The sequence below is a fragment of the Stomoxys calcitrans genome, chromosome 1 (assembly GCF_963082655.1).
Source record: "Stomoxys calcitrans chromosome 1, idStoCalc2.1, whole genome shotgun sequence".
Taxonomy (NCBI): Eukaryota; Metazoa; Arthropoda; class Insecta; order Diptera; family Muscidae; genus Stomoxys; species Stomoxys calcitrans.
Genome location: NC_081552.1, coordinates 80995265 through 81061499, shown reverse-complemented (window position 1 = coordinate 81061499; position 66235 = coordinate 80995265). Strand labels below are relative to the sequence as shown.

Sequence of the window (66235 nt, the reverse complement as noted above, 5' to 3'; positions counted from 1 at the left end):
TAATAATAATAATAATAATAATAATTTTTTTTTTTTTTTTTTGCGGGTCAGGATGGGAAAATGCTTTACGCATGTGACGAGTACGTCTCTCGCCTTATGCCGGGCTCCGTAGTCAACGGTACCGGCTAAAAACCCACCCTGTGGCACCCCTGGGAGTTAATTCCACCTCGGAACCGCTTTCGCATTACTTCGAGGTGGACCCCATATCTGGTGATTATCCATTTCGTCTTCATTGTGTCTGCGTCCAGACCTCCGCATATAAATGCGGAGGTCTGGAGGTTATTATTATTATTATTATTATAATAATAATAATAATAATAATAATAATAATAATAATAATAATAATAATAATAATAATAATAATAATAATAATAATAATAATAATAATAATAATAATAATAATAATAATAATAATAATAATAATAATAATAATAATAATAATAATAATAATAATAATAATAATAATAATAATAATAATAATAATAATAATAATAATAATAATAATAATTTTTTTTTTTTTTTTTTTTTTTTGCGGGTCAGGATGGGAAAATGCTTTACGCATGTGACGAGTACGTCTCTCGCCTTATGCCGGGCTCCGTAGTCAACGGTACCGGCTAAAAACCCACCCTGTGACACCCCTGGGAGTTAATTCCACCTCGGAACCGCTTTCGCATTACTTCGAGGTGGACCCCATATCTGGTGATTATCCATTTCGTCTTCATTGTGTCTGCGTCCAGACCTCCGCATTTATACTCTACGCCGCTGCGTCCAGGTCAGCTTTCTTCCTGCGCAGTACTTGTTCGGCATATCTCTTCACCGCCTCCCACTTTCTCTCGTCCTCCAGCATTTTTTGGACTATTGTCTCAGGCGTAACGTCGCCAATCGCTGCTTCCAACTCGCTGCGTCTTTCAACCCAGCGCTCGCAGTGGAAAAAAGTGTGCTCCACATCGTCTTCAACTTCAACCTCCTCATAAATACACTTGCTTGAGGAGCATTTGCCCATTTTATGCAGGTATTTCCGGAAGTAACCATGTCCTGTTAACATCTGTGTGACGTAATAGTTGACGTCGCCGTGCTTCCTTTCTTTCCATATCCGTACATCGGGTATTAATCGTCGCGTCCATCTGGCCCGATTTTCGCTAGTCCACCTTTGTTGCCATCTCTCGGTAGTCTCCTCTCGTATGGCCTGTGTATGATCCATTTGGGCCCCGTCCTGTATTCTTTGAGTGTTGGACCTCTCGGTGTAGAGCCTGGCGCGCTGCATGGCCTGCAGGTCTATCGGAACCATTCCGGCTATTGCAAGGGCTGCGGGCTCCGACACTGTCCGGTAGGATGATATGACTCTAAGTGCCGCCGTCCTCTGTACCGAGAGCAGGGATTTCGCTCGGTATGCCGTCTGCAGTGTCTGGCCCCATATTTCGCTTCCATAGAGGAGGATGCTATTGCATGTCTCCATTAAGAGTCTGCGCCTGCTTGGGAGAGGCCCACCTATGTTTGCCATCAGTCGACTAAGTTGCGCCGTTATCTTTGAGGCTTTTGTTGTCGCGTGCCGTATTTGCTCTGCGTAGGTCAGCTTTGTATCTAGTCGGATTCCTAGATATTTGATCGATCTCTTGGTCTTCACCAGTATATCGTCTATACGCATATCCACTTCCACTGGGATATTTTTTCTCGTTAGGAGAAGTAGTTCCGTTTTCTGCATCGCAAGTTGTAGGCCATGGGAATCTAGCCAGTCCCTTGCCCTTAGCATCACCTGCCGTAATTTGCGCTCAGCGCCTTCCGTGTCTCTTGCCGTGATGACTGCAGCAATGTCATCAGCATATCCTACTAGAAAGGTTCCGTCTGGCATTTCCATTCGCAGTATTCCATCATAACTGGCATTCCAGAGGTCCGGTCCGAGTATGGAGCCCTGCGCCGCTCCTGATGTGACCTCATATTCACTCGTTCCATCTTGAGAATTATAGATAAGTACCCTGTCACTCAAGTAACTTCTCATTATTCTCATCAGGTACGCCGGGATATTAAAGTCCTCTCTGAGCGATTTGAGGACGTCAGACCATCTAAGGCTGTTGAAAGCGTTCTTCACATCCAGTGTGGCCAAGAGGACAATTGGCCTGGAGTAGTGGTTCCTTTGCCTAGCCACCTCTACTATCTCCACCACATCTCTGAGGGCTCCGATCGTGGACATTCCTGCCCGGAAGCCATGTTGTCTCATTGAGAGTCCACCTCCCTCGATGATGGCGTCCTGGAGCCGTGGCTTCAGTAGTCTCTCCAAAAGCTTGCCGGCCGTATCCAGCATACATAGTGGTCTGTATGTGGATGGGGATATTGGATCACCTTTGCCTTTGCTTATGAGCACCAGCTTTTGTCGCTTCCATACTTCCGGAAAAACACCTGCCATTAGACACCGATTAAACATTTCAAGAAGAAATTCGGGTCTATTCTCGGCTATCAGCCTGATTACCTCGGACGGTATTCCGTCGGGGCCGGGGGCTTTTCTGCTCTGGAGGCTGCGGGCTGCATTCTTTAGCTCCTCTTTCGTGAACGGGTTTATGTTTTCCGTTGGCTCTTCATTAACTTCGTCTTCTATACGGTCGTGTCGGGGAAAGAGTGTATGGACTATATTCTCCATTGTTCTCCCGTCCATCACCGCTGTTGGGCTCCGTGTGCCGAGCTTCTCCATCACAATTTTGTATCCGAGGCCCCAAGGATTTCGGTTAATATCTTCTCTTAGTTCCTCCCACTTTTCTTTCTTGCTCCTTTCTATTTCGGCAGCGAGTATCTTTTTTGCCTCCTTGTAAAGAGCGTGTTCTGTCTCAGCCGTGCCCCTGCGACGAGCTCTCGTGTATCTGCGTCTTAGTTTGATGCAGTTGCTTCGTTGCTCAGCTATGGCATCATTCCACCAGTGCACTGCGGTTTTATTTCCCCTCGGCCTTTTGAGTTTTGGCATGGATTTCTTACATCCGTACTCTATGATTTCCATCACCCGTTCCACTGTCGACGGAACGTCTAGTTCATCCAGCTCTGACCACACGGCTTGCCGGTCGATTTCCGCCAGGAGTTTTGAGGAGTCGAGCTTGCTCACGTTCCACTTTCGTGTACTGGTGCTCCTTTCCTCGTTAACTGTGTTCCCTCCAGTATTGAAGGAGAACATAATGTACTGGTGATCGCTTGCCGTGTAAGTTTCCAGTACGCTCCACTCTGTTATTTTTCCGATGATTTCCTCGGACGCAAGGGTGATGTCCGGTATAGTGCCTTCGCAGCCGGGTCGCCTAAAGGTTGGCACGTCTCCAGTGTTTACAACGAGTAAACCGGTTCTTGCGGCCATGTCTAGAACTCGTCTCCCTCTTGGGTTGGTTGTTGGCATGCCCCATTCCACCGCTCGAGAGTTGAAATCGCCAGCTACTACGTGATGGCCGTCTAATCCACGCATTGTGTCCTCGATCTCATCGAGTTTTGCCTCGTAGGCGTCGATGCTGTCACTAGGAGTGAGGTAGCAGCTAAACAGCGTAAAGTGGTTTAACTGCACCCAGACGTAACCGTCTCCACTTCCGCTCTTTACTGGTGAGATGCCATTGCGGTATGGGATCCAGATAGCAGCTGTTTTTGTGGGATCCTCCAGCCAGGACCCTTGATCTCTCCTTCCATATTGCTCGCTTATAATCACGATGTCAGCACGTTGTTCTGCGACTATCTGTGATAGGAGATCATGTGCGGCTTTACACCTGTGCATGTTGGCCTGCAGTATTCTCAGCGTGCCTGCTGTTTGCCTCCTTTACATCTCTCTGACCCAGGAAGATGATCCGTCGGGCCTTTTCCCCTCTGCGAGCAAATACAGCATTTCCGAGGGTTATGGCACTCCTTCATCTTGTGCCCACTCTCGCCGCATCTAATGCATAGTCCCATTCCTTTCCTGTCGGGTCCCTTGCACTCCCACTGTAGGTGGCCGGCTCCAAAACATCTGAAGCAGCGCTTTCTTTCATCCCGATAGTTTAGCCGACAATTCGTCATTCCTATCAGGAGCCTGCTGGTCTTCAACAAAATATTGACGCAGCTAGTTGGCAGAGAAACGAAGGCCCTCCTCTGCTCCTTCGAATTAAGTGCTGTCAGCTGCACAGTCACTTCTCCAGCTGTCGTTCCCGTTGCCTTGATCACTGCTTCAGTGATCTCGTCGGCGGTCGAGAGGGAGTCCAAGTCACGGATCTCAATTGTCGCCTTCGGTTTCATGTCCTGCACGACTGCAGCCTCCTTAAGGACGCCTTTGAGGGACTCGCAGAACACCTCCTTGTTTCCTCCTCTGCCCATCACGAGAAGAACTGCACCCGTTCTCGTTTTCTGGACGGAGCGGATGGCGACCTCGGCTTCCTCCGGTTTCGCGTTTCGCCTGAGGTCCCTGAGCACGTCCGCGTAACTATGCCCCTCCTTCGGCTTGATTAACACGGCCTCTGGTCGCTGCCTGGGTTTCCGTGGTCTCCGAGCGCGCGGTTTTCGCCGCGGGTTCCTCCTTGACGTTCTTGCCTCTTCTTCGGGCTTCTTCTTCTCAGCCTCTTTGTCGGGCTTCCTCTTTCCGGCTGTTTTCGCCGGTGGTCTCACCTCTACAGCTTTATCCTTCTTCTTTTTGCCAGGATTTTCTTCGACTGGACTCGGCGCGCTCCTCTTGTTTTGCGCCGTAGAAGGCGTCGACATGTTGGTTGATGTCGTGGGAGTCTCCGCTATTATTGGCCTGCTTTGCTGTTTCTGCTTCTCCGCGGCCTTCCAGTTTTTGCGGTAGCTCCCAATAATGTCCAAGATTTCCTCTATCTCAGACACACCATTTTGGACATCCCTGCTAATGTTCTTCTGCCTACCTATAGCTAGTCGTATCTGGCGAAGGACTTTCTTGCACTTTCCAAGCGCCTCCTCCTCCGAAAGTCGCATCTTCAAGATGAACTCTTGTCTAGGAGAACTGGTGCTGTTCTCGCATGTCTCCGCGTTGTTCTCCGCTGGGGTACAGTCTAACGCTATACTTCTTACCTCCTTCTCTTTCTCGGCACTGGGCCCGGAGGCTAGTGGAGAATTTACCGGTGATCGATGTACTTTCGATCTTCTTCCAAAGATCGATTCCATCTCCTCTGCTGCTATGTTAATGGGTGTTTCCATTTTAATCGGGTCCCCACTTAGAGCCGTTGTCTGTGTCCGATAATGTAGTCGCCCTTTCGCAGAGCGATGACCCCGAGGGTCCCTTTGCAAGCAGTGAGGTCCTCGCGAGGGTTGACGCAAGACCTTATGAGTACTTGCGTTCAGAGCCAGGTCGGGCATTAATCTGGATATCGTATCAACAGAACCTACATTACCAACTTAATGGTTACGAGGCACAGATCGTTCCCTAAGGCCTGCCAGGGGTTTAACGGGACGGAGGCAGCGGTGGCATTAGCCTGAAAGCCATTTCGAGAGGGATGTCACTCCCTCCTACTCAGGTAACAGAATACCACAGCCGTCAGCTCGTAGCATCAATCCAAATCGGTTATCAAAATCATGTTCCAGTGTACGCGCCAGGGTCAAAGTCCCCTTGATTGGGGAATCCACGGGGGCATCACTCCCCAGACTGCATCTATCTGTAGAGCACCCCTGTGGGTGGATACTTAGTCAACTGGCGGCATCCACTCGCCATGTCGCGAAGACGTCGTTGGCTATAAATGCCTTTTTGTAGCATGTCCTCGGTCTTCACCGCTCGTGGTCGGGGGCTGCTTATTTTTCACAGCTAACCTTTAGGTCGTTCAGCCATCCGCCACCTGCTGACCCCGATAGTAGCCTGAGCTCGGCCCTACCATAATAATAATAATAATAATAATAATAATAATAATAATAATAATAATAATAATAATAATAATAATAATAATAATAATAATAATAATAATAATAATAATAATAAATAAAAATAGAGAGAACGATTTATATGGGATCTGTATCGGGCTACAGTCCGATGCAGACCATAATAAACACGTTTGTTGATTTTCACGAGAGGATCCATCGTACAAAATTTCAGGCATATCGGATAATAATTGCGACCTCGAGGGGTCAAGAAGTCAATATCCCAGATCGGTTTATATGGCAGCTATATCAGGTTATGAACCGATTTGAACCTTATTTGACACAGTTGTTGAAAGTAAAAATAAAATACGTCATGCAAAATTTCAGCCAAATCGGATAGGAATTGCGCCCTCTAGAAGCTCAAAAAGTCAAATCCCCAGATCTGTTTATATGACAGCTATATCAGGTTATGGACCGATGTAAACAATACTTGGCACAGTTGTTGGATATCATAACGAAATACTTCGTGCAAAAATTCATTTAAATCGGATAAGAATTGTGCCCTCTAGAGGCTCAAGAAGTCAAGACCCAAGATCGGTTTATATGGCAGCTATATCAGGTTATGGACCGATTTAAACCATACATAGCACAGTTGTTGGGTATCATAGCAAAACACGTCGTGAGAAATTCCATTCCAATCGGATAAGCATTGCGCCCTCTAGAGGCTCAAGAAGTCAAGACCCAAGATCGGTTTATATGGCAGCTATATCAGGTTATAGACCGATTTGAACCATACTTGCCACAGTTGTTAGATATAATAACAAAACACGTCGTGCAAAATTTCATTTCAATGGGATAAGAATTGCGCACTCTAGAGGCTCAAGAAGTCAAGACCCAAGATCGGTTTATATGGCAGCTATATCAGGTTATGGACCGATTTGAAGCATACTTGGCACAGTTGTTGGATATCATAACAAAACATGTAGTGCAAAATTTCATTCTGATCGGATAAGAATTGCGCACGCTAGAGGCTCAAGAAGTCAAGACCCAAGATCGGTTTATATGGCAGCTATATCACGTTATGGACCGATTTGAATCATACTTGGAACAGTTGTTGGATTTTATAACAAAACACGTCGTGCAAAATTTCATTCCAATCCGATAAGAATTGCGCAATCTAGAGGCTCAAGAAGTCAAGACCCAAGATCGGTTTACATGTCAGCTATATCAAAACATGGACCGATATGGCCCATTTACAATACCAACCGACCTACACTAATAAGAAGTATTTGTGCAAAATGTCAAGCGGCTAGGTTTACTCCTTCGGAAGTTAGAGTGCTTTCGACAGACAGACGGACGGACGGACGGACGGACAGACGGACGGACATGGCTAGATCGACATAAAATTTCACGACGATCAAGAATATATATACTTTATGGGGTCTCAGACGAATATTTCGAGTAGTTACAAACAGAATGACGAAATTAGTATACCCCCCATCTTATGGTGGAGGGTATAATAATAATATGATATCCAACAACTGTCCCAAGTATGGTTTAATTCGGTCCATAACCTGATATAGCTGCCATATAAACCGATCTTGGGTTTTGACTTCTTGAGCCTCTAGAGTGCGCAATTCTTATCCGATTGGAATGAAATTTTGCACGACGTGTTTTGTTATAATATCCAACAACTGTGTTAAGTATGGTTCAAATCGGTCCATAACCGGATATAGCAGCCACATAAACCAATCGTGGGTCTTGACTTCTTGAGCCTCTGTGCAAAGTATGGTTGAAATCGGTTTATAACCAGATACAGCTGTCATATAAACAGAACTGGGGACTTGACTTCTTGACAACTGGTCCATCCGCTTAATCCAATTTTGGCATACTCTTTCCAACATTTCGGCCGGTATCTCACGAAATATGCTTCAATATCGTCTAGCCCCGCAAAAACTTGTCTTAAGTCGTAAAATCGCACGATCTGGGGGGCAATTGATAGGTCACGAACGTGTAATAAAATGTTCACCGAACTCACCTCCAAATAAGTCTTGTTGAAACCACATGTCATGCAAGTCAATCTCTTACATTTTGTGCAAAATAGTTGGGTATCATCTCACGGTAGCGCTCGTATCATCATTACGTTACGATTCGGATCATCATTGAAGAAGTACGGTCCAATGATGCCACCAGCCCATAAACCGCTCCAATCTGTGACTTTTTCTGGATGCATTGGTAGCTCTTGCAATGCTTCTGCCTGCTCTTCACTACAAAATCGGCAATTCTGTTTATTTACGTACCCATTGAGCCAAAATGAGCTTTGTTCATAAAATGAAAGAAGCGCGCGATGAACTTTCTCAACAGAGCACGTATTTTGATAATAAAATGCAATAATTTGCGGGCATTGTTCGTTTGTAAGACGATTCTTGGTTAAATTATAGACGAAACTGAAGATGTTTGACAGTGAATCAAAAACGAAATGTGCATGGGCTGTTTAGACCAGTGTTGCCAAAAAGATAATAGCTAAAACATCACAATTTATTTATGCCTATCGATGACATTGCGAAATATGTACTATATGTGCACCTACTTTTTTTTTTGTTATACCCACCACCATAGGGTCGGGGTATAATAATCTAGTCATTCCGTTTGTAACACCTCGAAATATTTGTAATTTTTTTTTGTCGTTTCGACGTCCTGAGTCGATCCATCCATGCCCGTCCGTCCGTCTTTCGAAATCACGATAGCGGTCTAGCCGCATGAAATTTTGGACAGATACTGTTTATTGATCTAAGTCGATGGGGATTGTAAATGGGTCATATCAGTTCAGATTTAGGTATAGCTCCCATATAAACCGAACTCTAGAGTTAATTTCTTGAGCCCCTGGAATTTTTGTCGATTTGGCGGAAATTTTGCATGTACTGTTCTGTAATGACTTCCAACAACTGTGCCAAGTACGGTCCTAATCGGTCTATAACCTGATATAGCTCCCATAAAAACTGATCTCCCGATTTGATTTCTTGAGCCCTTGCAAGCCGAAATTTTTGTCCGATTTGGCTGAAATTTTGCACGTAGTGCCAAGTACGGTCTCAATCGGTCTTTAACCTGATATAGCTCCCATATAAACCGATCTCGTGATTTGGCTTCTTGAGCCCTTACAAACCGCAATATCCGATTTGTCTGAAATTGTGCATGCGGTGTTCTGTTAAGACTTCCAACAACTGTGCCAAATACGGTCCAAATCACTCTATAACCTGATATTGCTCCCATGTAAACTGGTCTCTCGATGATTCTTGTGCGGTTCCTAGAAACTTTAATTTTTGCTGGTTTGACAGAAATTTGGTATGTAGAATAAAATTATGTCCTTCAATAAATATCTTTTGTATACATTTTTAGCAGAATCCATGGTGGTGGGTTCTCAAAATTCGGTGCGACCGAATTTAGTACGCTTTTACTTGTTTTTATTTGTGATTTATGTCGTACAAGATCAATGGTAAACGAGTTGTTAGGTTTTATTTACGCAAATAATTTTAATTTATTTTTTAAATATTAAATATTATTTGAATAACAATCCCTTCACTGAGTACCGTGTAGGAAATAAATCCTATCATTTAAGCATTGTCGAAATCATCATAGACATCCACTTCACACACAATTAATTTCATACAAAGGACTATGGTTTTTCTTCTCAGCCATTTATCTACTTCACGGTCCTGCGGTTGTCTGTTTAAAAGGTGCGTCATTGCCTTGAATCACTTCATCACAGAATCACTGATAGTCGTTTAATGAACGATATGGCGACTTGACTGAAGTTGTGTTTAAGGTTGAGGGTACATTGTTCGGCTCTTTGGAAATATGTTCACGGTTTTATGTATCGAGTTAAATAAATGATACGCGCATCCTAAAGGAACATCACATTTTTTACTAAGATTCACTGCTGAATAATCTACCGTCAAGTGAAATGAAGGTTGGTTGGAAGGACATGAATAGATAGTGGCGATAAAAGCTTCTAAGTGGTAGATTATGGGATTTAGTACCCAGCTTTTCTAAAATCAAAAGCAGATTTTTTCAGAATTGAAATGACATCACGAAGCTAAAGTAACCGCCGCAATGTTACTAAAACTTAACTCAATTAAGCGGTGGCGTCATTAGCACAACAACACCCCAGGGGACATAACGCCCAAAACCATAACATACCCTGATACGGTCAATATTGTTTTGGGCATTATAACCGCCTAAAAATCGGCCTGAACGCTCAATGGGCATTATGACCATTTTTATACCCACCACCGAAGGATGGGGATATATCCATTTTGTCATTCCGTATGCAACATATCGAAATATCCATTTCCGACCCTATAAAGTATATATAAAATTGATCAGCATAAAAACCTAAGACGATCTAAACATGTCCGTCCGTCTTTCCGTCTGTCTGTTGAAATCACGCTACAGTTTTAAAAATAGGGACATTGAGTTGAAACTTTGGACAGATTCATTTTTCATCCATAAGCAGGTTCAGTTCGAAGGTGGGCTAAATCGGACTATATCTTGATATGGTCGCCGTATAGACCGATCCGCCGATTTAGGGTCTTAGGCCCATAAAAGCCACATTTTATTTCCGATTTTGCTGAAATTTGGGACAGTGAGTTATGTTAGGCCCTTCGACATCATTCTTCAATTTGGCTTAGATCGGTCCAGATTCGGATATAGCTGCCATATAGACCGATCTCTCGATTTAAGGTTTTGGTGCCATATAGGCCCATTTTTTGTCCGATGTCACCGAAATTTGGGATAGTGAGTTGTGTTGGGCCCTCCGAATCGGAACATTTTTCTATATAGCTGCTATGGTATGTATTTTTCACTGGATTTAGACGAAAGATGGTTTTGATATATACCCGAGGTGGTGGGTATGCAAAGTTCTGCCCGGCCGAACTTAACGCCTTTTTAATTGTTGTTTTAAAAGTAACAAAACAACTTTCTAATATTTTTATATTGATTCGGCAATAATCTCCAATGCAATAACCTCCAAAGCAAAACAATGAAATAACCCCCAAAAGTAATTCTGGTGTTTATTTTATCTTTTTTTTGGGCTTTATTTCGTTGATGCTTTTATTTCGTTGATGCTTTTATTTCGTTGTGCAATTTCGTTTTGGGGAGTTAATTCATTTGGGAGAAGTTTCTACAATACATGGCATGGTACCTCACATATATCGCCAGCAGTTAAATTAAATCGAACAACACTCAGTGATATGTGAGAAGATTTCTCCTATTCCTGAATGTTCATGGGGAAATTTGCATTTCGTTTGGCTATCAAAATTTATTTTTATCGAGTTGCTACAAAATTTATTATTACGGTTTAATTATTACGGTTTAATTTGTTTTCGATTCCAGAAAAGGGCATTTGTGCCTATTATTGTCAATTCAAAGTTAATCCTGAAGCGATCATGTAATGATTGTCGGTAGACGCAGTAACAGCCAATTGTAATATACTAATGAAGGGCAATTATATGGTAGAATATTTGTGAATAAAGAAGATATTAATTCTGAGTGCTATGTGGAAAATTCCTGTTTTCTTTTCAAAATGATTTAAGTAAATTAAATTCAAGTTAAACGAAACAAAAATGAAGCATATTATATATAACAAGTAAGAGCGTGCTAAGTTCGGTCGGGCCGAATCTTATATACCATCCACCATGGATCGGATTTGTCGAGTTTCCTTTTAGGAATAGAATATCGAATAAGAACTGTTATGCTATTGGAGCTATATCAAGTTATGGTCCGATTCGGGCGATAAATGAATGCTGAACATTGTAGAAGTCATTGCGTAATATTTCAGTTCATTCGGATAAGAATTGCGCCTTGTTGAGGCTCAGAAAGGAAAATCGGGAGATCGCTTTATATGGGAGCTGTATCAAGCTATTGATCGATTCAGACCATATTTGACACGTATATTGAAGGTCATGAGAAAAGCTGTTGAACAACATTTCTGCCATATTGGATGAGAATTGCGCCCTCTCGAGGCTGAAGAAGTCAAAATCTCAGATCGGTTTATACGGCAGCTATATCAGGTTAAGTTCCGATTTGAGCCATACATAGCACGGTAGTTGGATATCATAACAAAACACGTCATGCAAAATTTCATTCCAATCAGATAAGAATTGCGCCCTCTAGAGGCTCAAGAAGTCAAGACCCACGATTGGTTTATGTGGCTGCTATATCAGGTTATGGACCGATTTGAACCATATTTAACACAGTTGTTGGATATCATAACAAAACACGTCAAGCAAAATTTCATTCCAATCAGATAAGAATTGCGCCCTCTAGAGGCTCAAGAAGTCAAGACCCAAGATCGGTTTATATGGCAGCTATATCAAAACATTGATCGATTTGGCCCATTTACAATTCCAACCGACCTACACTAATAAGAAGTATTTGTGCAAAATTTCAAGCGTCTAGCTTTACTCCTTCGCAAGTTAGTGTGCTTTCGGCAGACAGACGGATGGACATGGCTAGATCGAAGTAAAATGTCACGACGATCAAGAATGTATATACTTTATGGGGTCTCAGATGAATATTTGGAGTAGTTACAAACAAAATGACGAAATTAGTATACCCCCATCCTATGGTGGAGGGTATAAAAATGAGTTTGTTTGTTTGTATGTTCGTTTGTGGGTTTGTAAAATGTACCGTATAGACTCAAAAACGGCTGAACCGGAAGGAGCAATAGACTATATAATTTATTGATATAGGTAGGGGGCGGACCCTCCCCCTTACCCTAAAAGTACGACCCCAAAATAAAAGTGAACCGATCGGGACAATATGGGATACAAATGAAAGGTATTCAAGAGTAGACTACGAATTTCATATTAAAAATTGGATCCAAGTAACTGGGGGCCGCTCCAAAAACAAAACTCCCTAAAATAGGTTTATTGAACGATAATGACAATATGGGACTTGAATGAAAAGTATTTGGGAGTAGATTACGAATATGGTCAGGAAAGAGGAATAGGCTTTTTAGTTTGTTGATATTGGAAGAGGGCGGACCCTCCCCCGTTACTCAAAAAACACCATCTAAAATCAAAAGTGGACCAATAGCGACAATATAGGTTTCAAATGAAAGGTATTGGGGAGTAAAATACGAATATGGTATTAAAAATTGGGATGAAGTATGCAAGGGGTCGTCCAACCCCAAAAACTCCCTCAAGCAAACATATTGGACGTAAATATCAATATGGGACTCAAATGAAAGGTATTCTAGACTGGGCTACGAATCTTATATATAAAAATCTATTTGTGTTTGTTTGTAGGTTTGTTTGTTTGTTTGTGTTTTCCTTATAAACTCAGAAACGGCTGAACCGATTTTCTTGAAAATTTTAAACATACCAAACATATATTAAGACCAATCACGACAATATGGGACTTAAATGAAAGGTACTTAGGATAAGAAAACGTATCTGATATCCAATTGTCGGGCCAAGTGTAAGGGGGACCACCCCAATCCCCAAAACACCCCTCAATCGGACATATATACCGACCATGTCAATATGGGATTCAAATGGATTCCAATCCCCAAAACACCCCTAAATCGGACATATTTACCGACCATGTCAATATGGGATTCAAATGGAAGGTATTTATGAGTATAATACGAATCTAATATCCAAATGCGAGACCACGTTTCTAGGGGTCCACCCCTTTCCCAAAACAACCCCCCAAACAAGACTTGTTTACTGACCATGATAATATGGGGCTTAAATAAATGATATATAGATATTTTAGAATAGAGCACGTTACTGATATATTTTCCGGGCTTGGGGATTTTCCAATCCCCAAAACAACCCTAAATCGGGCATATTTACCGACCATGTCAATGTGGGGCTTAAATGAAAGGTATTGGGGGGTAGAGCAATATGGGGCTCAAATAAAGGTATTTGGGAGTAGAATATGAATTTGATATCCAAATATAGGATTATGTATTTAGGGCATCACCCCTTCCCCAAAACACCCCCAAAAGGGTAAAAATTTTTCGACCATGCCAATATTTGAGATTAGAAAACTAATTTGATAACCTATTTTGGGGCCATGTGTTTGGGTGACGCCTCATCCTGTAAACTCCTCTTAAGCCTATGGCAATATGGGGTTTAAATAATTGGTATTTGAGAGAAGAGCACGATGCTGATATTTTTTCAGAGCCAAGTATCTGGGGGACCACCACTCCCCCGAAAACACCACTAAATCAGACATCATGAGAATATCGGGCCGAAACGAAGTATTTTATGAATGGAGTACACCTTTTATCCAATCTTAAATTCGTAGACCAATAAAGATCATATGGGATTCAGATAAAGACACTTATATTGTTAAACTGTTAGTATATAAAGTAAAAGAAGGCGCAGCGGAGCGGGCCCGGGTCAGCCAGTATCTGTATAAGAATCAAAAGGAAAGGTATTTGGGAGTTGATTACGAATATGACATCAAGCTTTGTGTCCAAGAATCTAGGTGGCGCTTTACCTCTAAAAATCGTCTCCAATAGATTATTTGACCAATTAAAACAATGGGGGATCAAATGATAGGTACTTCTAAGTAGTGTGCGTCTTTAAAATTTGTAGTAAGTAGCAAATTTGTACTCAAGAGTGTGGCGCACAACCCTTATATAGACACCCTCCAACAAACGGCTGTATACATCAATCATGACAAAATGGGGATAAATTAAAGGTATATGGTCCTGGACTACGAATCTGTTATTCTCGGGTAATAAACAAAGCTTTTATGAGCTTCAGGCCCTTAATCGGTTCATCGGCCTATATGACAGCTATATCTAAATACAGTCCAATCATTACCATATTTGAGTCGGATAGCGGTTGGCCTACAACTATTTACTACTCAAATTTCAGCGAAATTGGATAAAAAACAAGTAAAAGTGTGCTAAGTTCGGCCGGGCCGAATCTTATATACCCTCCACCATGGATCGCATTTGTCGAGTTCTTTTCCCGGCATCTCTTCTTAGGCAAAAAAAAGATATAAGAAAAGATTTGCTCTGCTATTAGAGCGATGTCAAGATATGGTCCGGTTTGGACCACAATTAAATTATATGTTGGAGACCTGTGTAAAATGTCAGCCAATTCGAATAAGAATTGCGCTCAAAAAGTAAAATAGAGAGATCGATTTATATGGGAGCTGTATCGGGCTATGGACCGATTCAGACTATAATAAACACGTATGTTGATGGTCATGAGAGGATCCGTCGTACAAAATTTCAGGCAAACGGATAATAATTGGGACCTCTAGAGACTCAAGAAGTCAAGATCCCAGATCGGTTTATATGGCAGCTATATCAGGTTATGAACCGACTTGTACTTTATTTGACACAGTTGTTGAAAGTAACAATAAAAAACATCTTGCAAAATTTCAGCCAAATTGGATAAGAATTGCACCCTCTAGAGGCTCGAGAAGTCAAGACCCAAAATCGGTTTATATGACAGCTATATGAGGTTATAGACCGATTTGAACCATACTTGGCACAGTTGTTGGATATCGTAACAAAACACTTCGTGCCAAAATTCAGTCAAATCGGATAAGAATTGCGCACTCTAGAGGCTCGAGAAGTCAAGACCCAAGATCGGTTTATATGACAGCTATATCAGGTTATGGACCGATTTGAACCATACTTGGCAAAGTTGTTGTATATCATAACAAAAGACCTCGTGCCAAAATTCAGTCAAATCGGATAAGAATTGCGCACTCTAGAGACTCAAGAAGTCAAGACCCCAGATCGGTTTATATGGCAGCTATATCAGGTTATGGACCGATTTGAACCATACTTGGCAGAGTTGTTGGATATCATAACAAAACACGTCCTGTGAAATTTCATTCCAATCGGATATGAATTGCGCACTCTAGAGGCTCAAGAAGTCAAGACCCAAGATCGGTTTATATGGCAGCTATATCAGGTTATAAGCCGATTTGAACCATACTTGGCACAGTACTTGGATATCATAGCAAAACACGTCGTGCAAAATTTCATCCCAATGGGATAAGAATTGCGCACTCTAGAGGCTCAAGAAGTCAAGACCCAAGATCGGTTTATATGGCAGCTATATCAAAACATGGACCGATATGGCCCATTTACAATACCAACCGACCTACACTAATAAGAAGTATTTGTGCAAAATTTCAAGCGGATAGCTTTACTCCTTCGGAAGTTAGCGTGCTTTCGACAGACAGACGGACGGACGGACGGACGGACGGACATGGCTAGATCGACATAAATTTTCACGACGATCAAGAATATATATACTTTATGGGGTCTCAGACGAATATTTCGAGTAGTTACAATCAGAATGACGAAATTAGTATACCCCCCATCTTATGGTGGAGGGTATAATAAAGCTTTTATTCGCTTCAGACTTTTTATCGGGATATCGGTCTGTATGGAAGCTATATCAAAATATAGTCCGATCTGAACCATATTTGGGACGGATGTCGGGAGAACTAAGAACCCACTGTTTCAAATTTCAGCGAAATCGGTTAAAAAATAAAGCTTTTATGGGCGTCAGACCCTTTATTGGCAGATCGGTATATATGGCAGCTATATATAAATATAGTCCGATATGGACCATATTTGGGTCAGATGTCGGGAAGCCTAAAACTACTCACTGTTTTAAATTTCAGCGGACGAAAAGTAAAGCATTTATGGGCATTAGACCCTTTATCGGAAAATCGGTCTATATAGCAGCTATATCCAAATATGGTCCGATTTAGCTCGTGAAAGAACTTAACCAGCGGTCATCAAAAAGACGTATCTGTGCCAAATTTCAGCTCAATCTCTCAATTTTTGAAGGCTCTACAGTGATTACAAAAGACGGACGGACAGACACACGGACATCGTTAAATCGTCTCAGAATTTTTGCGATGATCCGAAATATATATACATTGTATGGTCGGAAATTGATATTTAGATGTGTTGCAAACGGAATGACTAAATGAATATAACCTCTGTCCTACAGTGGTGGATTTAAAATTGCGTCCAAGTAACTGGGGGGCCGCCCCGACCCTAAAACACCCTAATACAGATATATTGGACAATAATGACAATATGGGATGTGAATGAAAGCTATACGGGAGTAGATTACGAATATGATATAAAAAATGAGGTCCAGGTGGTTGGGGTTGCCCACCTCCAAAAAGGAGCCCAAATGGGAATATTACTCGATCATAGGAGCCGATTACTAATATGAAATTAGATGACATATGACACATGACATTAAATCGCCTCCAATAGGTGATTTGACCCACTAAAACAATGAGAATCAAATGATAGATATTCTAATTTGTGCTCAAGTGGCACATGGTGCGTGGCGCACAACCCTCATGTAGACGCCCAGCCAAACGGCTGTATACACCAATCATGACAGTGTGGGGTTTAAATGAATGGTATAAGGTTGTGGACTGTGAATCAGATTTCTTTATTCTGCTCATATATATAACGTACACCTCACCCCATAACAGTCGATCAATCATAATGATCTAATAGGTCACTATGTGATTTATTTAGTTTGGGCGGCCTACAAATAAATATATGCCGCCATACTCCCAAAATTATGACAATAAGGGGCTTTCTTTTCCTAGACAAGTCTAAACGACGTGATGCTGGACAAAACTTTTTTGTTCAAAAGTTTTACATGATTTAATAAATCGTTACTACTGAGAACTGTCGCCACAGCACAAAATATATAGACTGGCAAATAAGTTCTTTAGCACAGAAAATCGTTTAATATGGTAATTTGAATAAATTTAAATGAAACAAGTAAAAAGGCGTTAAGTTCGGCCGGGCCGAACTTTGGATACCCACCACCTCGGGTATATATGTGAACCACCTTTCATCAAAATTCGGTGAAAATTTCATACCTTATACTCATATACCTCATACCGATCTGAACTATAAACAACACGGATGTCGAAAAGCCGAACATAAGTCACTGTGTCAAATTTCAGTGAAATCGGATTATAAATGCGCCTTTTATGGGGCCAAGACTTTAAATCGAGATATCGGTCTACATGGCAGCTATATCCAAATCTGGACTGATTTGGGCATAAGTTGCATAAACATGTCGAAGAGCCTAACAAAAAGCACTGTCCCAAATTTCGGCGAAATCGGACAATAAATGCCTCTTTTATGGGCCCTAAACCTTAAATCCAGAGATCGGTCTATATGGGAGCTATATTCAAATCTGTACCGATCTGGGCAAAATTTAAGAAGGACGTCGAAGAGCCTAACCAAACTCACTGTTCCATATTTCGGCGACATCGGACAATAAATGAGCATTTTATGGGCCCAAAACCATAAATTAAGAATTCGGTCTATATGGCAGCTATATCCAAATCTGAATGGCATAACACAACTCACTGTCCCAAATTTCAGCAAAATCGGATAATAAATGTGGCTTTTATGGGCCTAAGATCCTAAATCGGCAGATCGGTCTATTTGGGGGCTATATCAAGATATAGTCCGATATAGCCGATCTTCGAACTTAACCTGCTTATGGACAAAAAAAGAACCTGTGCAAAACTTAAGCTAATATCTCTGTTTTTAAAGACTGTAGCGTGATTTCAACAGACAGACGGATAGACGGACGGACATGTCTAGATCGTCTTAGATTTTTACGCTGATCAAGAATATATATACTTTATAGGGTCGGAAATGGATATTTCGATGTGTTGCAAACGGAATGACAAAATGAATATACCCCCATCCTTCGGTGGTGGGTATAAAAATACTAAATAATGGCTATTTGATAGGTACTCAAATAGCCTTTTAGAGACAACTACCACATGATGACCAATGTTATAGGCGTTAAACCACTCCAAGCGAAAAGCATCAACGTTTAAAGTAGCGCCATTTACTTGCTGCCGTCAATTGGATTCAGAAATCAGCCAGTAGATGGCGCTAATTTGGAGAAGCCAACATGAACAGAGAGAGGGCAGAGTGGTCAAAATTTATCATACAGCATTTATCTCTGTTAAGACAACCTATCCGTCCTTTGAATAAAGGAAAAAAAGGAATTTCGTAACGTTGTTTGCGGTATTATTTGATTCTTCCCTTTCCCTAATTTTCAAAAACACCAGATCACGGAAAAAGGTAGGACGATTTAATGAAATTTTGTTTGCACACTTACAGTAACCTAAAAACAAATGTTTGGTATTTGGTTTGGGGGTGCATAGGGGGATCGCCCACCCACCCATTTGGTTTGGGGGTGCATAGGGGGATCGCCCAACCACCCACACCCTTAAATCGGACATATTTACCGCCCACGGCAATTTGGGATACAAATGAAAGGTATTTGCGAGTAAAATACGAATCTGCTATCCAAATGTTGGACCAAGTTTCTGGGGTATTTACTGGCTTAAATAAAAGCTATTTGAGTGTGGAATACGAATCTGATATCCAGATGTGGGACCAAGTGTTTGGGAGCCGCCTCTCCCCAAAAGATCCTTGGAAGTAAAGCACAAATCTAATATCAATATTTGGGAAAAGTGTCTATGGGGCCACCCCACCCCCATAACACCACCCAAATAGGAAGTCTTTGTTGACCATTGCAATATGAGGCTCAAATAAGAGGTATTTTAGAGTAGAACACGAATCTGATATATATTTTCAAAACCAAGTCACTGAGTGGCCGCCCCATCGCCCAAAACACCCCCCCCCCCCAAACCGGTCATGTTTGCCGTCTATGGAAACATGGGGCTCAAATGAAAGGTATTTGGGAGTAGACCATGAATCTGATAACAAAATAAGGGACCAACTGTCTAGAGGACGTCCCACCACCATAACAACCCCCAAAAAGGACGTATTTGCAAATGAAAGTTATTTGAGATTAGAAAACGAATTTGATAACCAATTTTGGGGCCATGTGTTTGGGGGACACCCCATCCTGTAAATTCCCCCAAAACCAATGGCTATATGGGGTTTAAATAAATGGTATTTCAGAGTAGAGAACGATGCTGGTATTTTGTTCAGGGCTAAGACACCCCCACCCCAGAATACGCATGTAAATTGAACACAATTGGAGAAAATTTTCCAACCATGGCAATATGGGGCTCAAATGAAAGGTATTTGGGAGTAGAGCACGAAATTCGTACCCACTTTCGGGACCATGTTTCTGGGGGTCCACACCACCCTGGGGTCCTTCTCTGAGCGAATTCAGACACCAATATAGATCATATGGGATTCAGATAAGGCATTTATATTGTTATATACACATACTATTTTCGTAGCATCGTATTTCATTAAATGCTATTTTATTTTCAAAAATAAATATTCAAAGGATAATTGTGTTCCATGTAAAGTAAAAGAAGGCGTAGCGGAGCGCGTCCGTTTCAGCTAGTAGGATCTAAAAAATTATGCCTACATATTTCCAGGTCCCTCCACCACCAAAAAGGCCCCCCAAATGGGAATTTTACTCGATCAAAGCTATATAAGACCCAAAATGAAAGGTATTTGGGATTTGATTACGAATATCACATAAAACTTTGTGTTCAAGAATCTAGGTGGCGCTTTACCTCCAAAAATCGCGTCCAATAGACTATTTAGCGAATTGAAATAATGAGGGATCAAATGATACATATTGAGTAGAGTGCGTCATTCATATATGTGCTCAAGTAGCACATGGAGTGTGGCGCACAACCCTCCACCAAACGGCTGTATACACCAATCATGACAATATGGGGTTAAATTAAAGGTATAAGGTTGTGGACTATGAATCTGATATCTCCATTCTGCTCATATATCTAGCGGACCACCTAAACCAAAAACAGTCGATCAATCATATTGACCTAACAGGACACTGTGATTTAAATAATGTGTGGGGACACAAATATATGTAGGCCGCCATACCCCAAAAATTATGACGTTCAGCGTGATGGGAGGAGTTGCGAACCTTAACGTTAAGATTGCAACAATTTTTAGCTCATCGATAGATAAAACCAATCGACGTGCTGATGGGCAAATTTGTTGTTCAAAAGATTAACATGGTTTAATAGTAAGAGCTATAGCCACCGCACCAAATATATTGTCTGACAAATAAGTTCTTTACCACAGAAAATCGTTTTAAATGGCAATTTTATTTGATTTAGAAAAAAGAATAAATGATGAATTTAAATAGGTAGTCATTTATAGACAACAACCAAATGATGATCAATGTTTTAGGTGTTAAGCCACTCCAGGCGAGTAGTAGCACTAACATTTAAGCTAGCGCCATCTACTGGCTGTTTTGGAAGGTTGTTTTCACATGGATTTAGTTGATCCAATTAAAAACAACCAGTAAATGGCTCTAATTTGGAGAAGCCAACATGAACAGAAAGAGGATAAAATTGATCATACAGCATTTTTCTTCGTTATGACTTCGTTGCGGTATTATTTTTTAACTTTCCCACTCTAAGACGGGCCTCAACAATAATTTTCAAAAACACCAGATCTCGGAGATGGGTAGGGCGATCTAAGCGAAATTCCATTTGACCTAACTTCCATTGACCTAAAATCATATTATATAAAAATGAATTTGTTTCGCTTTGTTTGTTTGTTTGTCTGTTCCGTATAGACTAAAAACGGCTGAACCGATTTAAATGAAATTTTCACAGATGGTAGAGTTTGGGCCTCCGGTGAAAATAGGATACCACATTTTTATACCCTCCACCATAAGATGGGGGGTATACTAATTTCGTCATTCTGTTTGTAACTACTCGAAATATTCGTCTGAGACCCCATAAAGTATATATATTCTTGATCGTCGCGACATTTTATGTCAATCTTGCCATATCCGTCCGTCTGTCCGTCCGTCCGTCCGTCTGTCTGTCGAAAGCACGATAACTTCCGAAGCAGTAAAGCTAGCTGTTTGAAATTTTGCACAAATACTTCTTACCTAATATAGCTGCCATATAAACCGATCTTGGGTCTTGACTTCTTGAGCCTCTAGAGTGCGCAATTCTTATCCGATTGGAATGAAATTTTGCACGACGTGTTTTGTTATGATATCCAACAACTGTGCCAAGTATGGTTCACATCGGTTCATAACCTGATATAGCTGTCATATAAACCAATCTTGGGACTTGACTTCTTGAGCTTCTAAAGGGCACAATTCCTATCCGATTTGGCTGAAATTTTGCATGACGTATTTTATTCTTACGTTCAACAACTGTGTGTGTTACGTTCAACAACTGTGTCAAATTCTTGAGCCTCTAGAGGTCGCAATTATTATCCGATTTGTCTGAAATTATGTACTACGGATCTTCTCATGACCATCAACATACGTGTTTATTATGATCTGAATCGGTCTATAGCCCGATACAGCTCCCATATAAATCGATCTCTCTATTTTACTTCTTGAGCCCCCAAAGGGCGCAATTCTTATTCGATTTGGCTGAAATTTTACACAGGTCTCCAACATGTAATAATATAATAATAGCAGAGCAAATCTTTTCTTTTATCCTTTTTGCCTAAGAAGAGATGCCGGGAGAAGAACGCCCCATCCGAAAACCCACCCGAACGGACATGTGTGCCGATTGGGACAATATGGGTATAAAATGAAAGTATTTAAAAGTAGAGTACGAACTTGGCATTAAAATGTTACCCTAAGTGTGGGCCCCCGCAAAACCCACAAAAACACCACACAACGGGACACTTTAACCGAAAGATAGTTTTAAACTGTTATAAGAATTTGGTGCAAGGTGTCAACGGGGCCTCTCCACCCCAAAAACCCCCAAAACGGGCACAAATGTCCAACATCGCAAAATGGGTATCGAATGAAAGGTCTTTGGGAGTTGACTACGAATCTAGTATGCACAATTAGGACAGAGTCTGGGACCAGCCCACTCACAAAATACCCTTTAATAGGCCGTGTATTTCGATTAGGATAATATGGCAATTAAAAGAAAGGTCTATGACAGTATATTTCGAATCTAATGTTGGTATAAGGATTCAAGTATCTGGGTCACGTCCTACCGTTCCGAAGGACAATATATTGCGTCAATAAAAGACACAAATAAGTCGTGGTTTGGTTCTTAGTCGGGGAGGCCGACCATCTCCTCCCAATAAATGCAACGCCAAACTGTCATGAAGGATGACCGAGAATATATTGTACTCAAAAGAAAGGACGTATCAGAGGGCAATAAAAATAAAATATGAATAATATGAAATAACATATGAAGGCCGATCAGGATAGAATAGGACAGAAATAAAAGGTCTTTGGTGGTAGAGTAAACTTTTTACCCTCCAATTGGGATGGACATAGGAGGACCTGTGGATCTTTAAGGATGTGGTATCCCCAGTGGTTTCTTTACAATATGATTTTGAATGTAGATAACCAATACAAAAAAAACAAGTAAAAGCGTGCTAAGTACGGCTGGGCCGAATCTTATATACCCTCCACCATGGATCGTATTTGTCGAGTTCTTTTCCCGGCATCTCTTCTTAGGCAAAAAGGGATATAAGAATAGATTTGCTCTGCTATGAGAGCGATATCAAGATATGGTCCGGTTCGGACCACAATTAAATTATATGTTGGAGACCTGTGTAACAATTCAACTAATTCGAATAAGAATTGCGCCCTTTGGGGGCTCAAGAAGTAAACTAGAGAGATCGATTTATATGGGAGCTGCATCGGGCTATAGACCGATTCAGACTATAATAAACACGTATGCTGATGGTCATGAGAGGATCGGTCGTACAAAATTTCAGGCAAATCGGATAATAATTGTGACCTCTAGAGGCTCAAGAAGTCAAGATCCCAGATTGGTTTATATAGCAGCTATATCAGGTTATGAACCGATTTGGACCTTATTTGACACAGTTGTTGAAAGTAAGAATAAAATACGTCATGCAAAATTTCAGCCAAATCGGATAGGAATTGTGCCCTCTAGAAGCTCAAGAAGTCAAGTACCCAGTTCAGTTTATATGACAGCTATATCAGGTTATGAACCGATTTGAACCATACTTGGCACAGTTATTGGATATCATAACAAAATACTTCGTGCAAAAATTCATTCAAGTCGGATAAGAATTGCGCCGTCTAGAGGCTCAAGAAGTCTAGACCCACGATCGGTTTATATGGCAGCTATATCAGGTTATGAACCGATTTGAACCATACTTAGCACAGTTGTTGGATATCATAACAAAACACGTCGTGCAAAATTTCATTCCAATCGTATAAGAATTGCGCACTCTAGAGGCTCAAGAAATCAAGACCCAAGATCGGTTTCTATGGCAGCTATATCAAAACATGGACCGATATGGCCCATTTACAATACCAACCGACCTACGCTAATAAGAAGTATTTGTGCAAAATTTCAAGCGGCTAGCTTTACTCCTTCGGAAGTTAGCGTGCTTTTGACAAACAGACGGACGGAGATGGCTAGATCGACATAAAATGTCGCGACGATCAAGAATATATTATTTTACGGGGTCTCAGGCGCATATTTCGAGTAGTTACAAACATAATGACGAAATTAGTATGCCCTCCATCCTATGGTGGAGGGTATAATAATTAGTGTGAATATGAACGAAACCCGTAGCCCTGAATTTCTTGATAGCCTCCTTCACAATGCTCCCCCTAAACCAATTATAATTGCGGCTCAAATAAAAGGAATTTAACAGTTGAGCACGTTGCTGACATTTTTTTGGGGCTAAGTGCGAGAGGAAGGTCTCAGTGAGGAGTCATGTGGCACTGGCTCTTAATTAAATACTGAGTGCCAGTGATACTCGAGATGAGAAGGCGAGTTATTGGCGCCTTCAAATAACCATTGGCCAACATCAGCGTCTGTTCCCAGGTTGGGGGCGGCTGGCGGCGAGCGTCGGATCTTGGAGCAAGCGGCTCGCCATAACGAGGGATACATGTGCAATCCCACAAAACCCATGCGGTTGGGGCGCTGCGCCAGTAACCCGCCCCCGGAAAACTATGAAAACTACTATGAGAAACAAAGGAATAGTAAAAACGGACCCCCCTCCCAACGTTGACGACCCACGCAAACGAACCATGATTTGCGGATCTGCACCTGGGACTGGGAATGGCGTCTCTACAACACCAAACGGTGACGAACTATATTATAGCTGCCATAGCACGAGGCATGAATTTGGCTGTGGATTTGTGGATAGTCGGAGACTGAAACACCTAGTCTCCAGCTTTACTCCGGTGGAAGAGAGACTAGCCACAATCCGCATAAAAGCCAAATTCTACAACATCAAAGCCACATGGTCGTGACCCGATCAAAACACAAGAAACCAAATTGATTGTGATACATGAAAGCGTGTTAGATGTACGATCGATCCTTGGAGCGAATATCGATTCGGATCATTACCTTGTTGCAGCAAAGGTTCGCACCCGTTTGAACGTTACGAAATTATGATCTGACACTGCACGGAAGATGGATATTGAAAAGCTGCAAACACAACAAACGGCAGCGCCATTTTTCACTCGACTGACCCAACTGCTTGAAGAAAGCATTCCTTGTTCCGATGATATAATGAAGCAGTGGAAAATTATTTCCCACACCATGGAAAATGCCGCGAAATCCGTACTTGGGTACCGGAAGCCTCCTCCAAGAAACCCATTTTACGACCAAGAGTGTCGAGATGCTACTGAAACCAAGATTGCGGCATAGAGAGAAACCCTGCAACCAGTAGCAACGCGCTAGATAAAGGAGAGATATGGGGAGAAAAGGAGAGAGGAGAAACGTCTGTTCTGCAGAAAGAAAAAGGAAATGGAAAGACGTGAGTGCGAGCGAATTGAGATATACAGGAGTCAGAATGAAGTCCGAAAATTCTACCAAAGAATTAAACATCAAACCAATGGCTTTGGTGCAGGCACATCCTCCTGTAGAGACAAAGAAAGAAATCTGGTAACTGACACAGATAACATGCTGAGGATATGGAAAGAACATTTGACCTAACATTTCGAACCGAACACTGATTTTGGTAATAAAATTCAATGATTTGCAAGCGTTGCTCGTTAGTAAGTCTATTTATGATGAAATGTCAAAGCATACTGAGCATCTTTCTCTTTGACACCATGTCTGAAATCCCACGTGATCTGTCAAATACTAATGCATGAAAATCCTAACCTCAAAAAAATCACCCTTTATGTCCCGTATATAAGAAAGGAGACAAGACGGAATGTGCCAACTACAGAGGAATAAGTCTCCAACCCATCGCATACAAGATACTCTCGAGCGTACTGTGTGAAAGATTAAAGCCTAAAGTCAATGAGATAATTGGGCCCTATCAATGCGGCTTTAGACCTGGTAAATCCACCCTAGACCAGATATTCACACTGCGCCAAATCCTGGAAAAGACCCGAGAAGGACAAATCAACACATACCATCTCCTTGTTGACTACAAACCCACCTTCGATACTCCTTTACGTTCAAAGGTATTTCAAGCCATGTCTGCGTTTGGTATCCCTGCAAAATTAATAAGACTTTGCAGGATGACACTTGCTGATGCGCGTTCCTCAGTAAGAATAGGAAAGAATCTCTCCGAACCATTTAATACCAAACGAGGTTTCAGACAAGGAGACAGCCTATCGTCTGATCTCTTTAATATCCTGCTGGCACACTATTCACAAGAGATCACATGCTACTCGCCTATGCTGACGTCATCGACATCATAGGTCGGTCACCGGAAGTAGTAACTGCAGCCTTTGAAAGAATTAAAAGAGAGTTGGTGAAAATGGGTCTGGCAGTAAATGCAGATAAGACGACATGGATGGTTTCAACTCCCAAAAAGCCTTGAACAACCGAGCAGATAAAGAAAATGGAGAAAGTTGGGAACCACAACTTTAAGACAGTCAGTGACTTTATCTAACTCGGCACCGCCGTAACCGAAACAAATGACACCAGTTTTGAGATTAAACGGAGAATAATACTGGCAAACAGATGCTACTTTGGATTAAGTAAGCAGTTTAGAAACAAGGCCACTTCTCGACAGACGAAGAATACACTATACAAGACACTGATACAACCCGTGCTGTTATAAGGTTCTGAAGCATGGGTACTTGTGAAAGCAGATGAGACAGTGCTTGGAGTATTTGAGAAAAAGATTTTTCGTAAAATATATGGACCAGTTTGCGTTAATGGAGTAATAGGCGACATATGAACCACGAGCTGTATGAGCTGTGTGACGACGATAGCATAGTTACACGCATCAAAATACAACGGCTGCGTTGGCTAGGTCATGTTGTTAGAATGGATGAAGAAGCTCCAGCAAAGAAGTCTTTTGAAGGCAAACACGGTGGTACACGCAAACCGGGAAGACCAAAAGCCCGATGGAAAGATCAAGTTGTGGGAGACACCTCGAAACTTGGTGTCAGAGATTTTAGAATAAGCGCAGAAGATCGAAGCGCTTGGAATGCTATTCTACGTTCGGCTAGTGGAACAAATATTCTGTCATAGCCAATTATAGTAAGAAAGTAAGTAAGTGAGTGGGTGAACGCCGTACTCTACATACACCTCAAACTGGACATATTTGTGGATTATGGAAAAGGGGTTCAAATCTGATATCTGTTTTATAGCCAATTATTATTTCAGGGACGACTCATCTCATTAAATCCTCCTGAACCACTCCACCGCCATAGCCCAAATCCCACCAAATGGAAATAAACACCAAAATGACAATATAAGGCTCAAATGATAGCTGTTTGAGACTAGAGCACGTATCTGGTACGTATGCGACATATTTGCCGACCATAGCAATAAAAGTCTCAAATAAAAACAAGTAAAAGCGTGCTAAGTTCGGCCGGGCCGAATCTTATATACCCTCCACCATGGATCGCATTTGTCGAGTCCTTTTTCCGGCATCTCTTCTTAGGCAAAAAAGGATATAAGAAAAGAGTTGCTCTGCTATTAAAACGATATCAAGATATGGTCCGGTTCGGACCACAATTAAATTATATGTTGGAGACCTGTGTAAAATTTCAGCCAATTCGTATAAGAATTGGGCCCATTGGGGCACACGAAGTAAAATAGAGAGAACGATTTATATGGGATCTGTATCGGGCTATAGACCGATTCAGACCATAATAAACACGTTTGTTGATGGTCATGAGAGAATCCGTCGTACAAAATTTCAGGCATATCGGATAATAATTGCGACCTCTAGGGGTCAAGAAGTCAAGATCCCAGATCGGTTTATATGGCAGCTATATCAGGTTATGAACCGATTTGAACCTTATTTGACACAGTTGTTGAAAGTAAAAATAAAATACGTCATGCAAAATTTCAGCCAAATCGGATAGGAATTGCGCCCTCCAGAAGATCAAGAAATCAAATCCCCAGATCTGTTTATATGACAGCTATATCAGGTTATGAACCGATTTGAACCATACTTGGTAAATTTGTTGGATATCATAACCAAATACCTTGTGCAAAAATTCATTTAAATTGGATAAGAACTGTGCCCTCTAGAGGCTCAAGAAGTCAAGACCCAAGATCGCTTTATATGGCAGCTATATCAGGTTATGGACCGATTTCAACCATACTTGGCACACTTGTTGGGTATCACAACAAAACACGCCGTGCGAAATTCCATTCTGATCGGGTAAGAATTGCGCACTCTAGAGGCTCAAGAAGTCAAGACCCAAGATCGGTTTATATGGCAGCTATATCAGGTTATGGACCGATTTGAACCATACTTGGCACAGTTGTTGCATATCATAACAAAACAGGTCGTGCAAAATTTCAATCTGATCGGGTAAGAATTGCGCACGCTAGAGGCTCAAGAAGTCAAGACCCAAGATCGGTTTATATGGCAGCTATATCAGGTTATGAACCGATTTGAACTATACTTGGCACAGTTGTTGAACATCATAGCAAAACACGTCGTGCAAAATTTCATTCCAATCGGATAAGAATTGCGCACTCTAGAGGCTCAAGAAGTCAAGACCCAAGATCGGTTTATATGGCAGCTATATCAAAACATGGACCGATATGGCCCATTTACAATACCAACCGACCTACACTAATAAGAAGTATTTGTGCAAAATTTCAAGCAGCTAGCTTTACTCCTTCGGAAGTTAGCGTGCTTTCGACAGACAGACGGACGGACGGACGGACAGACGGACGGACGGACGGACAGACGGACGGACATGGCTAGATCGACATAAAATGTCGCGACGATCAAGAATATATATACTTTATGGGGTCTCAGACGAATATTTCGAGTAGTTACAAACAGAATGACGAAGTTAGTATACCCCCCATCTTATGGTGGAGGGTATAAAAATTTTGGGGTAGAGCACAAATATGATATCCACATTGTGGCGAAATATCTGAAAGGCCGTGCTAGCACACCCCAACCGGGGTTTTTTCCTGACCGTGCCAGTGTAGGGCTCAGATAAAATAAGAGTGTGAAAGAGGCGCAGCGGTGCGGGCCCTGTCCAGCTAGTCTTAGTCGCTGTCCCAAATTTCGGCGAAATCGGACAATAAATGCGCCTTTTATGGCCCCAAAACCTAAACCCGAGAGATCGGTCTATATGGCAGCTATATTCAAATCTGAACCGATCAGGGCCAAATTGAAGAAATACGTCGAAGGGTCTACGACAATTCACTGCTTTAAATTTCAGCGATATCGGACAATAAATGTGCCTTTTATGACCTCAAAACCTAAAACCGAGAGATCGGTCTATATGGCAGCTATATCCAAATCTGGACCGATCTAGGCCAAATTGAAGAAAGATGTTTAAGAGCCTAGCACAACTCACTGTCCCAAATTTCAGCAAAATCGGATAGTAAATGTGGCTTTAAGGGCCTAAGAACCTAAATCGAAGGATCGCTCTATATTTCAGTTATATCCAAATCTGAACCGATATGGGCCAAATTGACGAAGGATATTGAACGGTCTAACACAAGTCACTGTCTCAAATTTCAGCGAAATCGGGTAATAAATGTGGCTTTTATGGGCCTAAGACCCTAAATCGCTCTATATGGCAGTTATATCCAAATCTGAACCGATCTGAGCCAAATTGATGAATGATGTCGAAGGGCCTAACGCAACTCACTGTCATATATTTTAGCAAAATCGGATAACAAATGTGGCTTTTATGGGCCTAAGACCCTAAATCGGCCGATCGGTCTACATGGGGGCTATATCAAGATATAGTCCGATATAGCCCATCTTCGAACTTAACCTGCTTATGGACAAGAAAAGAATTTGTGCAAAGTTTCAGCTCAATATCTCTAATTTTAAAGACTGTAGTGTGTTTTCAAAGGACAGACGGACGGACATGTCTAGATTGGCATAGATTTTTACGCTAATCAAGAATATATATATACTTTATTGGATCGGAAAGGGATATTTCGATGTGTTGCAAACGCAATGACAAAATGAATATACCCCCATCCTTCGGTGGTGGGTATAAAAATAATTTTGTGTTTGTTTTTGTTTGTTTGTGTGTTTCTTATAGACTCAGAAACGGCTGAACCGATTTTCTTAAATTAATGTTCACAGATAGTACATAATGATCTTGTGGTGAAAATGGGGTACATTTTTTGATATCTGAAGGGGGGCGGACGCTCCCCCTTACCCTAATTTTGAGAAACACCGGATCTCGAAAATGGGTGGTGCGATTTAAGCGAAATTTTGGGGGCCGTTTCACCCTAAAACCTTCCAAACATATTTTTAGACCAATCACAACAATATGGGACTTAAAAGAAAGGTATTTAGGATAAGATAACGTATCTGATATCCAATTGTCGGACCAATTGTTAGGGGGACCACCCCAATCCCCAAAACACCACTAAATAGGACATATTTACAAACCATGACAATATGGTACTTAAATGAAAGGTTTTTACGAGTAGATAACGAATCTAATATCCAAATGTGAGACCACGTTTCTGGGGGTCAACCCCTTCCCCAAAACACCCCCAAACTGGACTTATTTACTGAACTTGGAATATGAGGCTTAAATAAAAGGTATATGAATGGAAGGATGGGGGTATATTCATTTTGTCATTCCGTTTGCAACACATCGAAATATCCCTTTCCGATCCTATAAAGTATATACAATATATATATTCTTGATCAGCGTAAAAATCTAAGACGATCTAGACATGTCCGTCCGTCTGTCTGTTGAAATCACGCTACAGTCTTTAAAAATACAGATATTGAGCTGAAACTTGCACAGATTCGTTTTTAGTCCATAAGCAGGTTAAGTTCGAAGATGAACTATAGACCGATCCTCCGATTTAGGGTCCTTCGTTAATTTGGCCCGGATCGGTCCAGATTTGGATATAGCTGCCATATAGTCCGATCCTACGATTTAGGGTCTTAGGCCCATAAACGTCACATTTATTATCCGATTTTGCTGAAATTCGGGACAGTGAGTTGTGTTACGCCCTTCGATATTCGTCGTTAGTTTGGCCCATATCGGTTCAGATTTGGATATAGCTGCCATATAGACCGATCCACCGATTAAGGGACTAAGGCCCAAAAAAGCCACATTTATTACCCGATTTTGCTGAAATTCGGGACAGTGAGTTGTGTTAGGCCCTTCAATATCCTTCCGTAATTTGGCCCAGATCGGTTCAGATTAGGATATAGCTGCCATATAGAGCGAATAACCGATTTAGGGTCTTAGGCCCATAAAAGCCACATTTATTACCCGATTTTGCTAAAATTTGGGGCAGTGAGTTGCGTTAGGCCATTCGACATTATATGTCAATTTGGTGTAGATCGGCCAAGATTCGGAGATAGCTGCCATAGACCGATCCTCCGATTTAGGGTCTAAGGCACATAAAATCCAAATTTATTATCCGATTTTGCTGAAATTTGGGACAGTAAGTTGCGTTAGGCGCTTCAACATCCTTCTTCAATTTGGCCTAGATCAGTCCAGATTTGGATATAGCTGTCATATAGACCGATCTCTCGGCTTTAGGTTTTGAGGCCATAAAAGGCGCATTTATTGTCCGATATCGCTGAAATTTGAGGTAGTGAGTTGCCTTCGACGTCTTTCTTCAATTTGGCCCTGATCGGTTCAGGTTTGGATATAGCTGCCATATAGACCGATCTCTCGGTTTTAGGTTTTGGGGCCATAAAAGGCACATTTATTGTCCGAAATCGCTGAAATTTGGGACAGCGAGTTGTGTATGGCTCTTCGACGTCGTACATCAATTTGGCCCAGATTAGTCCAGATTTGAATATAGCTGCCATATAGACCGATATCTCGATTTAGGGTTTAAGGCCCATAAAAGGCGCATTTATTGTCCGATTTCGCCGAAATTTGGGACAGTGCGTTGTGTTTGGCTCTTCAAAATTTTTCTGCAACTTAACCAAAATCGGTCCAGATTTGGATGTAGCTGCCATGTAGACCGATATTTCGATTTAAAGTCTTGGCCCCATAAAAGGCGCATTTATAATCCGATTTCACTGAAATTTGACACAGTGACTTATATTAGGTTATCGACATCCGTGTCGTATATGGTTCAGAATGGTTTATTTTTAGATAGAGCTACTAAAAAGACCAATATTTTGTTATCCACAATTGAACAATGACTTGTACTTATTAGCATTTGGTCCAAATCGGATTATATTTAGATACTAGCTGAACCGGGCCCGCTCCGCTGCGCCTTCTTTCACTTAATATGGAACAAAATTTTTTCCTTGGAAAATTTACATTCGACAATTAAGGAGCTTTTAGTGAAATACCATGCTACGAACATTCTCTATGGTAAGGTTAATGTATTATTTCAGCCCGATATTCTCATGATATCTGATTTCGTGGTGTTTTAGGGGGTGAGGTGGTCCCCCAGGCACTTGGGCTTGAAAAAATATCAGCATCGTGCTCTTCCTTCAAATACCATTTATTTAAACCCCATATTGCCATTGCTTTAGGCGAGTACACGATGAGGCGTCCCCCAAACGCATGGCCGCAAAATAGGTTTTTCTAATCTCATTTAAACTCCTTATTTCAAAAGGTTTACCCCGGTTTGGGGTATGGGCAAAAAAAATATTGGCGTATGAGCAGCCACTCAGTGAGTTGGTCTTGAAAATATGTATCGGATTTGTGTTCTACTCTAAAAACCCTCTTATATATTGCGATAGTCAACAAATACTTCCTATTTGTGTGGTGTTGTGGGGGTGGGGTGGCCCCATAGACACATTTTTTCCGAATATTGATATCAGATTCGTGCTCTTCTCCCAAAGACCTTTCATTTGAGCCTCATATTGCTATGGTCGTAAATTTATCCCCTTGGGGGATGTTTTTGGGGAGAGGTGGAACCCCAAACACTTGATCCCATATTTGGATACCAGATTCGAATTATATACTTAAATACCTTCTTTTTAAGCCTTATATTCCTATGGTCAGTAAATAAGTCCTGTTTGGGGGGTGTTTTGGGGAATGGGTGGACCCCCAGACGTGGTCCCACATTTGGAAATTAGTTTCGTATTTTACTCGCAAATACCTTTCATTTGAGTCCCATATTGCCATGGTCGGTAAATATGTCCGATATAGGGGTGTTTTGGGGGTTGGGGTGGTCCCCCTAACACTTGGTCCGACATTTGGATATCAGATACGTTTTCTTATCTAAATACCTTTCATTTGGGTCCCATATTGTCGTGATTGGTCTATACGTTGGGTAGGTTTTAGGGTGGGGCGGCCCCCATAGGTACCATATTCGAAATTTAGATATCAAATTTTTAGGGTACTATATGAGAGCACACAAAATTTCGCTTAAAAGATAACTGCTATTGGACATAAAGTATGCAATTTTCACAGGATTGTGATGAAAGTAGTTTTACATATATACCCGAGGTGGTGGGTATCCAAATTTCGGCCCGGCCGAACTTAACGCCTTTTTACTTGTTATTTGAACCTTTTTATTGAATTTTGTCCAGATCGAACCATATTTGGATATAGCTGCCATATAGACCGATCTCCCGATGTAGAGTGTTGAGCCTACAAAAGCAGCATTTTGAATTCGATATTCACCTTTTTGTTCATATTTATATATAGCTGTCATATAGACCGATCACCCAATATAGAGTTTTGAGCCTATAAAAGGAGCATTTGTCATCCCATTTCTATGAAATTTGGCACTGTTAGTTTTTGTAGACCTCTACACCTTTTTATTGATTTTTTTCCAGATCGGACCATATTTAGTTATAGCTGCCATATAGACCGATCTCCCGATCACCGCTACCCACGTCGGAGCTGCAACGGCTGGTGGGGAAGACAAAATAGACAGGAAATAAAGTACTTATAGGTTGCGATGAGAAATCTCGCCACATTTTGTGAGTTAGAACCAACATTAATAAGCTGGGCCAAGCCCTGGTAGAATTCTTGAATACTAACGACTTAATAACAATATTTGTTACACCGCTAATAGGATTAGGGAGTAGTAGAATCTAATCGATGAGGTTCAGGATTGGAGAGTCTCCGTGGAGCATTCCTTCTCAGACCATCGCTATATAAGGTTTAGAATAGAAACCAACTGAACGAAATTCGGCAGGTTGCTCAGAAGATGACTTGAGAACAAGTAAAAGCGTGCTAAGTTCGGCCGGGCCGAATCTTATATACCCTCCACCATCGATCGCATTTGTCGAGTTCTTTCCCGGCATCTCTTCTTAGGCAAAAAAGGATATAAGAAAAGAGTTGCTCTGCTATTAAAACGATATCAAGATATGATCCGGTTCGGACCACAATTAAATTATATGTTGGAGACCTGTGTAAAATTTCAGCCAATTCGTATAAGAATTGCGCCCATTGGGGCTCACGAAGTAAAATAGAGAGAACGATTTATATGGGATCTGTATCGGGCTATAGACCGATTCAGACCATAATAAACACGTTTGTTGATGGTCATGAGAGGATCCGTCGTACAATTTCAGGCATATCGGGTAATAATTGCGACTTCTAGGGGTCAAGAAGTCAAGATCCCGGATCGATTTATATGGCAGCTATATCAGGTTATGAACCGATTTGAACCTTATTTGACACAGTTGTTGAAAGTAAAAATAAAATACGTCATGCAAAATTTCAGCCAAATCGGATAGGAATTGCGCCCTCTAGAAGCTCAAGAAGTCAAATCCCCAGATCTGTTTATATCACAGCTATATCAGGTTAAGGACCGATTTCAACCATACTTGGCACAGTTGTTGGATATCATAACGAAATACTTCGTGCAAAAATTCATTCAAATCGGATAAGAATTACGCCCTCTAGAGGCTCAAGAAGTCAAGACCCAAGATCGGTTTATATGGCAGCTATATCAGGTTATGGACCGATTTAAACCATACTTGGCATAGTTGTTGGATACCATAACAAAAGACGTCGTGCGAAATTCCATTCCATTCGGATAAGAATTGCGCCCCCTTGAGGCTCAAGAAGTCAAAACCCAAGATCGGTTTATATGGCAGCTATATCAGGTTATGAACCGATTTGAACCATACTTGGCACAGTTGTTGGATACAATAACAAAACACGCCGTGCGAAATTCCATTCTGATCGGATAAGAATTGCGCACTCTAGAGGCTCAAGAATTCAAGACCCAAGATCGGTTTATATGGCAGCTATATCAGGTTATAGACCGATTTAAACCATACTTGGCACAGTTGTTGGATATCATAACAAAACACGTCGTGCAAAATTTCATTCTGATCGGATAAGAATTGCGCACGCTAGAGGCTCAAGAAGTCAAGACCCAACATCGGTTTATATGGCAGCTATATCAGGTTATTCACCGATTTGAACTATACTTGGCACAGTTATTGGATATCATAGCAAAACACGTCGTGCAAAATTTCATTCCAATCGGATAAGAATTGCGCACTCTAGAGGCTCAAGAAGTCAAGACCCAAGGTCGGTTTATATGGCAGCTATATCAAAACATGGACCGATATGGCCCATTTACAATACCAACCGACCTACACTAATAAGAAGTATTTGTGCAAAATTTCAAGCGGCTAGCTTTACTCCTTCGGAAGTTAGCGTGCTTTCGACAGACAGACGGACGGACGGACGGACGGACAGACGGACGGACATGGCTAGATCGACATAAAATGTCACGACGATCAAGAATATATATACTTTATGGGGTCTCAGACGAATATTTCGAGTAGTTACAAACAGAATGACGAAATTAGTATACCCCCCATCTTATGGTGGAGGGTATAAAAATAATGTAGTGTTGTTACTGCAATTGAAGATAGTGTTTCTCTTCGAAAAAAGAAATCAGCCCAAGAAAAGATCTTGTAACCGGGGAGAATCGCAACATTGGGAAAGAGGTCCGCAGGGACGTGTACAACACACAGCTTACGCAATAAAATAAGATCATCAAAGCGGCAAAACCTGCCTCCTGGAAGCTTTTTTGTGAACGGGTGTATAGCGTAATGACGCCGCCAAGTTGAAAAAGTTTCTTTCAAAAACCCCGTGCCCAAAGTGACACGTTAATAGACGACATGGGATTAAGAGCAGAGACGACGGAGGATACATTTATGATAAAGGAAGCCTTGAGGAGCTTCAAACCATTTACATAAGTCACCCGGACTGTGGACACCATGATAAAAAGTGCAACATCCAGCGAACTGGTCAATATGCATAAAATAGATGAATCCTTCGATACCAATGCGCGCACATTTGCAGTATGCATGGATACCATGACATAAATAAAAGGTAGAAAGTGGCGAAGGCACAAATATTTCCAACAAAGCTAGCGATTTGAAATTTGCATTTTACGCTTTTAGTGGGTGAAAAACAATTTCACAAAAATATCACATGTTTAGGTATAGCCCCCAAATAGCGGTACCGCCCGATTTCAACTATTTTGAAGGTTTTGGCCGTATTTTTCAACAAATGTTGCTGCAATTTAACAGTTTGGCTTTTCAGAAAGCAAAAAAAAATGCAAACAAAAGTTATAAAAATAGGTCCAAATTTAGACATAGCTCCCACATAGTAGTACCGCCTGATTTCACCTATTTTGAAGGTTTTGACCGTTTTTTCAACAAATGTCGCCGTAATTTGGCATTTTTGCTTCTCAGAAAGTAAAAAATATGCAAACAAAAAACTATCAAAACAGGTACATACTTTGACAGCGCAAATGTAGCGGTACTAACCGATTGGACCCATTTTGAAGGGTTTGATCACTGTGGTATAGGGTATTATAGATTTGTGCATTTGTTTGCGACGCTAAGAAGGAGAAAATAGAATCACTTCCTGATTCGATTTAGCTATGTCCGTCTGTCTGTCCATGTATTATTGTAATCACGGTCCGCATTTGTTGTCCATTTTCACAAAATTTTGTTTAAGTCTCTTTTTCGGTGCATGGACGAACGCTATTGATTTTGAAAAAAATCGGTGGAGATTTAGATATAGCTTTCATATATATCTTTCATCCGATGTGCCCTTTTAAAGCTGTAGAAGCCACAATTTTGGTCCGATCCTTACAAAATGTAGCACAAAGTGTTTCTTTTGACGTCTCAATATGTGCTCAAAATTTCATAAAAATCGGTTCAGATTTAGATATAGCTCCCATATATATCTTTCATTCGATATGCCCTTTTAAAGCTGTAGGAGCCACAATTTTGGTCCGATCTTTACCATATAGGTTGCCCAAAAAGTAATTGCGGATTTTTTAAAAGAAAGTAAATGCATTTTTAATAAAACTTAGAATGATCTTTAATCAAATATACTTTTTTAGACTTTTTTTCTAAAGCAAGCTAAAAGTAACAGCTGATAATTGACAGAAGAAAGAATGCAATAAAAGAGTCACAAGCTGTGAAAAAAATTGTCAACGCCGACTATATGAAAAATCCGCAATTACTTTTTGGGCAACCCAATATATCACCATATATATATATTTTATGCGTTTCGACTTTTAAGGCTGTAGAAGCCACAATTTTCGTACCATCGTAAGAAAATCGTAGAAGCTTCTATTCGATATTTCAATAGGTATGAAAAATTAAAGTCTCACTAGATTTGGATATAAGTGCTATATATTAAAAGTATTATGTAGATTCGGTGGTGTAGGGTATTATATAGTTGGCTCCGCCCGACTTTTGCCTTTCCTTGGTAAAGATATCTAAATCTGATTCAATTTTGATGAAAATTTTCAAAATTTTGTGAAAATCGGACAACAAATGCGGCCTGTACCTTCATTACAAGAATACATGGACAGACGGACACGCAGACATAGCTAAATCGAATCAGGAAGTGATTCTAAGGAGATCGGTATACTTATCAATGGGTCTAGCTCTTCTCCTTCGTAGCATTGCAAACAAACGCACAAATCTATAATACCCTGTACCACAGTGGTGGTGTAGTGTATACATTTTTTTTCAGCGGTGGTTATATCCTCACCAATGCTATATTTGCGAGGTATCCTACCATGTTGAAACATCTCTAACAAGTGGTGTCACTATGCGGCACGCCGTTCAGACTTGGTATAAAAACGGAGACCCCTTATAATTGAGCTTAAACTTTAATCGGACTGCACTGATTGGTATGAGAGAAGTATTCCCTGTTCCTTAATGGGATGTTCATAGGAAATTTAATTAGTTAGTTACATTTAACGCATATGATGTTTTGAATAATACTCTGTAGCTTATATTTATTCTAGCAACTCGTGCACTGATTGCAATAGCAATAACTTTTCCTTAGATGGTAAATATATGTGTCCTGTTACAAAGGGATTAGAGGAAAATTATAATCTATTAAATAAATCTGTTTTTGTTAAAATACATCTTTTCATATGCTTTAATTGATGGTTTTGAAAATCTATTTGCCTCTTCTGTTTCCTCAGAAAACTGCCTTATAGGTTTTAATATATAATCCATTAAAAAATCAAAATACAACACGAAATACTTGTAAATTTTATATATTTGAACTAGCGTAAGCATTACTTTTTTGAAAAGTATATAATGTCGGGCAGATCCGGGCAGCTGAAACTATATATGTTATAAAGTGGAAAGTAACTAAAGTCAACTTCTTTTATGTAATGTGTAATATGAATGTTCAAACAGCTAATTGTTTAAATTATATTCATCGATTTTGATGCAGCCCTTCATCTTTTTGAATATTTCTTCATCAAACCTGGTGAACCTTTTCCAATATTCATAAAGCTATTCATCGATATTCATGAAATTTCTTCAAAATGATTATTATTCATCAGTTTTAGAATACTTGTATCAAAATTTCTCATAAATTGTTAAGAAATTTCATAAAAGATATGACACATTTCATAAAATGTATAAAAATTCTTTAGTTTGATGTAGTGTTTCATATATTATTTATGAAGCATTTCAACAAATTTGATGAAATTTAATTAGGCCCAAATTACATCTTCAATTTGATGAAATATGTCATATATTATGTATGAAGCATTTCATCAACTTTGAAGAAATTTCATTGGATCTATAAAATATTTTTATTGGAGCAAAATTGTTGAAATTATTTCTTCAATTTGATAAAATATTTAGTTAATTATTTATGAAATATTTCATCAACTTTGATTAAATTCATTGGATCTATGAAAATTTTTCATTGGATCCAAATTATTTCCTAAATGTGATGAAGTATTTCATATACTTTTTATGAAATATTTCTTCAAATTTGAAAAAATTTTTTAGTATCTATGAAATATTTTCTTTAATTGGAGCCAAATAATGAATATTTTTTCAAGGGGAGTATGCACTTCTTGCGAAATTTTCGGTTGCATTAAATTCATGTATGTCCCCTATAAAAACAGGTTTTGTAGACTGGTGCGGAGACAAAAAAGTAAACAAAAATAGAATCAGCTGTTCGTATTGGGTAGAATGCAACATTTTTATTAATCTTTCATATATAAAAGTTTTCATACAAAATCTGAGTAGGTCATGGATCAATAAAGAGTAAATATTGCATATACTGCGGCTTATTTTGCTTTGAAAAATAAAAAAAATTAAAAAGAAACAAGATATAGTCCGGTTCGGACCACAATTAAATTATATGTTGGAGACCTGTGTAAAATTTCAGCCAATTCGTATAAGAATTGCGCCCATTGGGGGCTCAAGAAGTAAAGTAGAGAGAACGATATATATGGGATCTGTATCGGGCTATAGACCGATTCAGACCATAACAAACATGTTTGTTGATGGTCATGAGAGGATCCGTCGTACAAAATTTCAGGCATATCGGATAATAATTGCGATCTCTAGGTGTCAAGAAGTCAAGATCCCAGATCGGTTTATATGGCAGCTATATCAGGTTATGATTTGAACCTTATTTGACACAGTTGTTGAAAGTAAAAATAAAATACGTCATGCAAAATTTCAGCCAAATCGGATAGGAATTGCGCCCTCTAGAAGCTCAAGATGTCAAATCCCCAGATCTGTTTATATGACAGCTATATCAGGTTATGAACCGATTTCAACCATACTTGGCACAGTTGTTGGATATAATAACAAAACACATCGTGCAAAATTTCATTTCAATCGGATAAGAATTGCGCACTCTAGAGGCTCAAGAAGTCAAGACCCAAGATCGGTTTATATGGCAGCTATATCAAAACATGAACCGATTTGAACCATACTTGGCAGAGTTGTTGGATATCATAACAAAACACGTCGTGCGAAATTTCATTCCAATCGGATAAGAATTGCGCACTCTAGAGACCCAAGAAGTCAAGACCCAAGATCCGTTTATATATCAGCTACATCAAAACATGGACCGATATCGCCCATTTACAATACCAACTGACCGACGCTAATAAGAAGTATTTGTGCAAAATTTCAAGCGGCTAGCTTTACTCCTTCGAAAGTTAGAGTGCTTTCGACAGACAGACGGACGGACGGACAGACGGACGGACATGGCTAGATCGACCTAAAATGTCGCGACGATCAAGAATATATATACTTTATGGGGTCTCAGACGAATATTTCGAGTAGTTACAAACAGAATGACGAAATTAGTATACCCCCCATCTTATGGTGGAGGGTATAAAAAACTCCTTCGATAGGGGTTAATCCATATTCATGGTTTGTTAAGCCAAACTGCTCTTAACTTATCAAATATAATAAAATTTGTTTCAAATAGTTAAACAAGTAAAAGCGTGCTAAGTTCGGCCGGGCCGAATCTTATATACCCTCCACCATGGATCGCATTTGTCGAGTTCTTTTCCCGGCATCTCTTCTTAGGCAAACAAGGATATAAGAAAAGATTTGTTCTGCTATTGGAGCGATATCAAGATATGGTCCGGTTCGGACCACAATTAAATTATATGTTATAGACCTGTGTAAAATTTCAGCCAATTCGAATAAGAATTGCGCCCATTGGGGGCTCAAGCAGTAAAATAGAGAGAACGATTTGTATGGGAGCTGTATCGGGCAATAGACCGATTCAGACCATAATAAACACGTACGTTGATGATCATGAGAGGATCCGTCGTACAAAATTTCAGGCATATCGGATAATAATTGCGACCTCTAGGGATCAAGAAGTCAAGATCAAAGATCGGTTTATATGTCACCTACATCAGGATATGGACCGATTTGAACGTTATTTGACACAGTTGTTGAAAGTAAGAATAAAATACGTCGTGCAAAATTTCAGCCAAATCGGATAGGAATTGGGCCCTCTAGAAGCTCAAGAAGTCAAATCCCCAGATCTGTTTATATGACAGCTATATCAGGTTATGGACCGATTTGAACCATACTTGGCACAGAATACTTCGTGCAAAATTTCATTTCAATCGGATAAGAATTGCGCACTCTAGAGGCTCAAGAAGTCAAGACCCAAGATCGGTTTATATGGCAGCTATATCAGGTTATGGACCGATTTGAACCATACTTGGCATAGTTGTTGGATGTCATAACAAAACACGTGGTGCAAAATTTTATTCCAATTGGATAAAAATTGCGCACTCTAAAGGCTCAAGAAGTCAAGACCCAAGATCGGTTTATATGGCAGCTATATCAAAACATGGACCGATATGGCCCATTTGCAATACCAACCGACCTATACTAATAAGAAGTATTTGTACAAAATTTCAAGCGGCTAGCTTTACTCCTTCGGAAGTTAGCGTGCTTTCGACAGACAGACGGACGGACGGATATGGCTAGATCGACATAAAATGTCGCGACGATCAAGAATATATATACTTTATGGTGTCTCAGACGAATGTTTCGAGTAGTTACAAACAGAATGACGAAATTAGTATACCCCCCATCTTATGGTGGAGGGTATGAAAAGTACAATTATATTGTTGGCAATCCGTAGATATTTTGGTTCAGGATCACTCCAGCGACATTTGTCTTCAATATATAGAATCAGTAAACAACATATAGAAAAGCTAATAGATTTGTGTGTATAGCTCCAATAAAAATGTTTAAATCAGGCGTGTCTTCAATATCCAAAGAGAAATTTATTAAATGGTCAAACGAATTCAATTCACTCTGGCAATTTCCGAATTGTGTTAGAGCTGCAGACGGGACGCATTTCGCTATTAAAGCACCAGAAAGTGCTGGATCTCTATTTCAAAGTAAGAAACATTGAAAATACTTATATTCATGTTCATGATATTTTAACAAAGGAGAAGAACCTCAGGGATATCATTGTTTTAATAGCGGTTGCTGATGCAAATTATAAATTAACCTACTTGGATACCCGCGCTTATGGCAGCGAAGGCGACGCAAATGTGTTTTCGACGTCCAAATTTGGCCAAAACTTAATTGGTGATAACTTAAATTTCTCTGAAGATTCTGTAGTAAATGGGGAAAAGGTTAAATTTTTATATCTGGCAGACAATTCTTTTCCACTTTGCAAGCGTATCAAAAAGCCGTACGGAGAGAAACAGAATCTTTCTGATGAAGAAAGAATTTTTAATTATCGTTTGAGCCGTGACAGAGGATGTGTAGAAAATGCTTTTGGGATATTATGTTGGAAGTGGTTATGTCTCAAAAGAACAATGTTTTGTTCACCCTACAGAGCACAAACAACTAAAAGCGTGCTAAGTTCGGCCGGGCCGAATCTTGGAAACCCACCACTATGGATTCTGCTAAAAATTTTATCTTTCTCTTTGACACCATGTCTGAAATCCCACGTGATCTGTCAAATACTAATGCATGAAAATTCTAACCTCAAAAAAATCACCCTTTACAAAGTAAATTTAGTTGAAGGGCATAATTTCATTTTACATACCACACTTCTGTCAAACCAGCATAAATTAAAGCTTCTAGGAACCGAGCAAGGATAATCGAGAGAGCGGTTTATATGAGAGCTATACCAGGTTATAGACCGATTTGGACCATACTTTGCACAGTTGTTGGAAATTATAACAGAACATAATGTGCTAAATTTTTGCAAAATCGGAAAATTGCGGCTTTTAGGGGTTAAAGATGTCTAATCGGGAGATCGGTTATAGACCGATATGGACACAGTTGTTGGAAGTCATAACAGAACACCACATGCAAAATTTCAGCCATATCGGACAAAATCTTCTGCTTGTAAGGGCTCTAGAAATCAAATCGGAGGTTTATATGGGTGCTATATCATATAATAGACCGATTTGGACCGTACTTGGTGCACTTATTGGAAGTCAAAACGAAACACTACATGTAAAATTTCAGCCAAATTGGACAAAAATTGTGGCTTGCAAGGACTCAAGAAGTCAAATCGGGAGATCGGTTAATATGGGAGCTGCATCAGGTTATAGACCGATTCGGACCGTACTTACCAAAGTTGTTTAAAGTCATAACGGAACACTGTGTGCAAAATTTAAGCCAAATGGGATTAAAATTGCTTCCAGGGGCTCAAGAAGTCAAATCTGTAGGTTCATCTATTTTGGAGCTTTATCTAAATCTGAACCGATATTGCCCATTTGCAATCCCTAATGACCTATATTAATGTTTAGTATCTGTGCAAATTTCAAGCGGCTAGCTTTACGCGTTCGAGCGGACGGGCAGACATGGCTAGATCGACTCAGTTCGCCGAGACGATCAAGAACATATATACTTTATGGGGTCTTAGGCGAATATTTCGAGGTGTTGCAAACGGAATGACTAGATTCGTGTATGGGGTCTTAGACGAATATTTCGAGGTGTTGCAAACGGAATGACTAGATTCGTGTACCCCCATCCTATGGTGGTGGGTATAATAATAAAATATTATTATAATATAAATATTAATGAGTAAGTATGAGAAAATTTAAAAGAAGCGGGGACATAAACCCCAAAATAATTTTGGGCGTTATGACCAGCTACCTCCCGTAAATGCAAATGTCAAAGTGGTTTTAAAAATAAACTTTGTTTTACAGGTTATCTTCTTCAAATGTGTGTTTAAAGTTGTATTTTTATCATTATAAAACTGTTTTGCTGCTTATGTATTGAATATCGGATCAAATAAAATATCGTTTTAAAATCCTGGAAAAAATCACATCTGCGTTAAAAAGCATTCGACATTTAATTTATTGCAAAATCAAAACAAAAATAAATTAATTGTACTCAGCTTTTCGCATGACCTTACCTTATAAGTGCATCCTGTAAATACTCCAAGAAATTACAACTCTACATTGAATACCCAACTGATAATATACTGGAAAACAAACTGGAAACAAACCACTTTTACAAAGAAATCTTTGGGCATTCTCTACAAAATCAATCAAATATGAATTTTTGGCTAAATTTTTGTCATACTTTCAAATAATTTGTTTTACCCCAAGACTTTCAATTCAAGCATTAAAAATCATTCTCTATGCTTCTCTACTAGCTTCAAATATCCCTATTCTCCTTTAGCGCTATGGTAAAATGAACAACGTAAATCGACCACACGGAAATGTAATTGAATGTGAATGTATTTTTGAAAACATCCTTTGGTTGATTAATTTTTCGTAAAATTACATTCACAAAAATATTCAAATAAAACTCGCCACAAACACTACAGACACACACAAATGAAATGAAATCATAAAGCCCGTCTAACTCTCTGGGCAAATGAAAAGAAAACTAATTTAAGACCAGGAAGAAACAAGGTGGAGAGGGCTGCTGATGGCAATGATGTCGTCGTTGAAGTTACAAACAACTTTTACACAATAACTACATTTTTCCCGGAAAGAATCTTAGCCGCAACCATTTCGAATTTACAATGGCTTGCGAATGTGAATAAAATACGCAGAACTTTACACTCTGCGGCAGAGTATTTGGAGCAGACAGTAGAAATGACCAGACGGATGGACAGCTTGACAAAAGCTAAGAAATGGTGTAGGAGTATTTTGAATCAAACATGGAAATGACTAAAAGACCAATGGTATTACTAAAGGAATGCTGTTATTACAGCTCAAAAGTCATACTTTTATGGAATAAATACATGAACGAACGGAATGAATAGAAATGGGCTGAGAATTTCCTTTCAACAGTATTTTTGTGTTAGAAGCTTGGGTTCGAATAATGAATATTGAGGAAACTTTAAAACATTGTTGTTATTTAACATTATGTTGTGTCTTCCTCTATAATTTTCCTAGTGAACTCTGTTAAATAGCTAGATCTAAGATCTCTGCAACTTTGGCGGGATGCGTGCTGAATGATCTGGTGGAAAGTCGAGTACGATTGACCGGAAAAAATTAACATATTATGTGTGGTTCATAGTTAAAAACTGGCCACATACATATCTCGTAATCCTAGCCCAGTAAAAATTGGAACTGCATCTGTCATTATGTACTTGAAGCAAAATTAATTTGAATTACTGGAGAAGGTTATTCTTATACCCTTCACCATTCCGCCATTTCGCCATTCCGTTTGCTACACCGCGAAATATGCGTCTAAGACCCCATAGAATATATATATTATTGATCGTCATGACATACTAAGTCGATCTGGCCATGTTCGTCCGTCCGTCTGTCCATCCGTCTGTACGCCCGTCTGTCGAAAGCGCGCTAACTTTCGAAGGAGCAAAGCTAGGCGCTTGCAATTTTGCATAAATATATATTATTAGTATAGGTCGATTGGGATTGTAAATGGGCCAAATCGGTCCATGCTTCGATATAGCTGCCATGATGATCTAGAGGACTCAATTTGCACGTGGTATTTCTGTATCAATTCCAAAAACTGTGCTAAGTATGGTATAAATCGGTTTATAACCTGATATAGCTACCATATAAACGGATCTTGGGTCTTGACTTCTTGAGCCACTAAAGGACGCATTTCTCATTCAATTTGGCTGAAGTTTAGCATGAAGTGTTTTGTTATGTCTTCCAACAACTGTGCGAAGCATGGTTTAAATCGGGTTTTAACTATATATATATATATATATAGCTGCCATATTAACCGATATGGGATCTTGGCTTCTTGAGCCGATAGATGGCGAAATTTTTATCTGATTTTGCTGAAATTTTGTACAACGGCTTCTCCCATAACCTTTGGTCTTAATCGATCTATAGCCTCATACAGCACCCACATAAACCGATCTCCCCATTATGCTTATTGATCCCCTACAAGACGCAATTCTTAACCGGATGGACTGTAATATAACCCAATGACTTCTACTATGGTCTTCAACATTCAATTCACTTATGGTACAATTCGGACAATAACTTGATATATCTCCAATAGCAAAATAATTCTTATCCATTATTCTTAGTTTGCCTAAAAAGATATACCGCACAAAGAACTCGACAAATACGATTCGGTCTGGCCGAACTTAGCACGCTCTAACTTGCTTTAAGTGTAATGGTCTCCACTGGATGCGACAAACTCCACTGGCTGACAGACGACTGGTTATTTCGGGCTCTTGACGAAGACACTTGGTTCCAGTCTTAAGGACAAGGTCGAACCTATTCTATCTTCGCATGCCTATAATTTGCCTAGGTCATCAGCCTTCTCTGGCAAACCAATAAGATCTTTAACAGGTTGGAATTATATGATCCTAGAACTCTCACCGATAAGAAGAGGGACTCCCTTAATTGTGCTATCCCAAAAGCTACACGTCTAGATTCGGAAACAGTAACACAGTCAGCCAAAGGGCTACGGAAACCTGGATGGGATGCTCCATGCCCAAAATAACTAAGGCGAACAAAAGTAATTCGGGTCCAAGAACCTTTGCTAATGTCGCTAAGGACAACATTGTTATTTTAGAAGTCGACAAGGGAGAAGAACTGCAATAATTGGAGTAGGATAGACAATGGACTGCCATCTGAATAATCCGATGTCCTCGCGGAATTTTCTGGGCCTCTTTCAGTTTGTGACGATACATACCGGTATCGGGGCTGCTACAAACTAATAACTTTCGGGGATCAACTCTCAATTGAAATGTATCGTGCGCCCTTAGAAAGATTGGCGGGATCGTGAAAGCCGCAGTACTGGACTAAGTCAATATGGAAGATTTAACCTTATGCGCGTGGACATTGTGGCTAGATAAATTGTGCTGTGAGCATTCCGAAATTATGTGGCCCAATGTAGACTTGAAGAGGTCTACTGCTTTTCTGTCTCTGATTGTACGTCTCAGTCATTGTGTCCGTCATAATTTCTGTCTGGTTGAAAATATGCTGATAACTTTTTTCCAAAGCTATGAGGACGTCGAAGAAGAAGAGACTATAGAACATCTGGTGTGTATGTGTCCCACACTGACAATCAGGATCAAGCTGTTGGGCTTATTAAAACGATCTGGATGGTTCAGTGGTAGGAACTAGAAGGCATCTTCCTTCTCCTGCTCTTGTGGTATCTCAATGGTCGAAAACGTCTGAGTATAATATTCCATCCTTGGTCCGCTATATACAAATATGGTTCGATCTATATTCGGTACAAATGTAATGGGGTCTAGAACAACCTATTGTTTCAAAATTCAGCGCAATGGAGATGTAAATACCACTTGTAGATCATGATGATAGATATTTCCAAATATGGACCAATCTGGTCCATGCCAAAGTCTTAAATCGGCAGATCGGTTCAATTTGTGTCTACACGCAAAAACATAAAACGTTTGGGAAATTGTAACGACAAGCAAAATACATTTATGGCGAAGTGTTGCTGTTATTGTAACCGTGTAACGTTTCGCTTGAATATATTTAACTTTAGCCACAGGGACGTAGCCAGGAGGGAGGACTCGGGCCCAAGCCCCACCAAAAATGAGATCGTCTACAAAAAAAATATAAATAAATAATTTTTTTTTCTGTAGATAAAATTTTAATTAAATTTATTTTTAACACAAAATTTCACTAAAATTTTCTTGAATGACCAAATTTCGTAGCAATAATCTTCTTATATATATAAAAATCAATTTGTGCTTGTGTTTGTTTGCCGGTTTGTTTGTTTGTATGTTTGTTTGTGTGTTCCTTATAGGCTCAAAAACAGTTGAACCGATTTTCATGAAATTTGCACCGATAGTGCATAATGATCCCGTGGTGAATATAGGGTATTACATTTTTTGATGTCTGAAGGGCGTCGGACCCTTCCCCTTAACATATTTTTGAGAAACGCTAGATTTCGGTGATTGGTGGTGTGATTTAAGCGAAATTTTGTGTGCTCTCTAATATGAACGTAAAAATAAAAATTTGGTATCCACATTTCGGATGGGGTACCTAGGGGGGCCGCCCCACCCTAAAACCTACCCAATATATATTTAGATCAATCACGACAATATGGGACTCAAACGAAAGGTATTTAGAATTAGAAAACGCATCTGATATCCAATTGTCGGACCAAGTGTTTGGGGGAATACCTTAACCCCCAAAACACCCCTAAATCGGACATATTTACCAACCATGGCAATATGGAACTCAAATGAAAGGTATTTGCGAGTAGAAATAGAATCGGATATCCAAATGTGGGACCAATATTCTGGAGGTCCACCTTTACCCCAATACACCCAAAAACCAGGACTTACTACTGACCATGGCAAAATGGGGCCTAAATAAAAGGTATTAGAGTGTAGAATACGAATCAGATATCCAAATTTGGGTCCAAGTCTTTGGGGGATGTCTCTCCCAAAAAAACCCCCCAAAGAGGAAAAATTTACGACCATCGAAATATGGGACTCAAGTGAAAGGTCTTTGGAAGTAAAGCAAGAATTGATATCAATATTCAGGAAAAAGTGCCCATGGGCCACCCGACCCCCATAACACCACCCATATAGGACGTATTTGCTGACCATTCCAATATAGGGCTGTAATAAGAGGTCACTGAATTGCCGCCTCATTCCCCAAAATACCCCCCAAACTGGTCATGTTTGCCGACTATGGAAATATGGGACTCAAATGAAGGGTATTTGGGAGTAGACCACGAATCTGAAATCAAATTTCGGGACTAACTGCCTAGGGGACACGCCACTTCCATAACAACCCCCAAATAGGACGTATTTGCCCGCCATGACAATTTGGGTCTTAAATGGAGTGGATGTCGATATTGATAGTTTTTAGGGCCCATACCCCAAAACCGGACATATTTGCTAACTTTTGTATTAAGGGCTTTAAAATAAAGGAATTTGAGATTACGAAATGAATTTGATATCCAATTTTAAGGCTGATTGCAATATGGAGTTCAAATAAATGATATTTGAGAGTAGAGCGCGATGCTGACATATTTTCAAGGCTATGTGTTTTGGGGACCACCCCACTCTCTAAAACACCCCTAGGGCATATTTACCGACCACGTCAATGTGGGGCTCAAACGGAAGATATTGGGGAAAAACACGAAATTGTAACCCTCTTTCGGGACCTATTATTTGGGGTCTACTCCTTCCCCATAACATCCCACAAACAGCAATTATTTACTGACCATCACAATATATGGCTCAATAAAAGGTACATGGGAGTAGAATACGAATCTGATATCCAAATGTGGAACCGTGTACAAATTTTATGGCCATGTGCTTGAGGACGCCTCATCTCATAAACTCCACTTAAACCAATGGTAATATGTGGTTGAAATAAATGGTATTTGAGAGAAGTGCACGATGCTGATAATTTTTTCAGGGCCAAGTGTCACCAAGTGCCGAGGTGGTTCCCTACCACCTCGACCTCGACAACACCCTCAAATCATTACAATATAGGACTGAAATAAAGACTTTTAAGAATGGAGTATAACAAACACCCAATCGGATATGACCCTTAACCCTTCGAGCGAATTCATAGACTTATAACAATAATGTTGGATTCAGATAAAGGCATTTGTTTGTTATACTGTTATTCAAGCGATACACATATACTGTTTTCGTAGCATGGTATTGTATTTTACTTTAAGATCTTGAATTGAAAATTAACATTCAAAGGATAATTTTGTTCCACATATTAAGTAAAAGAAGGTGCAGCGGAGCGGGCCCGAATCAGTTAGTATAGTATAAAGACAAAATTACCCAACACATTTTTATACCCACCACCGACGGATGGGGGTATATTCTTTTTGTCATTCAGTTTGCAGCACATCGAAATATCCATTTTCGACCCTATAAAGTATATTTTGGGTTGCCCAAAAAGTAATTTCGGATTTTTCATATTGTCGGCGTTGACAAATTTTTTCACAGCTTGTGACTCTGTAATTGCATTCTTTCTTCTGTCAGTTATCAGCTGTTACTTTTAGCTTGCTTTAGAAAAAAAGTGTAAAAAAAGTATATTTGATTAAAGTTCATTCTAAGTTTAATTAAAAATGCATTTACTTTCTTTTAAAAAATCCGCAATTACTTTTTATGCTTGTTCAGCGCAAAAATCTAAGACGATCTAGACGTGTCCGTCCGTCTGTCTGTTGAAATCACGCTGCAATCTTAAAAAAAAAAGAGATATTGAGCTGAAACTTTGCATAGATCCTTTTTTTTGTCCATAATCAGATTAAGTTCGAAGATGGACTATATCTTGATATAGCCCCCACATATACCGATCGGCCGATTTTGGGTCTTAGGCCAATAAAAGCCACATTTATTATGCGATTGGCTGAAATTTGGGACAGTGAGTAATGTTAGCCCCTTCGACATCCTTTGGCAATTTTGGTCAGATCGGTTCAGATTCGGATATAGCTGTCATATAGACCGATTTCTCGATTTAAGGTCTTGGGCCCATAAAAGGCGCATTTATCGTCCGATGTCGCCGAAATTTGGGACAGTTAGTTATGTTAAGCCCCTTGACATACTTCTGCAATATGGCATAGATCGGTCCAGATTTGAATATAACTGCCATATAGACGGAACTCTCGATTTAAGGTTTTGGACCCATAAAAGGCGCATCTATTGCCCGATTTTGCCGAAATTTGAGACTGTGTTTTGTGTTAGGCTCTTCGATATTTTTCTGCAACTTGGCCCAAATCGGTCCAGATTTGGATATAGCTACCATGTAGACCGATATCTCGATTTAAAATCTTGACCCCCAAAAAGCCGCATTTATAATCCGATTTCACTGAAATTATTATCAGTGACTTATGTAAGACTTTCCGACATCCGTTTCGTATATGGTTCAGATCGGTTTATTTTTAGATGTAGCTACTGTACTTATTAATATTTGGTCCAAATCGGAACATATTTCGATATAATTGCTATTATGAAAGGTGGTTTACATATATACCCTAGGTGGTGGGTATCCATAGTTCGGCCGGGCCGAACTTAATGCATTTTTTTTTTGTTTTTTCTTAAGGAAAAATGTGTGATGAAATTTTTACTTAAAACAAAATTTTAATGATATTTTATCCTGCAATGGCATGTCAACTTTAACGAAATATTTTTCCAAAGACAAAAGTTCAATGCAACATTCAATAACAAAGAATCCACAGCCATGGCCGGACTCCCCTCGAAATTAATTTTCAAAAACAAAATTTCATTTCAATTTTTTTTAAAGACAAAATAGTTGTAATTTTTTTTCTAGAGATAAAATTTTAATAAAATTTCATCTAAAGACTAAATTTTAATTAACTTTGTTTCTAAAGGTTAAATTTCAGTTGGGCCTACCTCGAAATTAGTTTTTAAAACCAATATTTGAAAATTTTTGTGCCAGCTCAATGCATTTTGGTATACTACTGTTTACCTAAACTTCTCGTTGTCTACAAATTTCAATAAATATTTTAAGTTTTAATAAAATTTTCTTTAAAGAGCGAATAGCAATATTATTTTTGAATTTTCTCTTTATTCGAATTTTCTTATTTTAATTTAGATTTTATCTGTAAAAAATAATTATTTTAAAATTGTTTTAAATAAAATATTTTGTTTGTTAGTCTGAAAAACTTTATTTAATAACAAAGAATAATTAGAGATATTTTACTATAAATTAGTTGAATGTGTCAGCAATGAAATGCAAGCTTTGAAGGACACGGAAACACAATTTTTAAACCCCGAAATGATTACCATGATTAATTAACATTAAACAAGTAAGAGCGTGCTAAGTTCAGCCGGGCCGAATCTTATATACCCTCCACCATGGTCGCAGCTGTCGAGTTCTTTGCGCAGTATCTGTTTTTTGGTAAACAAAGTATAATGAATAAGGACGGAGGAGCAGCTATATCACGTTATAGTCCGGTTCGCTGCTCAAGAAGCGAAATCGGGAGATCGGTTTATATGGGAGCTGTATCAAGCTATAGATCGATTGTGACCATATTGCACACGTATGTTGAAGGCCGTGGGAGGAGCCGTTGTACAAAATGTGTGCCAAATCGGATGAGAATTGGCTCAAGAACTCAAGACCCAAGATGGGTTTATATGGCAGCTATATCAGGTTATGGACCAATTTGAACCATACTTCGCACAGTTGTTGGAAGTGATATCAAAACACCATCTGAAAAATTTCAGTCAAATCGGAAGAGAATTGCGCCCTCTAGAGGCTCAAGAAGTCAAGACCCAAGATCGGTTTATATGGCAGCTATATCCGGTTATGTACCGATTTAGACCATAGTACTTACAAATGTTGGAAGTGATACCAAAACACCACGTGAAAAATTTCAGTCAAATCGGACGAGAATTGCGCTCTCTAAAGGCTTAACGAGTCAAGACCCAAGACCGGTTTATATGGCAGCTATGTCAAAACATAGACCGATTTGGTCCATTTACAATCCCAACCGATCTACACTAATAAGAAGTATTTGGGCAAAATTTCAAGCGGTTAGCTTTACTCCTTCAAAAGTAAGAGTGCTTTCGACAGGCAGATGGATTGACGGACGGACATGGCTGGTTCGACTTAGAATGTAACGACGATCAAGAATATATATACTTTATGGGGTCTTAGACGCACATTTCGAGGCGTTACAAACAGAATGACGAAATTGGTATACCCACATCCTATGGTGGAGGGTATAAAAATAATTATTTCAAATAAAACCATTTGGTTTCTTTTTAGAATTTCACAATTGTCAATGCAGTATTGAATGCAATTGAAACGGAACTCACAGCGATTAAGGTTCGAAATCTATCAGTCAATTGATTCTAGCAGTTTTCTTAAATCGTATTAGTCAGCAGACGTTTTTCTATGAGACATCATGCAAATTATAAGCATATACGGCAATAGTTGGACACATTTTTCCACAGACATCCCTCCGAAAACAGATTTTCGATCGATTTTAATAAAGTTCGAAGGAGAATTTACCGACATCATATAAGCAGAATGTACACGCAAAAAATCTAACGTTTGGGATATTATTTTTACAAACAAAATACTTTTATCACGAGGCTTTTCTTTTATTGTAACCGTGTAATACTCACACTATCGCACATTACTATATACGTACAAAATAATAAAATCCCAAGCAGGCCCATGGGCTTTCAAATAATTGCAATTTTGTGCTCATCGCTGCTATAGATACATTCTCACACACAACATGCTTTCCTTTCTTGTTTTGACTGAGCAAATAGCAGTCAGTATGTTGAGCAGCTTGGTATGCTCGGAAAGTGAAAATTTTTAAAGTCTCGCCTCAGGTGCAAAAATATTGGCATGTCCAATGGCAACAAATCATTAGAGCAGCACAAAAAACACGACAAGAATTTCTAAGGCACATTTCATTCGGATAAGAATTGCGCCTTGTAGGTGCTCAAAAAGCAAAATCGGGAGATAGGTTTATATGGCAGCTGTATCAAGCTGTTGATCGAATCAGACCATATTAGACACGTATGTTGAAGGTCGTGAAAGAAACCGTTGTACAAAATTTCAGTCAAATTGGATGAGAATTTCATCCTCTAGAGGCTCAAGAAGTTGAGATCCCAGGGTGGTTTATGTGGCAGCTATATCAGGTTATGTACCGATTTGCGCCATACTAGCACAGTTTTTGGAAGTCATAACAAAACACCTCACGCAAAATTGCAGCCTAATTGGATGAGAATTGCGCGCTCTATTGGCTCAACATGTCAAGATCCAAGATCAGTTTATATTATAGCTATACCAGATTATGATCCGATTTGATACCAAAACACCACGTGCAAAGCTTAAGTCAAATCAGACGATAATTGCGCCCCCTAGAGGCTCAACTAGTCAAGGCCCAAGATCGGTTTATGCGGCAGCTATATCAAAACATGGACGGATTTGGCCGATTTACAATTCCAACCGACCTACACTAATAAAAAGTATTTGTGGACGGGCGGACGGACAGACGGATGGACATAGCTAGATCAACTTAAAATGGCATAACGATCAAGAATATATATACGTTAAGGGGTCTCAGACGCATATTTCGAGGTGTTACAAACAGAATGACGAAATTAGTATACCCCCATCCTATGGTGGAGGGTAAAAAAGGTTTGAGTTTGAATCGTGTTACAACATTAAATAGAACTTTTCATCCTTTTCTATATGCAAAATCTATTTTTAACGTTTGACGTTAAATTAATTTATAAATAAAGAAAAACTAGTTGAAACCCCGAATAACATATTTTATATATGGAGAATGAAATTGAAATTGTCCGGAAAAAAATTCTTCTGTTTGTCACAAAACCTTGGAGAATTTAAAGCAAAAGTCATGTACTTTTAACGTAAAGAAAGTCCAACGTTTTTCAGAAAAGAATTTGACTTGGCGGAAATTTCCTTTATATTAAACGAACTATTTTTTTGCGTGTATATCAAGCTATAGTCCGATGTAGGCCATCTTCGAAATTTACCTGCTTGTTGTAAAACAAGTTATTTGCTCAAAGTTCATTTTTCTACGCTGCAGCTTGACTTCAACAGACGGGCGGACAGACTGATGGATAAAACGGTACGACGATCGACGACATCTTCACTCGATGTGAACGAGGCCTTCCTGTTAAATTCACATGCTTTCCCATTTTACGATTCCACATGGATGGACACAATAGTGTCCGGTCACTCAAGACATTGCCATGTCCTGAGTTCGGAGTTAAATCTGGGATTGCAAACATTTCTCCACGTACTTCGACCTCGAATCCTGAAGTTGTCTTTCTGAAACTGTCTCGGTGTAAAATAGTCCAAGACCTTCGGCAGTTTTTCATCCGCATCCATAATACCCAAAAGAGTAAATATAATATGGGTTAACATCTTACTTCCTGGCGAAAAGCAGCGAAGCCAGGATTTTATTTCAGCGGGGTCACCTCACTTTGGCTACAAACAAAAAAAAAAAAATTTTTGAATTTTAGCCTTAGAAAGAATGAGAAATTACGCCGAACGTCCTCCTGCAGGGCGCCTTCCTGCTTCTTTCCTCCGTATTTCGGTTCCATGGCAGTTTCCAATCGAATACTAGGGCCAGGAATTCTGTCTCAGGCGAATAGTCCCGTTCAATGAAAGGTGTCCCTAATCCGAGCGAAGAGCACTATCTTCGTCTTCCTTGGGTTAGTACTCAACCCATTCTCGTAACCCATCTCATCAGTTACCTTTCCATGATCTAGATAATCGTCGACTGAAATTTGCCTTTTATCAATAGCACAATACTATCTCCCAAGTCCGCGTTAATTATTCTGCCGCATAGCATTTGTCGAACGGGATATATTCAGGTTAACTACCTTGCAGTCCAGGGCAGTACTCAACCTTATCTCTGTTGATAAAAGCCGCCAAGGTTAGAAAGGCGTTTCGACTCCTCTTACCACATCGTGAAGGGCCGTCTCCACCAGCGTGGTATCTCAATGGTCGAAAACGTCTGAGTATAATATTCCATCCTTGGTCCGCTATATACAAATATGGTTCGATCTATATTCGGTACAAATGTAATGGGGTCTAGAACAACCTATTGTTTCAAAATTCAGCGCAATGGAGATGTAAATACCACTTGTAGATCATGATGATAGATATTTCCAAATATGGACCAATCTGGTCCATGCCAAAGTCTTAAATCGGCAGATCGGTTCAATTTGTGTCTACACGCAAAAACATAAAACGTTTGGGAAATTGTAACGACAAGCAAAATACATTTATGGCGAAGTGTTGCTGTTATTGTAACCGTGTAACGTTTCGCTTGAATATATTTAACTTTAGCCACAGGGACGTAGCCAGGAGGGAGGACTCGGGCCCAAGCCCCACCAAAAATGAGATCGTCTACAAAAAAAATATAAATAAATAATTTTTTTTTCTGTAGATAAAATTTTAATTAAATTTATTTTTAACACAAAATTTCACTAAAATTTTCTTGAATGACCAAATTTCGTAGCAATAATCTTCTTATATATATAAAAATCAATTTGTGTTTGTGTTTGTTTGCCGGTTTGTTTGTTTGTATGTTTGTTTGTGTGTTCCTTATAGGCTCAAAAACAGTTGAACCGATTTTCATGAAATTTGCACCGATAGTGCATAATGATCCCGTGGTGAATATAGGGTATTACATTTTTTGATGTCTGAAGGGCGTCGGACCCTTCCCCTTAACATATTTTTGAGAAACGCTAGATTTCGGTGATTGGTGGTGTGATTTAAGCGAAATTTTGTGTGCTCTCTAATATGAATGTAAAAATAACAAGTAAAAGCGTGCTAAGTTCGGCCGGGCCGAATCTTATATACCCTCCACCATGGATCGCATTTGTCGAGTTCTCTTCCCGGCATCTCTTCTTAGGCAAAACAGGATATAAGAAAAGATTTGTTCTGCTATTAGAGCGACATCAAGATATGGTCCTGTTTGGACCACAATTAAATTATATGTTGGAGACCTGTGTAAAATGTCAGCCAATTCGAATAAGAATTGCGCTCTTTGTGAGCTCAAAAAGTAAAATAGAGAGATCGATTTATATGGGAGCTGTATCGGGCTATGGTCCGATTCAGATCATAATAAACACGTATGTTGATGGTCATGAGAGAATCCGTCGTACAAAATTTCAGGCAAATCGGATAATAATTGCGACCTCTAGAGGCTCAAGAAGTCAAGATCCCAGATCGGTTTATATGGCAGCTATATCAGGTTATGAACCGACTTGTACTTTATTTGCCATAGTTGTTGAAAGTAACAATAAAAAACGTCTTGCGACATTTCAGCCAAATCGGATAGGAATTGCGCCCTCTAGAAGCTCAAGAAGTCAAGTCCCCAGATCTGTTTATATGACAGCTATATCAGGTTATGAACCGATTTGAACCATATTTGGCACAGTTGTTGGATATCATAACAAAATACTACGTGCCAAAATTCATTCAAATTGGATAAGAATTGCGCCCTCTAGAGGCTCAAGAAGTCAAGACCCAAGATCGGTTTATATGACAGCTATATAAGGTTATAGATCGATTTGAACCATACTTGGCACAGTTGTTGGATATCGTAACAAAACATGTCATGCTAAATTTCATTCCAATCGGATAAGAATTGCGCCTTCTAGAGGCTCAAGAAGTCAAGACCCAAGATCGGTTTATATGGCAGCTATATCAGGTTATGGACCGATTTGAACCATACTTGGCACAGTTATTGGATATCAATACAAAACACGTCGTGCAAAATTTCATCCCAATCGGATAAGAATTGGGCACTCTAGAGGCTCAAGAAGTCAAGACCCATGATCGGTTTATATGGCAGCTATATCAGGTTATGGACCGATTTGAACCATACTTGGCACAGTTGTTGGATATCATAACAAAACACGTCGTGCAAAATTTCATCCCAATCGGATAATTGGATCGGAATTGCGCACTCTAGAGGCTCAAGAAGTCAAGACCCAAGATCGGTTTATATGGCAGCTATATCAAAACATGGACCGATATGGCCCATTTACAATACCAACCGACCTACACTAATAAAAAGTATTTGTGCAAAATTTCAAGCGGCTAGCTTTACTCCTTTGGAAGTTAGCGTGCTTTCGACAGACAGACGGACGGACGGACGGACGGACGGACGGACAGACGGACGGACATGGCTAGATCGACATAAAATGTCGCGACGATCAAGAATATATATACTTTATGGGGTCTCAGACGAATATTTCGAGTAGTTACAAACAGAATGACGAAATTAGTATACCCCCCATCTTATGGTGGAGGGTATAAAAATTTGGTATCCACATTTCGGATGGGGTACCTAGGGGGGCCGCCCCACCCTAAAACCTACCCAATATATATTTAGATCAATCACGACAATATGGGACTCAAACGAAAGGTATTTAGAATTAGAAAACGCATCTGATATCCAATTGTCGGACCAAGTGTTTGGGGGAATACCTTAACCCCCAAAACACCCCTAAATCGGACATATTTACCAACCATGGCAATATGGAACTCAAATGAAAGGTATTTGCGAGTAGAAATAGAATCGGATATCCAAATGTGGGACCAATATTCTGGAGGTCCACCTTTACCCCAATACACCCAAAAACCAGGACTTACTACTGACCATGGCAAAATGGGGCCTAAATAAAAGGTATTAGAGTGTAGAATACGAATCAGATATCCAAATTTGGGTCCAAGTCTTTGGGGGATGTCTCTCCCAAAAAAACCCCCCAAAGAGGAAAAATTTACGACCATCGAAATATGGGACTCAAGTGAAAGGTCTTTGGAAGTAAAGCAAGAATTGATATCAATATTCAGGAAAAAGTGCCCATGGGCCACCCGACCCCCATAACACCACCCATATAGGACGTATTTGCTGACCATTCCAATATAGGGCTGTAATAAGAGGTCACTGAATTGCCGCCTCATTCCCCAAAATACCCCCCAAACTGGTCATGTTTGCCGACTATGGAAATATGGGACTCAAATGAAGGGTATTTGGGAGTAGACCACGAATCTGAAATCAAATTTCGGGACTAACTGCCTAGGGGACACGCCACTTCCATAACAACCCCCAAATAGGACGTATTTGCCCGCCATGACAATTTGGGTCTTAAATGGAGTGGATGTCGATATTGATAGTTTTTAGGGCCCATACCCCAAAACCGGACATATTTGCTAACTTTTGTATTAAGGGCTTTAAAATAAAGGAATTTGAGATTACGAAATGAATTTGATATCCAATTTTAAGGCTGATTGCAATATGGAGTTCAAATAAATGATATTTGAGAGTAGAGCGCGATGCTGACATATTTTCAAGGCTATGTGTTTTGGGGACCACCCCACTCTCTAAAACACCCCTAGGGCATATTTACCGACCACGTCAATGTGGGGCTCAAACGGAAGATATTGGGGAAAAACACGAAATTGTAACCCTCTTTCGGGACCTATTATTTGGGGTCTACTCCTTCCCCATAACATCCCACAAACAGCAATTATTTACTGACCATCACAATATATGGCTCAATAAAAGGTACATGGGAGTAGAATACGAATCTGATATCCAAATGTGGAACCGTGTACAAATTTTATGGCCATGTGCTTGAGGACGCCTCATCTCATAAACTCCACTTAAACCAATGGTAATATGTGGTTGAAATAAATGGTATTTGAGAGAAGTGCACGATGCTGATAATTTTTTCAGGGCCAAGTGTCACCAAGTGCCGAGGTGGTTCCCTACCACCTCGACCTCGACAACACCCTCAAATCATTACAATATAGGACTGAAATAAAGACTTTTAAGAATGGAGTATAACAAACACCCAATCGGATATGACCCTTAACCCTTCGAGCGAATTCATAGACTTATAACAATAATGTTGGATTCAGATAAAGGCATTTGTTTGTTATACTGTTATTCAAGCGATACACATATACTGTTTTCGTAGCATGGTATTGTATTTTACTTTAAGATCTTGAATTGAAAATTAACATTCAAAGGATAATTTTGTTCCACATATTAAGTAAAAGAAGGTGCAGCGGAGCGGGCCCGAATCAGTTAGTATAGTATAAAGACAAAATTACCCAACACATTTTTATACCCACCACCGACGGATGGGGGTATATTCTTTTTGTCATTCAGTTTGCAGCACATCGAAATATCCATTTTCGACCCTATAAAGTATATTTTGGGTTGCCCAAAAAGTAATTTCGGATTTTTCATATTGTCGGCGTTGACAAATTTTTTCACAGCTTGTGACTCTGTAATTGCATTCTTTCTTCTGTCAGTTATCAGCTGTTACTTTTAGCTTGCTTTAGAAAAAAAGTGTAAAAAAAGTATATTTGATTAAAGTTCATTCTAAGTTTAATTAAAAATGCATTTACTTTCTTTTAAAAAATCCGCAATTACTTTTTATGCTTGTTCAGCGCAAAAATCTAAGACGATCTAGACGTGTCCGTCCGTCTGTCTGTTGAAATCACGCTGCAATCTTAAAAAAAAAAGAGATATTGAGCTGAAACTTTGCATAGATCCTTTTTTTTGTCCATAATCAGATTAAGTTCGAAGATGGACTATATCTTGATATAGCCCCCACATATACCGATCGGCCGATTTTGGGTCTTAGGCCAATAAAAGCCACATTTATTATGCGATTGGCTGAAATTTGGGACAGTGAGTAATGTTAGCCCCTTCGACATCCTTTGGCAATTTTGGTCAGATCGGTTCAGATTCGGATATAGCTGTCATATAGACCGATTTCTCGATTTAAGGTCTTGGGCCCATAAAAGGCGCATTTATCGTCCGATGTCGCCGAAATTTGGGACAGTTAGTTATGTTAAGCCCCTTGACATACTTCTGCAATATGGCATAGATCGGTCCAGATTTGAATATAACTGCCATATAGACGGAACTCTCGATTTAAGGTTTTGGACCCATAAAAGGCGCATCTATTGCCCGATTTTGCCGAAATTTGAGACTGTGTTTTGTGTTAGGCTCTTCGATATTTTTCTGCAACTTGGCCCAAATCGGTCCAGATTTGGATATAGCTACCATGTAGACCGATATCTCGATTTAAAATCTTGACCCCCAAAAAGCCGCATTTATAATCCGATTTCACTGAAATTATTATCAGTGACTTATGTAAGACTTTCCGACATCCGTTTCGTATATGGTTCAGATCGGTTTATTTTTAGATGTAGCTACTGTACTTATTAATATTTGGTCCAAATCGGAACATATTTCGATATAATTGCTATTATGAAAGGTGGTTTACATATATACCCTAGGTGGTGGGTATCCATAGTTCGGCCGGGCCGAACTTAATGCATTTTTTTTTTGTTTTTTCTTAAGGAAAAATGTGTGATGAAATTTTTACTTAAAACAAAATTTTAATGATATTTTATCCTGCAATGGCATGTCAACTTTAACGAAATATTTTTCCAAAGACAAAAGTTCAATGCAACATTCAATAACAAAGAATCCACAGCCATGGCCGGACTCCCCTCGAAATTAATTTTCAAAAACAAAATTTCATTTCAATTTTTTTTAAAGACAAAATAGTTGTAATTTTTTTTCTAGAGATAAAATTTTAATAAAATTTCATCTAAAGACTAAATTTTAATTAACTTTGTTTCTAAAGGTTAAATTTCAGTTGGGCCTACCTCGAAATTAGTTTTTAAAACCAATATTTGAAAATTTTTGTGCCAGCTCAATGCATTTTGGTATACTACTGTTTACCTAAACTTCTCGTTGTCTACAAATTTCAATAAATATTTTAAGTTTTAATAAAATTTTCTTTAAAGAGCGAATAGCAATATTATTTTTGAATTTTCTCTTTATTCGAATTTTCTTATTTTAATTTAGATTTTATCTGTAAAAAATAATTATTTTAAAATTGTTTTAAATAAAATATTTTGTTTGTTAGTCTGAAAAACTTTATTTAATAACAAAGAATAATTAGAGATATTTTACTATAAATTAGTTGAATGTGTCAGCAATGAAATGCAAGCTTTGAAGGACACGGAAACACAATTTTTAAACCCCGAAATGATTACCATGATTAATTAACATTAAACAAGTAAGAGCGTGCTAAGTTCAGCCGGGCCGAATCTTATATACCCTCCACCATGGTCGCAGCTGTCGAGTTCTTTGCGCAGTATCTGTTTTTTGGTAAACAAAGTATAATGAATAAGGACGGAGGAGCAGCTATATCACGTTATAGTCCGGTTCGCTGCTCAAGAAGCGAAATCGGGAGATCGGTTTATATGGGAGCTGTATCAAGCTATAGATCGATTGTGACCATATTGCACACGTATGTTGAAGGCCGTGGGAGGAGCCGTTGTACAAAATGTGTGCCAAATCGGATGAGAATTGGCTCAAGAACTCAAGACCCAAGATGGGTTTATATGGCAGCTATATCAGGTTATGGACCAATTTGAACCATACTTCGCACAGTTGTTGGAAGTGATATCAAAACACCATCTGAAAAATTTCAGTCAAATCGGAAGAGAATTGCGCCCTCTAGAGGCTCAAGAAGTCAAGACCCAAGATCGGTTTATATGGCAGCTATATCCGGTTATGTACCGATTTAGACCATAGTACTTACAAATGTTGGAAGTGATACCAAAACACCACGTGAAAAATTTCAGTCAAATCGGACGAGAATTGCGCTCTCTAAAGGCTTAACGAGTCAAGACCCAAGACCGGTTTATATGGCAGCTATGTCAAAACATAGACCGATTTGGTCCATTTACAATCCCAACCGATCTACACTAATAAGAAGTATTTGGGCAAAATTTCAAGCGGTTAGCTTTACTCCTTCAAAAGTAAGAGTGCTTTCGACAGGCAGATGGATTGACGGACGGACATGGCTGGTTCGACTTAGAATGTAACGACGATCAAGAATATATATACTTTATGGGGTCTTAGACGCACATTTCGAGGCGTTACAAACAGAATGACGAAATTGGTATACCCACATCCTATGGTGGAGGGTATAAAAATAATTATTTCAAATAAAACCATTTGGTTTCTTTTTAGAATTTCACAATTGTCAATGCAGTATTGAATGCAATTGAAACGGAACTCACAGCGATTAAGGTTCGAAATCTATCAGTCAATTGATTCTAGCAGTTTTCTTAAATCGTATTAGTCAGCAGACGTTTTTCTATGAGACATCATGCAAATTATAAGCATATACGGCAATAGTTGGACACATTTTTCCACAGACATCCCTCCGAAAACAGATTTTCGATCGATTTTAATAAAGTTCGAAGGAGAATTTACCGACATCATATAAGCAGAATGTACACGCAAAAAATCTAACGTTTGGGATATTATTTTTACAAACAAAATACTTTTATCACGAGGCTTTTCTTTTATTGTAACCGTGTAATACTCACACTATCGCACATTACTATATACGTACAAAATAATAAAATCCCAAGCAGGCCCATGGGCTTTCAAATAATTGCAATTTTGTGCTCATCGCTGCTATAGATACATTCTCACACACAACATGCTTTCCTTTCTTGTTTTGACTGAGCAAATAGCAGTCAGTATGTTGAGCAGCTTGGTATGCTCGGAAAGTGAAAATTTTTAAAGTCTCGCCTCAGGTGCAAAAATATTGGCATGTCCAATGGCAACAAATCATTAGAGCAGCACAAAAAACACGACAAGAATTTCTAAGGCACATTTCATTCGGATAAGAATTGCGCCTTGTAGGTGCTCAAAAAGCAAAATCGGGAGATAGGTTTATATGGCAGCTGTATCAAGCTGTTGATCGAATCAGACCATATTAGACACGTATGTTGAAGGTCGTGAAAGAAACCGTTGTACAAAATTTCAGTCAAATTGGATGAGAATTTCATCCTCTAGAGGCTCAAGAAGTTGAGATCCCAGGGTGGTTTATGTGGCAGCTATATCAGGTTATGTACCGATTTGCGCCATACTAGCACAGTTTTTGGAAGTCATAACAAAACACCTCACGCAAAATTGCAGCCTAATTGGATGAGAATTGCGCGCTCTATTGGCTCAACATGTCAAGATCCAAGATCAGTTTATATTATAGCTATACCAGATTATGATCCGATTTGATACCAAAACACCACGTGCAAAGCTTAAGTCAAATCAGACGATAATTGCGCCCCCTAGAGGCTCAACTAGTCAAGGCCCAAGATCGGTTTATGCGGCAGCTATATCAAAACATGGACGGATTTGGCCGATTTACAATTCCAACCGACCTACACTAATAAAAAGTATTTGTGGACGGGCGGACGGACAGACGGATGGACATAGCTAGATCAACTTAAAATGGCATAACGATCAAGAATATATATACGTTAAGGGGTCTCAGACGCATATTTCGAGGTGTTACAAACAGAATGACGAAATTAGTATACCCCCATCCTATGGTGGAGGGTAAAAAAGGTTTGAGTTTGAATCGTGTTACAACATTAAATAGAACTTTTCATCCTTTTCTATATGCAAAATCTATTTTTAACGTTTGACGTTAAATTAATTTATAAATAAAGAAAAACTAGTTGAAACCCCGAATAACATATTTTATATATGGAGAATGAAATTGAAATTGTCCGGAAAAAAATTCTTCTGTTTGTCACAAAACCTTGGAGAATTTAAAGCAAAAGTCATGTACTTTTAACGTAAAGAAAGTCCAACGTTTTTCAGAAAAGAATTTGACTTGGCGGAAATTTCCTTTATATTAAACGAACTATTTTTTTGCGTGTATATCAAGCTATAGTCCGATGTAGGCCATCTTCGAAATTTACCTGCTTGTTGTAAAACAAGTTATTTGCTCAAAGTTCATTTTTCTACGCTGCAGCTTGACTTCAACAGACGGGCGGACAGACTGATGGATAAAACGGTACGACATCTTCACTCGATGTGAACGAGGCCTTCCTGTTAAATTCACATGCTTTCCCATTTTACGATTCCACATGGATGGACACAATAGTGTCCGGTCACTCAAGACATTGCCATGTCCTGAGTTCGGAGTTAAATCTGGGATTGCAAACATTTCTCCACGTACTTCGACCTCGAATCCTGAAGTTGTCTTTCTGAAACTGTCTCGGTGTAAAATAGTCCAAGACCTTCGGCAGTTTTTCATCCGCATCCATAATACCCAAAAGAGTAAATATAATATGGGTTAACATCTTACTTCCTGGCGAAAAGCAGCGAAGCCAGGATTTTATTTCAGCGGGGTCACCTCACTTTGGCTACAAACAAAAAAAAAAATTTTTGAATTTTAGCCTTAGAAAGAATGAGAAATTACGCCGAACGTCCTCCTGCAGGGCGCCTTCCTGCTTCTTTCCTCCGTATTTCGGTTCCATGGCAGTTTCCAATCGAATACTAGGGCCAGGAATTCTGTCTCAGGCGAATAGTCCCGTTCAATGAAAGGTGTCCCTAATCCGAGCGAAGAGCACTATCTTCGTCTTCCTTGGGTTAGTACTCAACCCATTCTCGTAACCCATCTCATCAGTTACCTTTCCATGATCTAGATAATCGTCGACTGAAATTTGCCTTTTATCAATAGCACAATACTATCTCCCAAGTCCGCGTTAATTATTCTGCCGCATAGCATTTGTCGAACGGGATATATTCAGGTTAACTACCTTGCAGTCCAGGGCAGTACTCAACCTTATCTCTGTTGATAAAAGCCGCCAAGGTTAGAAAGGCGTTTCGACTCCTCTTACCACATCGTGAAGGGCCGTCTCCACCAGCGTATCCTTGAGAAATGCGTGTTGTGCGCCATCGAAGCTCTTCGGTGTCAGTCCTTCCCTTATCTCCAGGTCTATCAGTCCTTTGAGTAAAAATGATGATAGGAAGCTTGACGCACTTGGATCATTAGAAAGCACTTTCTGCAACCTAGACGCCTCACTAGTCCCGTACAATTCGAACAGAAACTCCTCCCCGCGTTCCACATTTTTCAGTACATGAGGAGAATTCAAACTGACAAAGCTTTCTAGTGGAGGTTTTTGGTAATCCGTAGCTGCTCTTCCATCATGACCCCAACCAATGATCTTCACGCCCCTCTTGCGCCTAGGAAGCTTGAATTCAATGTAAATACATTAATCATTAGTTCAGCCAACATTGTTGTCTCTTGTGGGAGATCAAAAGCTCTTATTAGGTCAAGTGCAACAAGCATTGTCTTTTGGCACGCCTTGATCTGTTTTAGACCTCGGCAAATACATTACAGAGGTATTTAAATTATTGGGGTTTAAGTGTTTTAGCCATAGACTCCACATATCTTCGTTGATTTCCCTATATTTTTCCCAGATTTTAGAGAACATGGAATAGGAGGACTAGTCCCACCATGCTCGCCCGCGAGTTCCGCTGCCTACGGTGGCTTCGATTTTCCCCTTAGCGACACGTACATCTGAGGGAGTTGGTAATTCACTGATGAACTAAATG

The 66235-nt window shown here is 39.7% G+C and overlaps 1 pseudogene; it reads left to right on the top strand.

Moving 5' to 3' along the window:
• The first annotated feature begins 5514 nt into the window (after positions 1–5514).
• LOC131996323 (uncharacterized) lies at positions 5515–62929 on the top strand (annotated as a pseudogene).
• Positions 62930–66235: the final 3306 nt, after the last annotated feature.